The sequence below is a fragment of the Microtus pennsylvanicus genome, chromosome 12 (genome assembly GCF_037038515.1).
Source record: "Microtus pennsylvanicus isolate mMicPen1 chromosome 12, mMicPen1.hap1, whole genome shotgun sequence".
NCBI classification, from domain to species: Eukaryota; Metazoa; Chordata; class Mammalia; order Rodentia; family Cricetidae; genus Microtus; species Microtus pennsylvanicus.
In genome coordinates this window covers 27228239-27298942 of record NC_134590.1, presented here as the reverse complement: position 1 = coordinate 27298942, position 70704 = coordinate 27228239, and the positions used below count along the sequence as shown (strand labels likewise).

The 70704-nt window shown below is 47.2% G+C and overlaps 1 protein-coding gene across 4 annotated transcripts; it reads left to right on the top strand.

Annotated features, from left to right (window-relative positions):
- The first annotated feature begins 16967 nt into the window (after positions 1 to 16967).
- Pdgfra (platelet derived growth factor receptor alpha) lies at positions 16968 to 63576 on the top strand. Of its 4 annotated transcripts, none has more exons than XM_075942988.1 (23): positions 16968 to 17261; positions 26943 to 27003; positions 28280 to 28597; positions 32189 to 32449; positions 33469 to 33599; positions 35239 to 35410; positions 35503 to 35692; positions 38286 to 38401; positions 39788 to 39914; positions 41863 to 42056; positions 42754 to 42848; positions 43193 to 43325; positions 45306 to 45410; positions 46305 to 46415; positions 46651 to 46804; positions 47928 to 48094; positions 50477 to 50592; positions 50931 to 51053; positions 52918 to 53029; positions 54287 to 54386; positions 54492 to 54597; positions 58122 to 58363; positions 60384 to 63576. In XM_075942988.1, the coding sequence occupies exons 2-23, from the start codon at positions 26955 to 26957 to the stop codon at positions 60529 to 60531; spliced, it is 3270 nt and encodes a 1089-aa protein (XP_075799103.1). In that variant the 5' UTR covers positions 16968 to 17261; positions 26943 to 26954; the 3' UTR covers positions 60532 to 63576. The 4 variants fall into 4 exon arrangements, with proteins under 4 accessions (XP_075799103.1, XP_075799105.1, XP_075799104.1 ...); XM_075942990.1 differs by lacking the exon at positions 16968 to 17261 and adding an exon at positions 18402 to 18425; XM_075942989.1 differs by lacking the exon at positions 16968 to 17261 and adding an exon at positions 19907 to 19991.
- The last annotated feature ends 7128 nt before the right edge of the window (positions 63577 to 70704 follow it).

Sequence of the window (70704 nt, the reverse complement as noted above, 5' to 3'; positions counted from 1 at the left end):
AAGCACTGGCCGAGCCCTCGCTGTGTGCTGTGCACTGCTGTGCCCCTCAGATGATGTCAGCTTCCTGCAGAGGATGAACCCACGGACAGGTGAGTTTGGATTCGGCGGCTCAAGCTGTAGGCGGCAGATGGATTCCGGCCTCCGTCATTTGACGCAGAGCGAGCGCTCGTGGCACCCACATTGTTTCTCTGTTGGTTTTCACAGACAAAAGCCACAGAGGGTGGTAAGAAAGCTGCTGTGGCAGTCAGTGCTCCAGCCAGGAGGGTGGGAGACTGTCTGAGGAATGGCGTGGAGCCGAATTGCGAAGGCTCGGATTAGAAAACAAAATGTCAAGCAAGAAAGACTGGCTTCCTGGAGGCCTTGCCCTAGTCCTGGATTCCTGCCAGGCCTGAGGTAAACCCCTGTCCTGGGCTCCTTCCTGGGCTATGGTCAGCCTCAGTGGCAGCCCTTAGTAAATGCCACACCTCGGCCTTCTTATCCATGTCTTTGTCTGTTAGGTTTAAACCTTTTATTTTCTTCATGGTAGTGTGTACTCATGATCCCAACATTCCTGAGGCTAGAGCAGGAGACCAGGCTGGCCCTAGTGAGACTCTGCTTAAAACAATAACAACAAAACAAACAAACAAAAAACCCCAAACTGAAAACAAAACAAAGACAATAACACTAACAAGAAAAACAGGCTGGAACTGTAGTGGCGTAATTAAGGCCCTAGGTTCAGTCTCCAACACGAATTAAACAGCCCTAACCAAAAGAAAATAAAAGATTTACTTACACTAGGTTCAATGGTCTCTTAGAAGATTTCAGCACTCGTGAGGCAGAGACAGGAGGATTGCCATAAATTCAAGGTCAGTTGGGGCCACAGAGCGAGATTCTGTTTCAAACAAACAAGCAACAAATATGTATTAAGTTATTTATTTATTTATTGAGACAAGGTCTTCCTATGTATAGACGGTTGGCTTGGAGCTTGATATCTAGACCAGGCTGGTCTTAACCTGAGAAGATCTCTCTGTTTTTTTGTTTTGTTTTGTTTTTTAACCAATGAGCCATATTTATTCTGTGTTAGTCTCCTTGTTAAGATGCATTTCGGGTTTTCCTATTCTCCTCTCTCTCTCTCTCTCTCTCTCTCTCTCTCTCTCTCTCCCTCCCTCCATCACAGTTCTCCCTCCCGCCATGAGAAGATACTCTCACCTCAGCCTCCAGATCTGAAACTTCAGGCGGAACCACCTTATCTGGCTCATTTCCCTCCTTTGACAACAGAGACCAGTCTGATAGCTTCATTTCCCAAGCACCCGGAAAACCCTCAAGTTCACTGATACGACTTCACACAAACGAACCATTTTTCTAAAGTCAGAAAATGATTACATTCAGTTAAAAACACCGGCTGCCCTGCCCAAACGCACATTTCTATAGTGCTAAGGTATGTTGCTCTTGTGGCTCATGATTTGAAACATACTTTTGTGGCTAACTCAGGAGGATTCTTGGAGCCAGAAGAAATCTCTTAAAGATGTACACTAGGAAGCCAATGCTCTCAGCTACGGGAGCCTGACAGCGGCCTTTGAAGTGAAGATGATGACGAATCCCACTCTTCCAGCCTGGATTTTACTCGCACACAGGAGACATCTGGCTGTTAGCCTGGCAGAGAAAGCCTGCAGCCTGGCTTTCCAGAGGCTGCAGTTTGAGTGGGCAGACAGCAAAGGGAGGCGAACTTGCACAGGAGAGGTTTCCGATATTTAATACATTTAAGTACAAAATGGCCTGTGCATGATGGTGACTGTGTTCTTAAAAATCTCAGCCCCAGCCTAAAGGTGGTGCATGCCTTTAATCCCAGCATTTGGGAGGCAGAGGCAGGCAGATCTCTGTGAGTCTGAGGCCAGCCTGATCTACAGAGCGAGTTCCAGGAGAGGCTCCAAAGCTACTGAGAAACTCCATTGAAAAATCACCACCACCACCAACAAAACAAACAAACAAACAAACAACAACAAAATCTCAGCCCCAGCTGGGCAGTGCTGGTGCACAGTTTTAATCCCTTCACTTGGGAGGCGGAGACCGGTGGATTATCTGTGAGTTCAAGGCCAGCCTCGTCTACAAAGTGAGTTCCAGGACGGCCAGGCCTGTTACACAGAGAAACCTTTCCTCAAAAAACAAAACAAAGTAACAACACCAAAAATCTCAGCCTCAGAGTGGCACTGCATATCTTTAATCTCAGCATCTGAGTGGCAGAGGCAGGCAGATCTCTGAGTTTGAGGCCGGCCTGGTCTACATAGGGAGTTCCAGGACAGTCAGGCTACAGAGTGAGACCCTGTCTTAAAAAAACAAAACAATTAAAATCTCCCCAGGAACACCATTCTTCATGTGTCAATGTCTCACTTTGACTAAGGTCTTAGGACAATTAAAGGACCATTTCCATTGGAAGCTATTGGCTCTGGTAGGTTCGAGTCAGCTGTGGAAGACCTAAACAGCTCCAGAAATCATTATCTGAGACAAGGTCTCACCTTGTAGCCCTGGTTGGCCTTGAACTCACAAAGATCTGCCTGCCTTTACCTACACCATTTCTATTTGATTATTCTTAAGCATGTGTTTCTGGGGCTGGAGAGATGGCTCAGTGGTTAAAAACCCTTGTTGCTCTTGCAGAGGTCAGGGGTCAGTTCCTAGCATTCAACATGGCAGCTTGAAACATCTGGAATTCCAGTTCCAGGGAATCTGACACTTTCTTCTGGCTTCCAGGTATACATATCACACACACACACACACACACACACACACACACACACACACACACACACACACACAGTGTGTCAAAATATTCATACACATAAAATAAAAATAAATAAATATTTCTTAAGTATTCATTTTTCTCCTGGTGGGCAAGGTGATTTAAGCCTAAGATCCGCAGCATTCCAGAGATGGAGAGGGTGGGATTGTGAATTGTGACTGTACTATACAGGGAGACCCTGTCTTTAAAAAAAAAAGCAAAAGAAAGGCATCGGTACTGCTGTAGCAAATGGTCTTTTCCCCACTCCTAGCCCCAAGAAATAAATTTCAGGGAAGATCAAGAAAATAAAAAGGACTCAGACAATGCCCGGAGCTCTACCATGCTATAGCCAGGTCCCTGGAAAGGGCAGAGAGTACGGCCATTGAAGGTGCTGTCTTTGCAGGCTTCTGTGGCCTCTTCCCTACTCTACCCTCTTAGCTCTGGAGTTAACCAGGAGACCCGCTAGCACACTGACAACAGCCTGAGTCTTGCTCTCTGTCTCCTGGCCAGAAAGTGGAAAACTCCCAGCTCTTCCTCTTCAGTCACAGAGTTTGGTAGTGGAGAAGTTTTTCAGGGTGGTGTCATGGGGGAAAAGGAGTCCAAAGCTTCAAACACAAAAGGGGCAAATAAAGTCGAATGATAGAAAGGGCTAGGGATGGAGCTGGTTTGGTAGAGTGCTTGCCTAACACACAGGAAGCCCCTGGTTCTATTCCCAGCGCTGTACACCTATAACTGCAGCACTTAGGAGGTGGAGATTGGAGAATCAAGACTAGAGTTCAAAGACTAGTGAGTCCCAGGATAGCCTGCAATCCTTTTCTTGTTGTTGCTGGGTTTTTTGTTTGGTTTGGATAGTTTTTGATTTTTTGAGATGGAGTTTTTCTGTGTAGTCTTGGCCGTACTGGAACTTGCTCTGCAGACCAGGCTGGCTTGGGACTCAGAGATGAGCCTGCCTCTGCCTCGCAAGTATGGGGATTAAAATCATGCAGCACCACCGCCCAGTTTGTGAGATTTATCTTGAAAATATAAAAAATAAAAAAGCCTGCTGTGGTGACAATTGCCTTTAAACCATCTCTTGGGAGGTCAGGGCAGCACCCGGAAGAGAGAGGCAGGAGGATTTCTGTGAATCGGAGGCCTACCTGGTCTATGCAGCGAGTCTCAGGCCATCTGGGGCTACAAAGTGAAGGGGAAAACAGGATGCTACTGTTTTGGACTAAGCCCTTAGACAGACTAAGAAAAAAAATGGAGTCACCCACATTAAAGTCCTCAGTCATCAAGGAGAAAGCAGGCCCTCTCCGTGGCTTTCCGAGATTCACGATAAGGCAGAGTTTCCCATCCAGGCGATTTGACCAAAGCCCCGGCTTTGATCTGCACACAAAAGAAGCAACCTGAAATAACACGGTGGTAGCTAATCAGGTATTTCCCATTGTTCTATCCTTGTCCCTATCTTATCAAGAAAGTCACTTTGAAATGACCGATTTTCTTTTCTTTTAAATTTTTACTTTCTTCCAAGCCTGTCTATAAAATCAATTCCCTGCCGTAACTATTAAATACGTACACCGTTTTCAGACCTGAGAGTTGCTTGACTGAACAATGGAAAGGGGACTAATTTAGTGCTATGCGTCCTGTTGACAAGTGTTGTCTGAGTTGTCTAGGTTCTGGTCCCAACAGGATACTGAGAGAGCGGTGGCAGAATTCCGGAGTGCAGTCCCAGGTATCCAAGGCAGGAGTAGAGGGGGTGCCAGGGTCTGTATTTGGTAGCTTTGATAGCCTGTGACAATATTTCTCGAGCTAATTTGATTTTATGATCATAGGGTGGGCCGCTGCACAGGTGGGCACAGGACTGTGGGGTTTGAGTTTTAGGAGGGTTCCCCACGCTAAGCAAGGGTGACTGGCCCACAAGAGGCTGGTGTTAAGGAAAGCAGCTGGGAGGCGGTGGCCATCTTCTGGATAAGGAATAAGAAGACTTGAAGTAGGGCTCTGCAGCCCCGAAGGGAGGAAAGAGCAGGTGGTGTCAGGATTCAGGAAGTGAGGCTGTGTATTGAGGGGACCACGGGCACAGATCCTGTGCTGGAGGGAGACAGCCAGCTAAGGAGCCTTGGAATTTGACAGCTAAAGCTTACAAGTACACATGACAAGAAATAGGGTTAGAGGCATGAATGAGGTTAGCTGGCTTCTTTGGAGGAAGAGCCTACATTTCCCTTCCTGAAAAAGTCCTCATTGTTCAGGGCAATCTGATCCATCTCTCTTGTTAGCCTTATAATAATGGCTGACATCCCCTCAGTTCCCAGGGTCTCACAATGTAGCCCAGGTTTACCTTGGATTACAGAAAAGTGCTTGTATAGTCTCCTCCTTCCCTTCCCTTCCCTTCTTCCCTTCCCCGTTTCCTGTAGCCCAGCCTGGCTCCAAACTCCCAGAGACCCTCCTGTCTCAGTCTCCTGACTGCCATGATCACAGGTGTATGCTACCACAGCTGGTGAGAAAACTGGTGAGCTCTCTCTCTCTCTTTCTTCTTTCTTTCTTTCTTTCTTTCTTTCTTTCTTTCTTTCTTTCTTTCTTTCTTTCCTTCTTTCCTTCTTTCTTTCCTCCCTCCCTCCCTCCCTCCCTCCCTCCCTCCCTCCCTCCCTCTCTGTATCTGTCTTGCTTCCTTTCTTCCTTCATTCTTCACTCTCTCTCTCTTTCTCTCTCCCTCCCTCCCTTCCTTCTTTCCTCCCCCATTTCTTTGTTGTTGTTGTTGTTGTTTTGGTTTGGTTTTTGGTTTTCAGGACAGGGTTTCTCTGTCTTGGAACTTGCTTTGTAGACCTTACCCAGAGAGATCCATCTGCCTCTGCCTTCCGAGTGCTGGGATTAAAGGCGCTCACCGCTACTGTATGGCACATAATGGTTAATTTTTTAACAACTAGACTTTAAACTTCTGGGAGATGGTTTAGCACTTCGTGTTACCGCTGTGTCTCTGGTCAGTTTAGCACTCAGCTGTAGACGCGGAAGAGCTTTATCACATCTTCTGCATTTGCCGACATTTACACAGGAAGAACCGTGACACTGGGAACAGTTTCAGGATGTCACAAGCCCAGTGTTGGGGAGAATAGGCATATCATACTTCCGAACTCCCTGATGATGTTCTGACTGCGTCCACAGAGGTTATTGCCAGTAGTAAAAGGTGTGTCAGTGCCCAGGGGAGATCCCACTGCTGAAGGGAGAAAGGCCGCACAGGAGAAAGGATGCTGGTCCCCATCAGTGGATAAGGTTGGTAGCTTCAGTAATCACCTGTGCCCTTACGCAGTGATGTGCACCGGCCTTTTTGTGTGGAGGGGAGGTGCACTGAATAAATAAGCCTGGTGGCCAGTGCCGTGGGAGCAGTGGAACAGGCAGCGGAGATGCGGGGCCACTGAAAAGCAGAAAAAAAAACCACCAACAACAACAAACTGAGCTGAAGGGAATGAATGAATGAATGAATGAATGAATGAATGACGCCCCACATTGTCAGTCTGTTTGGAAAGCAACAGAAATTTAGAATTTAGAAATTCAGAAAGCATCACTGTGACTGAGACATTTGTTTTTCACCAACCTTTGACTAATACATAGACCCAGGCGGTGTTCGTCTCCTGGAAAGGGTATAACGATTAAACACGGGCCTAAGGATGCCTGGGAGCTTTGGAGAGAAATCTGTAATGCTAGGGAAAGGCCCGTTGTTTTTATTTCATTTAGTTATGTATTCATTTTTGAGGTTCTGCGGTCCATCCCAGGGCTTGCTGAAGAAATGCTCTATATGCGAATTCTTCCTCTGTCCCACGTGTTTTAACCAGTCTTCACGGTGTGGCTTCGCTGAGCAGCCAGCAGAGAAGCTCAGCCTCTGACCTCCAGGTGGGGCAGGGCAGGGTGTGCTGGGGTTGCCAGTTCTACTTTCTCTGGGTTTATTGGTGGCTTTAGGAGAAGCAAACAGTACTCGGCAGATAAGATAACGTTCCAGTGGGAGCCTGAAGTGAGGAACTGTCTTTCATTCGGAGCCCTGCAGAAGCTCCGCTGAGGCTCAGGACAAGACTGGAGCACACAAGACAGTTTCGAGACTTCAGCAGCAGCAGCAGCAGCAGCAGCAGCAGCAGCAGCATCGCCGCCGCCATTACCACCACCCCGGCCTCCAGGGATCTTTTATTTTGCTTTAATTTATTCACTGCAGGCAATGTGCATGCAATAATCTGTTGTCTGCATCTCAAGGGAAATGGGAATACAGCTTCAATATGCTTTTATTCATTTTTACCAATGAAAACACCCCTTGCCCACAGTCATGTAGGGGAAGATGGGTTGGTGTGAGGGGTAAGTGGGCCTGAGTGAAAACGAGGCATGAAGAGGCAGGCGTAGTGGCTCATGCCTGCTACCCTAGCACTTGGGGGTCCGGGGTATGAGGATCACCCAGGAATCCTGGCCAACCTAGGCTACAATATGAGGCTCTCTCAAACAAACACAAACGAAATAAAAAAACAGCTCTGAACATCAGCTTTGCACACAGGAGAGTCTTACATTTGTAGAGACGTGACCATCTACCCAGATACAGATCTTGGGCTGGGGCTGTATCAGGTGGTGGAGTGCTCTTGTTCTATGGTGACATCCTGCATTCAATGACCAGCCCTGTGTCCACTAATCGCGTCAGATAAGTTGCTTTGGTTCAGTTGACCTTCATGCGTCCAGGTGAGCAAAATGGCTAACTCATGATAATACGAATATCAGTTTTCCACAGAGCCACCACAGGAAAGAATTTAATAAGGTAGAATTTGCCCTAATGATGCTTGACATTCTGTTTTGATCTTAAAAATGTTTGTTTGCTGATCAGGTACTATGTCCTCTTGGCTGGCCTGGAACTCTCTATGTAGACCAAGCTGACCCCAAACTCACAGAGACTGGTCTGCCGTGGCCTCCTCAGGACTGGGATTAAAGGTGTGTGCCGCTATAGCTAGCCCTCAACACTGTTTTTATTACATTTTGGTTTATTTTTGTGAGTGGCCGTGACACATGCAAGCTACTGCACTAAGAGCTTCTGGAAGTCTGAGGACAGCTTGTGGAAATCACGTGGGTCCCAGGGACAGAGCTCACGCCGTCAAACTGGATAACAAGCGTCTACTGGCTGGACTGTCTCATCTCAACCACTGCGGGAGGGTGTGCATGGCTTCTGCTCCGCAGTTCGAGATTCTGGGACTTGGCTCAAGTGTTCCCTCCTTAGGGAACTTAGGTTCTTCCTTAGGTTCTTCGCTGGCAAAGACGGCACCATACGTAGCTTTTCAAAGGTAGGCTGAGTCAAGCTCCCTGATTCCGTGACTCTGTGACCTCGTATCTTCTCACAGCCAAGGCTGCTGCGGAGCCAGGGCTGGAAACTGGCATCAATCACTCTTCCTCCCCACCCCCCAACCCCCATCACTTAACCTCAAACTTTACTTAGTGTTCGGAGGATGAATCCAAACACAGTTTCACCTTCAGGTGTAACCTCAGGCTGAGGACTAGACTCTTCCAGGAGTAGCGGGGGAGGTTTAGGCAAGGGGGAGGTTAAGGCAAGGGCGAGGTTGTGTCCTAATTTCTCTCCAGAAGATTTGAGAATTCGGCTTGGTTTCAGGGGCAGTGTGAGGTTTTAGATTCTGAGCCGGCCTCTTGCGCCCTCTAGTGGTTGAAAAGATCACAACCTCACAGGACTTTTCAATCAACCGAGCTTTTTTTTTTTTTTCTCTCTCCAAGGATGAAGTGCCTTAACCTTTTAGCTATTTGTTGTGTAGGGAATCCAGTTCATAGCTACAGTTACAAAACAACAACGCAACTACCCAAATACACACAATAGGAGACGCGACACATCTTGTGGGATCTCTGGATGGGCTTCGGTATCTTATTTTGTAGTACAAACCCAATAAGCTGGAGGTACTTAATGGATAATTGAAAAGATGCTCTAATCCAAGGTGGTCCCGCTCTCATTGTCAGCCTGTGAAACATTAGCTCATGGAGCTGAACAACAACATAAAGGGCCCTTATCTTTCCAAGATAGCTCCACTCCCAAGATGACGGTAAAACATCAGATTTGGGGTTGTCACCAGTCTAAAGTCTCAGTTTTGCCCAGATTCCACGATAGCAGCCAAATCCTCGGGAGAACAAATCGTCTCTTGAACAATGACAGCCCTTAAAAGATTGTGTTCAATTCGTAGTATCACAGTCCATTGGGGACACTACACACCTCTTCAGGATTGACGTTACCGTTGTTCTCTACACCGCCCCAAGCACACACACTTCTTACGTAATCTATGTGCCATGAATGACTCTAAATTAGGAGCAAATGCAGCTCCCTGTGTGCGCATGCACACTGCCTGTGCCTGCATACACACCCTACCACTGAGTTTGTCCACGCTGCGAAGGCAGCGCACAGCCTCGGGACGGCCCAAAGCTCTAAATATCACCTGATGAAATGGAAGAAGCCCCTTCCGGGGAGATTTTGTAATCTCTGAGCTGACTCAGGTTGCCCACAGTGGCCTCAAGCACCTGGTCACCACAGAGCCCTCCTCGCACCTGCTGTTTAATTAGGACCTAGTTTGTTTTCCGTCTGTCTCCCCAACCCAAAGCGAAGCCCCATCCAGCCACAAATTGTTTGTCCACGACAGCAGCCTAATAGAGTCTAGCGCAGTTCTGGGCAGAAGGTGTTAAATAAACATTTGTCAATTCTACAGTCCCTTGGGGTAAATGCTGCAGGCAACAGGCCACAGGGAAGGGTGACACCATTGCTCAGAAACGCAGGTGCTTAAAAACTCTGAAAGTGCCAGGTCTTCAGTGGTGGCGCAAGCCTTTAATCCCAGCACCAGGGAGGCAGAGGCAGGCCGACCTTTGCGAGTTCGAGGCCAGCCTGATCTACAAGAGCTAGCTCCAAAACTACAGAGAAACCCTGTCTCAAAAAACCAAAAACCAAAACCCTCTGAAGGCTTGACGAGCATCCTTTACCTCAGTGCAGTTTGCCCAGGGCGTGATGACCTAAGGTCCATGGATAGTTTGTGGTAGGATTGTCTGGGGAGGAGCTTTCTTACCTCACAATGTGGAACAAATTCACCTTTAACACACTTGAAAGTCAAGGAGCGCTGGGTGAGGTGGCTCAGAGCAGAACTTCAGGCTAGCCTAAAGGGCATAGGCAGATCATTTTTTCAAAAAGCCAGTCAACCAACCAAGCAGCAAAACCCAAATAAAATCCAAATAAAAAGGTGTTTTTAAAAATATTTCTTAAGGATCCATTTTTATTTTTCTATGTGCATTGGTGTTTTCCTGTGTGTCTATGTGAGGGTGTCAGATCCCTTGGAACTGGAGTTATAAGCAGTTGTGAGCTGCCATGTGGGTGCTAGGAATTGAACCCCGGTCCTTTGGAAGAACAGCCAGTGCTCTTAACCGCTGAGCCATCTTTCCAGAGCGCCCCCCCCCATCTCTTTATTTAAAGTAAGTGCCTTGCGGTTCTAGCACAAAAGCGGCTGTTGGAAAGGGCTGCAACTGTGCAGACAAAGTCAAAAGATGGTTATGGACGTGAATAGGACTGGTGTACTGGCGTGTGACTCCGTGGCCAAGTCCTTAGCTTGGGCCCAGCACTATGTAAACAACAAACTGTTCTTGATCCTGGGGCACACCTACAGTCTACTCAGCAGGCTGAAGAAGGTTGCTTGAGCTAAGGACCAACACCCTGCCCCAATCTATTTAAGGGAGGAGAGGGGACCAATATGCACATTTTGTTATCTCTTCTGCGTTCCTTTTGTGACACCTACTTTCCAAAGATAAAGATGCAGGCACAACGCTTCCTGCCTATAATCTTAGATCTGAGGCAGGAGAATCAGAAGTTGGAGGTCAGCCTGGGCTATATATTGAGCCCCCCGCCTCCCAAAGGGGGGGGCAGAAAGAAAAGAAAATCCAAACCAAATCAACATGCAACTCTCCCCACTTAAAAACAAAATAAAAGCAAAGAAAAGCGGCAACAGAAGGGGGGGGGGGGGAAGAAAGACAACCTGAGTAAACAGAGGAGCAGCAAGCATGGGCTCGGTGCTGTAAATTCTACAGGAAGCACAGGGACAGAGCAGACCCCAGTCCAGGCAGGCTGAGTGGAAATGCCAGGCAGTTTTGTGGCTTTCAATTTTTCCATCGCCAGTTATTTTTGCTTGTTTGCTTGTCTTTTTTTTTTCCTTTTTGTTTTTTCTGTGAATAAGTAAGGTTGTATCTGGAGCTACAGTGATTTTTTACCTTCTGTTTTTTTTTTTTTTTTTATCAGTTAGGCTCAATTGTGGCTGTAACAGAAAACTCCAGAATAAGTGTCTTAACAAGATGTCATTTGGGTCTGTTGTGATTTAGGTCTGGGTGGACTTGGGGCTCTGAGAGTCAGGGACCTTTCCAATTTATTGTACCACAGAGGATGGTTCCCATGCTCAAGGTGGCCCCAAGGGCCATTTTTGGAAAACTTCTTTTCTTTTTCTTACCAACAAAAAGACCTGAGAAATGTATGCCTTTTACTCTTAGGCCACTCACCCAATTTCATCCCCAGCTAATGTTCGCATTCGATTGGCTGGAACTCTTCTTCAAGACCCAATCTAACTGGAAGAGAGACTGTGGAAGGAGGAAACAAGGAAATACACAAACACATGAATCTTCAGGAGCTATGACTGGGAAAGGGAAAGGGAGTATGGTTACTAGAAGGAAACACGCAAGCTTTGTCCCTGGAATCAGGCATCCTTCTGACCCAGAACTGAGCCTTTTCTGTCTCTCCAGGGGATGGGTGTGGCAGACAAAAACTGGAACTCAGTGACTTCAGTACTAAGATCCGGTGACACCACACTGCACGTCTAAGGATGAGTTGAAATCACGTGACCATGGATGTCTGCGTAAGGTGTGAAGGAGACACGGTCTCGTTTTCCCAGTCAAATAATAACTAAATCATTCGTATTCCATAGAATGTTCTGTCGCTCACAGTTGAGTCTGGCTAGGACTTAGACTGAAACCCCAGTCACATTCAAATGACCCCATGGTCTGGGTCCTGACAATTCAGGAGAAAAAAAACAACTTGGTTCTTTCTCTAGTTCTTGTTAGCAAAAGAAGAGTTTTTTTTTAGGGGGGGGGGATTATTCAAAATTCTACCTTAGATTTTCTTGGCATGTTATTCCTTTGCCTAAGCTTTCATAGATATACCCTGTTTAAAAGTGACCTCATCCTTTTCCTCCCCAAATTTGCTCCTGGCTGACCCCTCCCCATCTGATTAAAGGCACTAAGTGTGACCTAAGTTAGGGTGGCCTCTTCCCTCACAGCTCACTCCCACTTAGTGAAGGCTGTGCATTTGACTTTTCTCTGGGAGGGTTCTTTCTGCCAGGGGCATTTCCTCTTTGCTGACCTGAGGTAGCCTCCCTGAAACTCAGCTGAGGCCAACATTCTTTTTTTTATCTATCTATCTATCTATCTATCTATCTATCTATCTATCTATCCATCCATCTATCATCTATCCATTTAATATCTATTTATTAATCTATCTATCAATCTTCTATCATCTGTCTTTTATCTATCTATCATCTATCTATCTATCCATCTCCTATCATCCGTCTCTCTATCATCTCTCTATCTTCTATCACCTGTCTCGCTATCATCTATCTATCTATCTATCTATCTATCTATCTATCTATCTATCTATCATCTATCTATCGTCTCCTATAGCCCAAGCCGGCCTCAAGTTTGCTTTGTAGCAGACTTGCCTCAAGACACTAGTGATCTTCCTTAGTCTACAGAGCACTGAGCTGCAGATGCACCCCCACCCTCAATCCTTCTAAGATCTGGTCTTCTTGTTCATTCCTAGATGGACTGTTGGGGTTTCCAGCTACTCCACGCATCTTCTGCTGAACCCTCTTGAGATTCCTCTGCATGTGGATTGCTATTCCTTCTCGAGTATGTCCTTTTCCACTGAGAAGCCCTGCCCCACCATCCATTTGGCCTTCAACTGCTGAGTATTCGACTCTAGTTCCAGCCGGCCTCAACTGTTCCGTTCCATTAACCCGAGGAAAGTGAGGCTGGGACCTTCCTAGTTGGCACAGAGCTGGGGACTGGTAAGACTCCACTGTACTGAGTTAAAGCATGTACATTTGAATTTACTTATTTTGGACCCCCCTCCCCCATCACTCCTGTGGGTTGTGCAGAGTTATCCCATTTAATGGGTGAGCAAGGACTTCACTGGTTCCTCACAGGCTTTGTCTAACAAAACTAAACAAAAAACAAACAAACAACAGAACACCTCACAGGACTCGGCTACACTCCTGGGACAGGGCTCTCTCTTCAGAGGCTGACCTAAGCGGAGCCAGCCCTCCTCCCAAGCCACAGCTGTGTGCTGGAGAGCTGGATGGCGGAGGCCCCTAATAAAGAGCAGACCTCCCAATTGCCTTCCTTCCCCCACCTCTCACAGGGCTTTTCAAATTAAAAGTTAACTAAAAAACCAGAAGGCCCGAGGAGAAGGAGAGGGTAGTAGGACTCTGGGGTCCCTAGAAGGAGGCTGGTAGCTTGCAGAAGAGGGAATCCGAAAGCCAGGTTCCCCGCGGCCCTGTCCAGCCATAGCTTTTCAGAGGGCAGAAGGGTGTTATGGCTCCCCGCTTCGGCTGGGCTGTGCCGCAAGACGCTTGTCCTCAATTAGGGTCATCACCCGCCTTTGTGTTAGGAGCCCTAGAGAGCGTGCCCGGGAGTCATGGACCCAGGGAACTGCTTTCCTCTGCTTCCTGGAGATCCCTGGAGACCCCGTACAGTTGAAGCAAGTCAGCTGAGGAGGTGGGCGACAAGTCTTGAGAGTGGGTAACTAGTTACACCAGCCCTTTGGATTCGTCCGAATTCTCTTCCCCTTCTTGCAAGAGTGGGCTATCCCTCGGCTGGGGTTGCTCCAGGGTTGGGGTGGAGCCCTGCTCTGTCTCCCCCGCAGGGACTTCGACATCTGGTTGCAGCATCTCCAGCCTGTTCCAGGCTCGCCAGCCCTGGGAGGAACCTCCACGAGATGAAGTCAGAAGTTAAAGGGGCAGTCAAAAGCATTTTTTTTTTTGCTATAGACCAAATGCCCCTTTATTTTCAAACAAGAAACCAGAAAGACCCCGCAATCCCGTCCTTCCCATCAACTTGATTTGAAAGAAATCGACGCGTTTGTTTGAATATGAATTTTCACAGGTGAGGCTTTGATGGCTGAAACTGGCCTTCAACAGAAAGACCTGAATTCTCCAAGGAAAACAGTGCTGCTTTGCAAAGCAGGCGAACTGCGGGAAAGGCCCCCAAAGGCGCCTCTGCAAGTCGCGGTGACTAGGGGTGCAGGACTTGGAGCTGGGGCGTTCTGAGTCCTGGACGCAAGGTAGATTTTGTTTCCTGTCACTGACCATTTTGATGTGGTTGTCAAAAGTTCACGGGACCCTCTCTGGAAGGTTAAATCATCCGTAGCAGCCAGCATCCTCTTATTCCCTCGTACCCTATTTCTGGTCGCCCGCAGGCCATAGGACATAAGGCCGGGTGAGAGACCTGATGCCCTTTTCCATCCGGTTCCCCAAAGTTCCTGGCCTCGCGTGATCTGGGCCTCCCTCCGGTTTCAGTTGCTGGAAAAACCTCACTCTTAACTCCAGGGGGAAAGACCCAAGGGGTTGACAACCACGAGCAGAGAAAGACGGGTTCTTGGTACAATATCCCAAGCAGAAAGTCATTCCATTAGAGTGACCTGGTCAGGAACAGAGGTTCAGGAAGTGGAGAAAAGACCTTGGTTAGGCAGTGGCTCTAGCCTTATTCGTCTCCAAGACCACCCAGGACCCGGGGCGTCGAGGGAGCAATCTGGAAGGATTTTAGAACAACTTGGCAAGAGCTGGGCTCGCCCCCTCCCCTTGACACCCTGGGCTGAATGACGGGCACAGACAGGACCTCTCCCAGTGGAGGGCGGAAAAAAACGATTCAAACCGGCCTATGAGCAGTGGGGGGGGGGGGCGGGGGCAGGACCTGGTTTAAGAAACCAACCACTGGAGCTCGCAGGCCTTCTGTCCCGAGGTTGCTCCAGACCACTGCGTTTATTTTCCTTTCGCAGAGAAGGCAGATGCTTCACTGGGTCCCGACTCAGCGAAATCTTCGCGCAACCATTTGCTCGCCTGCGCCACCCCCTACTGGGGCGCTATCCTCGGAGTCGGCTCTCCAGGCCTTTAAACCTTAGGGAATGTCACACATGGAAACCTTTAGCAAATGTTTGTTAATGATCATAACAAAGGCATCATTTAAATTAGGCAGGTAATTACTACCAGAAGAGCAACTGGGTGCTCTATCCTCGTCCACTTCTCTGCTATAAACGCCTGAGGAGTTACTGCCCCAGGATACCCACATCGGCCTGCTTTTCGGACCGCTTTAAAACTGCTCTGAAATGCCCTGTGAAGTTTCCATTTGTGGGCGGAGATTGCAGTGGCCGTGCTTGAGAGAGACCCTGGTGGTAGCTAAGAGCTGGCCCTCTGCAGGATCTCAACCTCAACTTCTACTCTCCTGGGGTACCTGCTACAACACCTAGATCTCCTCGACTTGACTCTTAACATCCGAAAGCCCCGATTTTGCCTTTCTTCGTTGCGAGCTCTCTCTCTCTCTCTCTCTCTCTCTCTCTCTCTCTCTCTCTCTCTCTCGCTCTCTCTCTCTCTCTCTCTCTCTCTCTCTCTCTCTCTCTCTCTCTCTGTGTGTGTGTGTGTGTGTGACGTATGTGTCTCGCGTGTCTGGTGTGTGTGAGTGTGTCTGGGGTGTGTGTGTGTGTGTGTGTGTGTGTGTGTGTGTGTGTGTGTACAGGAGTCCTTAGTATCTTGTTCATTATCTACAAACATTACGGTATCCTGCTTGCATTCCGAACAAGGGGCTGTTCATACATTTCGCCTTCAATGGTTTCCTGAAGGAACATGTGGAAGTAATAGCGAAGGAGGCAGTCACCCGAGCTGAAGACACACCAGAGGCAGGCGTGCAGAAGGGCGGAGGAGAACTGGGGCTCCTAGCCCAGGCCCAGGCATCCTCTTCCTGAGCCCCGACACTCCCACAATCCTGTCCCATTTAGGCATAGCACTCAGTCTTTGAGGAGACCTTCTCAGTGGTTCCCTTTAGCCCCACGTCCACTCTCTTGCAGAAGCAGGAGTAGTTTTATTCAACGTTTTTGTCAGTCTACCTGGCCAGCTCGTCCATTTTTATGTTGATGTGTAAGATGGGGTGAGGAGGGTGGGGGAGATAAAGGACTGCTTTCATCCCCCCCCCCAACCAAGAGACTTAGAAAATAGAGAGCAAGTCTAAGACCTTCCCTTCCCCCACCCTCTCCGGGAAGCCCCGCTTCGCCCAGGTCTGGTTTCTGGAGTGTCAGCGCCCCCTTTCCCTCGCCAGCAGGATCGCTGTGTCCCAGCTGTTTCTCGCTGGGTATTTAGGGTTGCCGGGTTTGTGGCTCAACATCCCGAAAGCTTTCTTAAGGTCGGTTGGTTGGACACTACCCACTCGGATAGGATGGAATTTAGGAGGGTCAAAAATACTTCTGCCCTCAAGATGCAGCGGGCAGTCGTGTGGTAGTCACGCCTAGCCTGAGCCTTTGGGTAGGAAGATAGAAACGAGGACCAGATAATCCCGAAAACAAAGGCACGACCAGATAAGTGGCTCCAAGGGGACAAAGGTCGTTCTTCCGGCTAACAATCCAAAGGTACGGATGCTGAACAACCGTTATTTGCACAACATCTCATACTCCTGTCTTTCAAAACCCATCATCTTCCTATTAGACGCCACCGTTTCCTAATCCCATTAAAGGATTAGCAACTACACGGCACTTTCCCTTAAGACCCCCAGTTCAAAACGACCCAACGGCGTTAGGATTTCTCCCCAGGGCCATATTTCTAGCTGGGCCCGGAGTACCTACAGAAGGGAAGTTTTGCATTCCAGATTTATATTCGTTTTGGAAATTAGCAGCAATTTTACGTGTATTTTCTGTTCGAGGAGAATACAAAACAATAGCAGCCCAGGAAAATATCCCCCCAATTGGAAAACCAATTCATTTTGGAGATGAAGGCTGTTTGTAGTTTAACGAGCCCCCCTTTCCCGGCAGAACGTCAACACCTCCCCCTTCAGCCACCCCCACCCCATCTGGTTTGCTTCTCCCCGCCCCCCCCCAGTTGTTGTTGAAGTCTGGGGGTTGGGACTGGACCCCCTGATTGCATAAGAGCAAGAAGCAAAGGAGAGATCTGAAGTCGGAGAGATTCAGAGAGCAAAGAGTCGGAGGGAAACTTTTATTTTGAAGAGGCCAAGGGGGGGGGGGACTTCATTTCCTGACAGCTATTTACTTTGAGCAAATGATTAGTTTTAGGAGGATGGACTATAACATTGAATCAATTACAAAATGCGGGTTCTGAGCCCATTACTGTTGGGGCTTGAGGGAGAGAAACAAACAGGAAAGCTGCAGGAGCGCATTGGAAGCTTGGGGCTTACTTTTTTACTCCGTATATAGGATTTTCCTTGCGAATTGACATAGAAGGAGAAGGTAAGGGAGAGGGAAAAGTGACTTTTGTTTCTAAAGGAAGTCCCTGATCATATCTTGGGGCTGGAAGTAGCGAAGTAATTCCAAAATTTGGGCAACGAGAGGAAAAAGTAGCTGAATTCCAGTAGTGTGTCCAGAAAGTAATTTATTTTGAATAAACTTCACTGGGGTTAGGGTAACCAGAGAGTTAGTCCAAGGACTAAAAAATTTTTTCCAGACCTATTTTTAAAAACAATGTTTTCTAACAATCCTATAGCTTCCCCCCCAAAATTGTTAGTCTTACATTTTTGAGGTTTTTCCTTCGGGGTGGGGGTGGCATCCGTGCGTACTGGGACGAAAACCAAGTAACATTGGGGGTGGAAGCAGCGGTGTTTGGCCTCTTGGCAGTGGGTCCTGGGAGAGGACAGGTTTTTAATGACTATTTTCATTCGTCGCCCGCGGTTTGGCGGGACTGCGCTATAGCGGTTGGTGTGGCTCGGAGCCTGGGGTGGGGGCCGCCAGGAGAGGTGTGGGAGAGAGGGGCGCCGAGTGGGGCGCAGGAAAGGACTAGGAGAAAGGGAGGTGTGAAGGGTTCGGCTGGAGGAGGAGGAGGACGGACCTCGGATGCCGGCCGGGTACACACGGCGCCAGCCGATCCCTCGTAATTACTGGACGGCACTGCTGCTGGAGAGAGCTGCCGCCAGACTTGCGCGCAGGGTGGCAGCAGCCGAACCAGCAGAAGGGCTTGCGGGTGAAGGGTGACGACTCCCAGGGCCCTGGAGCGTTCGGGCCGAGTCATTTGGGTGCTGGAAGCCGCGGGCGAGATCTGCAGTGCGCTCGGACCGCGCGCCTCTCACCCCGGCGACGCTGGCGGCGGCGTTGACGAGCGATCTGGAATAATGACAAACACATTTGGCCCCGAGTGAAGAAGTCGTTCTGGCCTCGCATTCCAGCAACTGGGATTTGAGGAATTTCGAACTGCACTCCGAGGGGCCCTCATTGTGCTCTCTAGTCCCCACCCCCATTCTGCTTGCCCGCGTCTTCGGTGGAGTCTTTTCTGCAGGGGTAGGGGGCCGGGCTGTTGCTTAGTCCTGGCCGCAGGCAGTCCAGAGGCGAGATCTTCGGCTAGGGGCTGTTTTTCTCGGGAAGAAGTTAGGGACAACTCTGAAAGGACAGTCGTGAGTTCAGGTAAGCAGAAAGGCGAGAAGCTAACCACCCTCGCTTCCTACCGACGGGTACTGGAACCTGGGTGCTTCTGTGCCCTGCCCGGATGACGCTTGCACCGCACTGGCCTCCTGAGTGCAACCCCTCCGGTGTCCCCTTTCCTTGCTTCCGAACGCTCACTATCCTGGAAGGTTTAGGAGCGGTCTCCGAGCAGCCCTCCGTCCTTCACCGTTCATCCCCGTGGAAATCGGTTTACACACGTGAGATTAACTCTCCCCAAACTCTGGCACTGCCGGGGAAGCAGGCAATGTCCGCTTGGCTTGGAAACCTCCTCGGTGGGATCGGCGATTCTTTCTGTTTGGAAAGGGTGTGGGCCAGTCTCCAGAGCAAGGCTGTATGGCTCGGCCCCAGTCTGCAGCAGGACCAAGCCAGAGCCTTGCGGCCAGGTGTGCAGGAGTTGCCAGTGATTTGGCGACTGGTCTTGGCCAGAAGGAAAGTGCTGGCCTCATTGTCTACAAAGGATCGGTTTTACCTCAGTGTTCAGGACCTGCACTAAGAGCTCCCAGTCCTGCTAAGACCTCAGGATGTAAGGAAAGTGCCTGGAAGAGATTGTCACTAGGTCCATCCCCGAGGATGTGTGTAGGAAGCCTAAACTGGGGAGGGGGCGTGAGTGGCCCTTATTATGTCTGGGTTGCCCAGCGTCGGACAGAGCAATCCAGAAAAGCCCTAGGCTGGGCGGTGTGGGAAATGGTTTTTTGGCTTCGTGGCGGAATTGCTCAATGTTTTGGACTGACTTGCTTCTCCTGGATGGCTTTGGATCTGACTAGGCAGCCTTTTGGAGCCGGAGGAGGCCGCTAGTGTAAACCCGCACTATGTTCCTCGGCTGCACACCACCAGATGTAACACCCAAAGTTGCAAAAAGAGGCGCGCGGGGGGGGGGGCGCTCCTCGGAGTGCGTTCTTCTGCAGTCGCCCTGGCGGTGGCTTTTACATAACCTCCCTTGTGGTCTGATTTCCCCGAACCCGGGCTTCCCTTCTCCTCCTCCCTTTCAGCCTCTTCCTTTCCACACTCCTCTTGATCAGGATTCCTTCGACTCCCCAACAGGAGTGTGTGTGTGTGTATGCGTGCGCGCGTTTGAGTGCGCGCATGTGTGTGCCTGTGCCACCCCAGTTTGTCGCCGTGGTCTGTTCCTGCTTCAGAACTCTTGCTAAGGTCCTGTTTTTGGATTGACTCTAGTACAGCTGGACTTACTTAGCTCGCCAGAGAGAGGGTAGCGAACACAGCCCAACTCCACCCCTAGTTCTAGTCACTGTTCTCTACTTTTGCTCTAGTCTGGAGACCTGCACGGATTCAGAACTCGGTTTCCCAGTTCTGAGCTCAGGGGCTTCAACTTTATTCCCCAGACGCCGGCTAGAGAGAGATGCAGGGGGAGGGGCTTCGGGCTGAGCTTCCAGCTGCAAACGCGTCAGGCGCCGAGGCGGGCGGGATTTCTGCCTCCTGCGGCTGGGACCTAGGCTGCTCGCGACCTGGGGACGTGGTGACCAGCTTTCTGCCTGCCGACCTCGAAGGGTGGGGCCCCTCTGGACTTAAGTGAGTTGTGATCAGGTTAAAGGTAGCTGACGGGAAAGTGGCAATTCTAGACGAAGGGCTGAAAAGTTGGATAGGTGACTCAAAGGTGAGGCTTAGCGACAGTCGAGCCGCGACTGTTTGGTTGGCCGGAGGCATCGGCCTTGGGAAGAGAGGTGGAGAGGCTCTTGTTGAGAAAGTACTCCCCGCGGGGTGAATGCAGGGTTGGGGCAAGCAACTTTTCGGGACCGCATTCTGATCCCTGGCCCGACCCGTGCCTGTTAGTTTGCTGTAGTGGTTCAGTGTCTTTTTCTTTTGTTTTAAACTGAGGGGCGAACTACTAATACGAGTTGGGAAATTAGATGGTAGGAGGGGGATTAAAGAAAGTCTCCGTCTTGGGGAGTCCCGTCCCAGGCCTTCTAATTCAATTCCCTCCCTCCCGGGAGGAAGAGAAACTAGAGACACGAAGGGGAGCTGGGGTGCCCAGGGACAGGGCAACAAAGGGGCAAGGTGGGCACTCTAGACCAAATTCAACAGAGGGTTGGTCCAGCCTTCGGCGCAGGCGGCTGCGGGCGACGTTGACTCTGGCCTATAGGAGGCGCTGCAGCTCGCCTGTAACCCTAAACCTGGGGCTCCTCTCCCTCCTCCCTGCCCAGCGTCCTCCCAGGTCGCAGTTGAAAACAATGCAAACGTTGAGTGTAGAGGCTGGGGCGCGGCGGCCTCCGGAGGCCTAAGCTCGGCGAACCAGGGGTTTTGGATCTCGGGGCAGATCTGCGTCTCCTCCTGTCTGGTGGTGATCTTGTTGGCGGAGAGCTTGAGTGAGGCAAAGGGAGCCAGGGTGTTTGGTGTGCGTGCGTTCGTTCGTGAGTCTGTGTGTGTGTTGTGTGTGTGTGTGTGTGTGTGTGTGTGTGTGTTTGCGCGCGCGTGTGTGTCGATCTGGAGCCTGCCAGCGCGGAACCACCCGGAGAAGTAGGCGCGCTGAGCGCTGCGCTGTTGGGGACCGCGATCCTGAGCTGTGGGCGGCGGCGGAGACAGCGGGTAAGATTAGCAGGGCTGCCGCGCCCTCTAGTGGCTCCCGCAGAGCGACCCCTGTCCCTCCAGCCTTGGGCGGTCGGAGTCGCGGGCCCCGGAGCTTGGAACCGGGAGCCCAGTGCACCAGAGTTTGGGGTTACTTGGGTCGCTCTTGAGTCTCCTTGCAGGCACTGCATGGGCACAGAGGCATTGGGGGGAGGGGGCGAGGATGGGCTAAGGGTCCGGGTTTGAGCTGCAGAGTTGGGGCGTCATAATTTAGCAGAAGTGGTGGGGAGTGGGGGGGGGGGGCGCGGAAGGACACGATTTCCAACCCAGCACTATCTTGGAGGGCAGACGTTGCTTGTGCGTCCAGGCCTGTTGATGTTTGTTTTACGACCCTGCGTTACTGAGGAAGGGAACATTTGTTTCTAAGCAGCCAAGCTTTAGGAACCCCGCCGGGGTGGGTTACTGAGCAGTGACAATGGAACGCTAAGGAAAGGCGTCTCTTGGTACGATCCAGGTGCCCTTCATGCCTGGAGGGGTGGAAAGGCAAAGAGCGTTGTTTCCCCTAAAGCCAAGTGGACAGTTCTGCTAAGTTTTTGCGGCCTGGTCACTCGCTCTCTCTTCCCGATTCCCAACGCACGGCTGACTCTTGGTCCCTCTCTGGGCAATGGTGATGATAATAATGCTGATGGTGAGGTGATGCTGGCCATTATGCTTGTCCCTTAACGAATTCTTTTGGGGTCCGCAAGGGAATTTAAGCATTTTAGGCGACAGTTTTGTTATTTCTGCTTTCATGCTTGGGAGTTTAACTGCAAGTTATCACGAAACCAAAAAGTGCAATCTAAGAGATTGTAAAAGTTGGGACATTTTTGGTCCAAATTGGTTTCAATGGCGCCTGCACCTCGGTGAATGTCAGGATGCTCGTTCTTGAACCAACACTGCCATCTGCTGTCCACTCTGAAGAACTGCATATACCTCTAATTTGGCTTGGCAAACTCCAAATTGGCCAATTCCAATCGCCCCCCCTTTCTTTCTCTCTCTCTCTCTCTCTCTCTCTCTCTCTCTCTCTCTCTCTCTCTCTCTCTCTCTCTCTCTCGCTCTCTCTCTCGCTCTCTCTTTCGCTCTCTCTCGCTCTCTCGCTCTCTCTCGCTCCCTCTCTCTCCCTCCCCCCCTTTCCAGTTCTCTCTCTTTTAAATTTTATTTTCAGTGTTCGGGTGTATGCATATGAACCATGTTCATTCTTGGTGCTTTCTGAGGCCGGAAGAGTGTGTTCTGGGGTCTGATGGGCGGAGTGAGTGCTGGGAATTGAACCCAGAGATCAGCCAGTGACTTTACCCAGTATCCCTTTTCTTTTGAGGAGCGCGAAGATGATTTTACTAATTTGTCTCTCCTATGAATCCGCAACAATCACCGGAAGAACAGATATTCTTTTCCAGGCGTTTGTGTAGTTTCCAACTTAACCTGTGTGCGGTGGGGGAGGCAGGTCTGGAGACAACATTCAGTCCCTTCAAATGCTAGGTGAGCACTGTACCACTGGGCAGCTCTAAGGCTTCACTGTTAATCTTTGTTTGGTTGGTTTGCTTTTTCAGACAGGGTTTTTTCTGTGTAGCTTTGGCTGTCCTGGATCTTGCTCTGTAGATCAGGTTGGTCTACAGAGATCCATCTGCCTCTGCCTGCCGAGCGCTGGGGTTAAAGGCTTGGGCCACCATGCCCAGCTCTAATTGTTAATTTTTTATACTAATATATTGAACAGTGTTTACGGAACAGATCTGTAGAGAGGTAGCAGTGTTTTTACCTTCCGCAAACCTAGTATGTGGGCTTGGTGATTTAAAATCAGTGACCAAACTCTTCTATTCACTTAGCAACAGTTTGAAGGAAGTGGTTCTTTATTCTCTCATAGTTACACAGCTAGTGCTGAAAAACCAGAAAGGTTTATGAACTCAGGCTGTTCCTTAAAATGCTTGTGGGTAAAAGAGTCCCAACCCCTTCCCCTCTCGGAATATCTACCAAACAGTGCACTCTGGCAGACCAAATACACCCTAGGCCTGGGCGGAGCGCAGGTCCTGGGAGCTATACTTCGGGCTAGAAAACCCAGAAGTTGCCACCAGTGAAGACCCATACTTAAGCTGCCTGAGCTGAAGTTCTGAGACTGGGTAAAGAGAGAGGGGGAAAAGACAAAACAACGAGATGTGTTATTTTCGTAGTTAGAATTAACTTAGAGCCGAAATGAGCCACGCCTCAGAAACCCGAGTCTTGAAGATCCCCGGCGGCTTTGGGGCTGAGAGTCCCCAGTGGTCTTTAATTGGGGCAGGGTGGGGTGGGTTTCAGTGTCCAGTGGCTGTGCGGTGGAATCCAAGCCTCGTACCCTTGGTGTCAGGGAAGTTGGCTCCAGCCTCAGGGCAAGGGGCAGCACTTCTGGAAGAAAGGCTTTTGAATTACCTGCAGCCTGTTTACTTTGCAGCTTCTCCTGTGGTCTCCGGTAAGAGAAACTTCAGTAATTTGCACTCTTGTTTGCAGTGGGATGACTGTGTATAGTGGTGCCAGCCTGAAGCAGGAGGGTCTTGAGTTCAAGGTCAACCTGGCTTTGTGTGCCCGGGAGAACTAGAGAGGAAGAGAGGGGAAAGGTGTGGGCTGAGACAGTGGTTGCAATCAGGTTTGCTTCTGTATTTTAGGACTGTATGCATTAATTAGTTAATGTTGCAGAATTGTCACAGTGATACCAGCGAGAGGTTCACATCCCCTTCCCCACTGGGCAGAAGATACCATTGTGGGGCCTCCAGTAAGGAGGAGTTAGAAGTTATGGATGGCATCATCTGATACATCTTAGGAGTCTGCAGAGAGTCGAAGTGCGCATCCTAGCATTTGAAATGAAACTATATATATATATGTTGGTCCTCTTAGGACACAGGGAGGCCAACAGGCAAGCCAGGGAAGGATGGTTTTAGCTTAGAGCTAAGACCAAAGTTCAGAGGGTTGATGGAGTGACAGCTGGGATCAGAAGTGAGCTGTGATATGTCCACGTCTTCTGAGAAGAAATGAGACCAACAGGCTGGAGGTGAATCACGGCACCTCCCCGAGAGGTTGTGGTTGCAGTCTCGTACTCTGGCTTGTTTCTCCAACTGCGACACGCTGTCGAGCTCTGAATATGGAGGCTGGAGACCGAAGTCCAACGTGGAATGACGTGGGAGAGAAGCGATATTTATCTGTTTATTTATTTGCGATAAAGTCTCTTATAGCCCAGGCTAGCCTTGAACTCTGGATCCTCATTCTCTATATCTCAATGCCCCACTAACTAATAATAATAATAATACATTATTTATTTTAAAAATACATTTCTATATTTATTATTTCTTTGTGGGCCACATTCCACATGCGGAGGCCAGAGGGCAATTTGTGGGTCTCTCCCTTTCCACCTCTTGGGTCGCGTCTAACTCAGACCAACAGGCTTGAGAGTTGAACATATCCCCTGTCCCATTAATGATTTTCTTTTTTAAAGAAATCTGTTATTCCAGCTGGGCGGTGGTGGCTCACGTCTTTAATCCCATCACTAGAGAGGCAAAGGCAGGTGGATCTCTGAGTTTGAAGCCAGTCTGGTCTAGAGAATGAGTTTCAGGAAAGCCAGAGCTTTCAGAGGTTGCAGAGAAACCCTGTCTCAAAAACAAAACAAACCAGGCAGTGGTGGTACTCATCTTTAATCCCAGCACTCGGGAGGCAGAGACAGGTGAATCTCTGTGAGTTCGAGGCCAGCCTGGTCTACAGAACAAATTCCAAAACAGGCTCCAAAGCTACAGAGAAACCCTGTCTCAGAAAAACCAAACCAAACAAACAAAAAACAAATAACAACAAAACAAAACCCAAAGCCCTACTCCTCCCCAAATCTGTTATTCTTTCCTGCAGAAGTGTTAATCCCCACTGCACTGTGACCCACAGTGCTATGGGGCTCAGATTCTGCAATCGCAGTTACTTCTATCTGTATGTCTGACCTGTGGATGTTCCAGACTGGGGGCTGTGAGGGGAATGGCACTTGCAGGGTGGGGAAAGATTAGTAAAGCCAAGATTTCCCGAGCTCTAAAGTATGGGCAGTAAGCACGGGGAGTCGGGCGGGGAGTCTCTCTCTCCCACTTGGGTCTCTGTTTCTCACTGTGGGGCAGCCACGCTACAGTTACTCATGGCTAGATCGTCTGGGTTGCAGAAGAGTAACGGCTCACAACTTCATAAATACCCCGGCTTTCCTAGCCAGGGAATGGCTGTTATCAGAGACGGAAGTTTGAAATCTCCAGCAAACACATGTGAATGTCCACTATTTGCATCGTTATCACCCTCTCAGAGGCCCTGTTTTCATTGCCCTCTTTGTACGCCAGCAAATCATCGACCCTGGCAGCAAGCGCACCCCGTATCTGGACACACAGGAGGAAATTTGCTGGAGCCTGGCTGGGGCAGAATGTTCTCAGAGCTTGCTCTTTCAGTGCGCTGAGTCCTTCTCTTGAGCTTAGTGGGGCTGGAAGGATCCATGGCTTGTAAACCTCCCGGGAGAACTGCAGAATGCCCTGCAAATGTGATAGAGCCCTAGCCGGCAAGCTGGCGCTGGGAGCCGCTTTGAAGCTGGCGAGTGTATTATCGGCGGGAGGTTGATATTGGTGTGTACAAACACACAGGCCCTTACTGCTAATTGTGGTAAATCAGGCAACCAGCCCTGGCTGTGCCCCCCCCCCCCCCCCCCCCGTGGCTGTCACCACAGCAGTTTGGAAACCCTACATCCTCCAGCACCTGCCAAGATCCTCAGAGACCATTAGGCCCGATGGCATCTTTCAAAAGTGCATTTGGTTCCCAACCCTGCAATTAGGTTTTCTAATAGTGGCATGCAGAGGAGAGGGGTCAGGGGCAGGCTGTGTTGGGAAAGAGTGGGTACCCAAAGGCTGACCTTTCCAGATCCCTGGGAAGTGCTGGCCTGTTGGTCAACCAAAATTGGTGAGCTCCAGATTCAGCCAGAGTGCTTGTCTCAAAAAAATAAAAACAGCATAGCGCGATTGAGGGATATATCTGACATCAGCCTCTGGCTTCCACACACACCTGTACACACATGCACATGCATGAATATGTATGTGTGCAGATGAATATGTATATACATGCATATACTCATACATTCACTCATCTGCCCCTGGCTGTGTGACTTTGGATCCCTTGCTAAACTTTTGTGCCCTGTAGCAAGAAACTGTGAGGGGCAGACGGAAGTCTCCCTCTGTCGAGGACCCTGTAGAGAAATTTCTAGGAAGGAGGTTTCTACTCCCCAGAACTTGGTCTGCACAGACACTGCGTTCTTACGGTGACAGTGAGTGATGCTCTTCATGTCTCCCCCAGTGATGGAATTAAAGGTGTCCCTCAAGCATGCCAGGACTCTCCTCCGTTCTCTTTAGTGGTCATTCGTTCGTGTGTCCGCCCTTGGCTTTCCAAGCTTCTAATAGCCTGGCTGTGTGTCCAGGTTCCACAAGAACACAGACTCTTGCACGCCCAGGTTCTTGCACACCTTTGTGTCATGGAGGCCACGTCGAAGCTACGTGGGTTAGTCTGCCTTGAAACCACATTTTACTGTCCAGTTATTTGTTCCAGTCTGGGAACTTTTCTGATTGTTGAAAGAATCAAACCTCGATGAACCATGACGTGAAGCAAGAGGCAGCCTGTGGGTAGAAGAAATTCCCCCCCTTAGATGCTGGCAAAGCCCATAGCATCTCCCGCCCCCCTTTATTTGAGACAGTGTCTCCAGACCCTGGCACAACTTTGAGACTCTGCCAGGCTCTTTGGTACTTTACTCTTAGCCGTCTTCCTGTATTAGCTGTTATCCTTAAGCTAGGACATGCTTCTGCTGAAATGGTACCTTTAAGGCTTCCCATTGCGGGAGAACCTGGCTTAACGGTGGCTTTCCATTTGACTAACGCTGTTTGTGTGGGCTTTTGTCTTTTGCAGTTCTCAGGAGCTATGGGGACCTCCCACCAGGCCTTCCTGGTCCTCAGCTGTCTCCTCACAGGTATGTAGCCTCACAAACATCCTGGTCTTCTTTCACTCACTGTCCCAGGGAACTTAATGCTGATTTTCTGAGCTCCGTGGTCCTCTTCATCCACACATAGGCCCAAAGAGGGTGAGAAGAAAGAAACAGTCCTCTGGGGTGACCAGGAACCTTTGGTGCCCTTTGCTGAGTGGCACTAATTCTATTTCGAAACAAGTGTCTCCTGTCAGGGGTCTGAGGGTTACGAATATTCTTGGCATTGAAATGTTTTCTGTATTTGCCCACCACTCTCTTCCTCTCCCCGGGATGGGCTTGCAGTAAAGGAGAATCCGATCAATTTGAGCATGCTCAAATAGAATAAAGACTCCGGCAATCTTTCACCAGGTGTTGTGACTTGCATGTGTAATCCCAGCTACTTGGAGGCTGTAGGAGGAAGATCATAAAATTCAAGGCCAGCCAGGACTACATAGTGAGACCCTTCCTATAAAAAAAAAAAGTCAAAAAAGAGCAAGGGAGACACTCAGTGGTAGAGCACTCGCCTGCACTCACCAGATCGTCCACTGTTTATGGGTGGCCATATTACCCTACCGTTAGGCGCCGAGGGAAACTGGAGACCATTAGTTAATAATTAGCCACAATGGTTTTCCTTTCACTCTATAGCCCAGGGACGCTAGACTGAAACTCGAAGCTTGGAGATGAATTTCATCGCCCCTCCCCCTCCACCCCCGGGTTTTATTTCTTCTTTGTGGATTTAAACTCATGCCTTCCTGCCTCGGCTTTTGGAAATCATTACGGGGAGATAGCGTGCCAGAAGACGGCAGTGCGGGGAAGATGTGTGATTCTGGAGAGAGCCCGGAGCTCTTCCTCTGTGCGCTGTCTGCTCTATCTCTCTGCCCCTCTTCTCACATCTCCTGCCCAAGCCAGGGAAACCTTCTGCGGGGCATATGCATGATAAAGAAGCCATATGCGCTTGAGCTCCGCCCACACTGGGATATTTTACGGTCACACATAAAAGTGTGAAATATGGAATTGGAATCAGGCATCCTTTATTCATTTGAGTGTTTGGAGGGGTGAATCTGGGGGGTTGGATGGGGCTGTTGAGGCCGTTGGGACACTTGCTGCTCTCAGCAGATGCGGTGGCTCTCATAATGGGGGGCCTTTCATGGGCATCCAGAGAGACTGGGTTTCACGTAGAAATGGTCGTTGTTCATGCTACCGCCACTGTGGCCGCTCTCAGTGCTCTGGCGAAGCCGTCCTTTCTGGCTCACCCTATTCAAAGGCTGTTTTCTTTTTACAGGGCCGAGCCTCATCTTCTGCCAGCTCTTATTACCCTCCATCCTCCCAAACGAGAATGAGAAGGTTGTGCAGCTGAATTCCTCCTTTTCTCTGAGATGCTTCGGGGAGAGTGAAGTGAGCTGGCAGCACCCCATGTCTGAAGAAGAGGACCCCAATGTGGAAATCAGAAACGAGGAGAATAACAGCGGCCTCTTTGTGACGGTGCTGGAAGTGGTCAACGCCTCGGCGGCCCACACCGGATGGTACACTTGCTACTACAACCACACTCAGACAGAGGAGAGCGAGATCGAAGGCAGACACATCTACATCTATGTGCCAGGTGAGGTGCGGGGCTCCCCTGCCCTGTCTCGGAGTCACTGTGCCACGGGTCATAAAGCATGTAAATTTCATAAGTGTTTATTGCAGGGTATTGCAGAGCAATTCAGATTTTCCTTCCTTCATCCCTCCCTCCACCTCCTCTCTCTCCCGCTCACTGTCCCTCTCTTTCTCTTTTTCTCTACGAGCCAGAGGCAGACACGAGTGTCTCACACTCTCACGGTACCTTGTTCCCTCTCTCACTGAGGCTGGACTAGGGTAGCAGCCAGCAAACCCAAGCTGACCTCCTGCCTCCTCCTTCTGCAGGGCTGAGGGTGTGGATTTTTACATAAGTAGGGATTTGAACTCAGATCCTCACACTTGCCCAGCAAATGCTCTTCCTCACTGAGCCATCTCCTTAGCCCTATGCTTGTTTGTCTGATTTTGGTTTTTGGAACTCTTGCTGAGTAGTTCTGGCTGTCTTAGAACACTATGTAGTCCAGGCTAGCCCCCAGCTCACAGCAACCCTTTGGCTTCAGCCTCCTGAGTGGTAGAATTAAAGGCATGTGCTACCATGCTTCGCTTGTCTTTTTCTTTCCTCCTTTTTTAAATATAGGGTTTCTTATGTAGTCTAAACTGGCCCCGAATTATTGTCCTCTCGTCTCACCGCCTGAGTCTGAGTTATAGGCATGTGTGACCATACTCAGCTGTTTTGTTGTTGCTTTTGAGATGAGTTCTTGCTATGTTGCCCAGGATATCCTCAAACTGCCAGAGTGAAACAATCCTCCCGCCTCAACCTCTCAACTGAGACTATCAAATTATAGCCAGCAAAATACATAAAATTAAATAAAGATCCTTTGCCCTTTCAAATCAAGGCCAACCCATGGGAGGCTTGGAGAGATGGCTTGGGTGTTGGGAGCACTCACTGCTCTTGCAGAGGACCTAGATTTGGTTCCTAGCACTCACAAGGCTGCTTTAATCTGTTCCTCCCATGCCAGGAGACCAGCACCCTCTCCTGGCTGCCACAAGCACTGCACACGTGTGATGCCCCTACAGCTAAAATACCCATGCACACAAATAAACAAGTGCCATTTTAAAAAAGAAAGATTCATCAAGTGGGGGTGGTGCATGCCTTTAATCAATCCCAGTGCTTGGAAGGCAGAGGCAGACAGATCTCTGAGTTTGAGGCCAGCCTGGTCTACAACAGAGTGAGTTCCAGGACAGCCAGAGCCACATACAGAGAAAGAAACCCTGTCTTGAAAAGCCCCCCCCTTCCAAAAAAAAAAAAGGAAAGCTTCGTGCCTGGGGATATAAGTCAGTGGCAGAGGCCTCTTAGAATGTGGAAGGCTATGGATCCCGCCCAGAAAGAAGCATTTACTGTCAACACGTCAAAGCTTTCTTCATTTTGAAAATAGTCTGTACTATGGCATGTCTTTTATTGGTATGGTGCCAAAAAAAATCAAACCTAGTCATCTTATTTGGGTCAGTCAATGAAAAAAAAATACCAGGCATCATGCCTAGCACAGGAGACAAACTCAACAGGGAGGCCTTGCCTTGGAGACTTACAGTTCAGTAGGGTAGTTTCCAAACAGCAATTTAGCTTCAGATTTAACACAAATGTGCATTTGCTTTAGATGAGTTTTGTCATTAACATTTAGGGGAATTTCCATGCTGATGATAGGATCTTGTGTCTGCCGAGAAACAGATGCCAAGATGGAAGTTATGCAAGGATTTTTATAAGGCCTCGGAAAGGAGTGGGAGAGTCCTACATAGTCCTGCTTGACTCTACCAGGTGGCTAGGGACTACAGTGCCGGCAGGGTGGGCCTTCTTGCCCATGGATTTCAGTCACAGCTAGGAAGCCTTGCTGGGGAATGTGACCTTAGGTTAGGAGGCCACCGGGCTAGGCTTTAGACAGTTAAGTCTCTGTGGTTGGAGGGTGGTGATTTCTCCAGAACCCAGGCTTAGCTGACAGCCTGAGGCAGGTGGATTTGTCTACCACACACCTTGCCTTTGCTGGGAGCCTTTGCTGACCTATAACCATCAGTGTGTGTGTGTGTGTGTGTGTGTGTGATGCCTCTATGGACAACTGTACAAGAAAGTTCCCTATTGTCATGCACATAGCCTTAGGGACATTAGTCTATCTCTCTGAACTTGAACTCTTTGTTGGCAGGGTTCAAGAGTTTGGAACTCTGAACAAATAGCAATTTCAGTTCATTGCTGGGTAGTGGAAAGAGCTCTGGGATTCCAGGCAGGCTGCTGTACCCACCCTGTTTTCACTGCGTGCACATGGGTGCCGGACATCCAAATTCTAGTCCTCATGTTTGCCTGGCAAGCATTTACCTGCTAAGGTTATCTCTCCAGCCCTGGCATGTCTTTTCCAACAATGAGAAAAGTGTTTTTTTTTTTTTTTTAAAGAGCAGATATAGATTTAGAATGTCAGTTTAATGCCACACATTGATGATGATGAAACTAATAATAATTTTAATAATGATAAGAATAACACATTGGTTCCTTTAGTTTTTTTGTTATTGTTGTTGTTTTGTTTGTTTTTTCAGTCCTGGAGGACTTTCTCTATGCTATGAACATAACGGACTGTGGGCTTGTTAAAAGTGGTTCCTGAGGTTTCAGTCTACCTAAACTAGTCTGGATTTTTTTTTCCAGTTCCCACCTCCAGTACAAACACCACCCAACGGGCTCCTGTGTTGTTCTCCTATGTGACCGTCTCCAGGGCAGTTATAAAGCTGGGCAGCTGGTGCTTGACACTTTGCACTTCTTACCACAGCGGCTAACAGGAGACTTTGCCAAGAAGGGCTCGGGCTGTGGAATTCCCCACACTGGGGATGAAGCCCAGCGTCTTTGGATGGCTAAGGGCATACTTTGCCCCACTCCCTGAATCCCGCCCCACCCCACAGCCTGGGTTTTTTTTTTATTTCTTGAGAGATTGTTTTTGACAGATATCTGTGCTACTTGTCAATGATACCAGCTATAGGCAGTATGGGTTTCTAAGAACAGTCCATCAGATAAGAACTATGGCTGGACAAGGTAGCAGACACCTATAATCCAGCACTAGAAAAGCTGAGGCAGGAGGATGGTGGGATCATGAGCACAGGGTCAGCAAGGCTACTCTGGGTCATTTAACATGTTCCAGTTCAGAATGGGAAACACAGCAGTACCTTATCTCAAACAAAACACAACACAACAAGAATGTAAAATTACATATAAATAGATAAAAGAAACAAGGATTATAATCGGTCCCTTAATTTTCAAAAACTTGACTTTCTGGATGGTATTTCTAATTATCATTGTTGCTATTTAGTTATTGTTGTTTTATTTTAAAGTTACCTTCGGCTGGTCAAAATAACTAATGTTGGTGGCATGACTCTTAGACGTTTGTGCTGAGGTGGCATTCTTACCTAGCAAGGGTAATGCCAGGCTGAGGGTGTCATTCAGTGGCAGAGCGCTTGTCTGGCTTGTGTGAGCCTCTGAGTTGTTTCTCTAGCACCACCAATCCTAATAATAATAATACGATGATAATGCCGTTGGGACACCTTTTCTGTATATGTGTGTAGGAAAGAAATGACACTCTGATTCTTCTTTCTCTCCTTACGATCGCAGACCCAGACATGGCCTTTGTGCCTCTAGGGATGACGGACTCTTTGGTCATTGTGGAAGAGGACGATTCTGCCATCATCCCTTGTCGCACCACAGATCCGGAGACGCAAGTAACCTTGCACAATAATGGTAGGCAGGTGCTGGCCTCTTACGACAGCAGGCAGGGTTTCAACGGGACCTTCAGTGTGGGGCCGTACATCTGTGAGGCCACCGTCAGAGGGAGGACGTTCAAGACCGGCGAATTCAACGTTTATGCTTTGAAAGGTACTTTCCCCTCTTTAAATGAGAGCAGCAGGCGTCACTGGCCGTGGAGACCTGGTTCCCCTTGAGGAATTTAAGACTCCTCTTTCACTACACAGTGTGCCTGACCTCTGTAGCTGTAATAATACAGGCTTAGAAGTCAGCACAGGCTGAACTTGCTTATACGTGTAAGTTTGCATACTCCATGGAAAATACCGCAAGGAATTCTTTCTTGCATAAGCCTCTTACTATTTGATTCACATTCTTGACTACAGAGCCCAAAGAAATAAACATCCACCCCAGGGGGTTGGAGGCCTAGATTGATTTCAGTAACTTAAGAATGAAGTAATTGCAGTTTTGAAGGAAGTCCGTAGTTAAAGGGGCGAACCTTCTTCCCTTTGACGTGAGGGGCGAGTCAGACTGGCAAAGTCTATCGCACGCTGGGGGCTGGAGTGGAAGATTTTAGGGAGGTCTTTACATAGATGTGGGGGCAGAAGCAAGAAAATGTCACAACTTTGTTTTGTGGTGGGCTTTGGGGAGGTGCTAAGAATGACTGAGGGCAGAATGGAGAAGTGGCAGTCCAGGAGCAGAGGGCCTGAAGGGGCCGGAAGGGTGCAGCCATCCCAGATGCCCTGGCATGTGCTACTCTGGTTAAAAGAGATTAATTTTTACTTTTTTTTTTTTTGGTTCTTTGAGACAGGGTTTCTCTGTAACTTTGGAGCCTGTCCTAGAACTAGCTCTTGTAGACCAGGCTGCCCTCAAATTCACAGAGATCCACCTGCCTCTGCCTCCCGAGTGCTGGGATTAAAGGCGTGCGCCTCCACCGCCCAGCTTTTACTCTGGTTATTATTTTCTATTTCTCTATTATAACCACACCCCAAGTTAGATATGACTAAAAGGCAAGGCCTCGTAGATTTTCCAGCTTTTGTCTTGATCGTACTAGTTTACCCATGGTGTTCAATCATTTTAAAGAAACTGAACTCAGCCACAGGTCTTCTCTGAGATCCTAACCATGCCGGATTTCCTTCGTCATTTTACTGTAGCAACGTCAGAACTGAATCTGGAGATGGAAGCACGCCAAACCGTGTATAAGTCAGGGGAAACGATTGTGGTGACCTGCGCCGTCTTTAACAATGAGGTGGTTGACCTTCAGTGGACGTACCCTGGAGAAGTGGTAGGTACCCCCGGGTACGGAGGGCATGGGGCCAACACAGCAGAACTTGAAATGTTTCTCACCAATGGGCATATTCCCCGAGCTTCTCTAGCCTTCAGCTTCCAACTGGGCAGCAAGCACAGTTGACTCCAGGGCCTTTAGTTTTTCCTAAGTCGGGGAGACTTTGAGATGGCCATAAAGGGCCAGGGTGTTTACAATGTACAGACTCCCCTTGAGAAGTCAGAAACAAAAGGGAATGTTCCGTGACTATAACACAACAATTAAAATGTTAGAAAAGCAAGAAATGCCTGGACTTAAAATATTTGCCCATGGTGGGAGTAGTCATGCATCTTTATTGTCTTGACTCAGATGCCTTGGGGTTTTGAGGCTTATGATAGTGTTGCTAGGCATTTTGTGCTATTGTGGTCTGTAGTCATCAAGCTGGGCAACAGCATACCAGAACGTATTCCTTCCGTCTAGCTGGAGCTTTGCATAAAGTCTCATTTATTCTGATGGCTGCTGCGAGTATGTAAGAGCGGTGTATGAAGATATGGAACCCAAGACAGAAATGGTGTTTATTACTGTGGACGGGGGCCTCCCAGGGAACAAAATACACACATACAATTCTAGATGGGAAACAAACCCATGTGTCAATTATATGTATCATACATGTATTTTTCTTTCCTCCCTTCTCTTGAGTTGTAAATTTCTGTACCCTGATCTTTTTGTACCTAGTCTGTTTTAGCCACACCCCAAGTGGATAATATAGTCAGTTTAATCAGATCATTGACTATCCTTCTATTTATTTATTTATTTATTTATTTTTCTTAAAAGGATGTAATGTTGGGCTGGAGAGATGGCTCAGCGGTTAAGAGTATTGCCTGCTCTTCCAAAGGTCCTGAGTTCAATTCCCAGCAACCACATGGTGGCTCACAACCATCTGTAATGAGGTCTGGTGCCCTCTTCTGGCCTTTAGGCATTACACACAGAAAGAATATTCTATACATAATAAATAAATAAATAAATATTAAAAAAAAATGTAATGTTGGTGACTGAACCCAGAGTCTCATAGCTACTGAGCATGTGACCCATGGCTAAGCTACTGCCCTAGCCCTTTTTTTGTTTTGTTTTGTTTTTTCAAGACAGGGTTTCTCTGTAGCTTTGGAGCCTGTCCTGGAAACTAACTCTTATAGACCCAGGCTGGTCGGAAACTCACAGAGATCCACCTGCCTCTGCCTCCCGAGTACTGGGATTAAAGGCGTGCGCCACCACTGCCCAGCTCCAGCCCGATTTTTTTTTACATTTCTGCTTGTCTTTTGGTTTTCTGGGGCTTACTCCGTAGTCCAGGCTGGCCTAGAACTTACTACGTAGGTCAGGCTGGTTTCCACCTTGAGGGAATAGTGTTGCTTCAGTTTCCCATGTGCTGGATTCGAGCTGTGGTCTACCTACCACACCCCTATTATCATTTTAGAGCAAAACTGCCAAGTGCAGCAAATCCTACGTAACCCCTGCTCCCACTATGCTTTCCCTCTCAATTGCCAAGTCTCCCAGGGCGTGCACCTCGCTCAGAACCCATGAGCCCACTTACATTCAGGAGTCATATTAGGGCTCACTCTGGAAGGAGCTTTCCAAACCTTAGTTTTCTTGTGTGCCACTGCAGAGAAACAAGGGCATCACCATGCTGGAGGAGATCAAACTCCCATCCATCAAACTGGTGTACACTTTGACGGTCCCCAAGGCCACGGTGAAAGACAGCGGAGATTACGAATGTGCTGCCCGGCAGGCCACCAAGGAGGTCAAAGAAATGAAGAAAGTCACCATTTCTGTCCACGGTACCATACTATTTTCTTACATACCAGTCGCTCACTGTACTTGGGATCCGTATGCAGTGGTTATTATGTAACGGGAACTCTTGCTTGTCCAGAGAAAGGTTTTGTGGAGATCAAGCCCACCTTCGGCCAGATGGAAACCGTCAACTTGCATCAGGTCAGAGAGTTCGTGGTGGAGGTGCAGGCCTACCCCACTCCCAGGATATCTTGGCTGAAGGACAACTCGACTCTGATTGAGAATCTCACCGAGATCACCACCGACGTGCAGAAGAGCCAGGAAACGAGGTAAAGGGAGCCCTCAAAGGTTGCTTCTGTCTTCTTAGAAAGAGGTTGGCGTGTGCCGGAGCACCCAGACCGAACATCAGCCTGCCAGATATAAGCTAAGACAGGCTCACAGTCTCCTGTTAATCACACTTTTGTCACACTTCAGTGATAGCCTTACGGCCTGACAAACATACATAGATAAGGTAAAATGGAAAGAAAGGACTCAGTGGCTCTGCCCTCCAGTGAAAGGCAGCAGACTGGATCTAGTTAAAAGGGAAGGAAAGGCGGGGGAGCGGGATTGCTTGGACTCCACAGAATCCTTAGTGGCCACCATATTTCAACAGACGTATGGACTGATTCCACTTGGGAGGGAATGTACATGCAAACCTACCTGTAACAAAAGGCATTATTTGGAGTACATCCGCCCCAATCTGCGAGTTTACTGGAAATAAGAGCAGAGTCTAGCCAGGCGGTGGTGGAACACACAGCACTCAGGAGGCAGAGGCAGGTGGATCTCTGTGAGTTCGAGACTGGCCTGGTCTGCAGAATGAGTTCCAGGACAGGCTTCAAAGCTACACAGAGAAATCCTGTCAAAAAAAAAAAAAAAAAAAGGAGTCTGATGAAATTTGGAGTCATTGGGTCCTGGGTGATTGGCAGGTTCTGTCATTGCTTAGCAGTGTTGCCTTCCCTTGCTCCCGATGCTGTCTCTCTGCCCTGGGTCTCTTGTGTCTTTTGCATGCTAGGCAAGCCCTCTACCATCGGGGACCCCAATTTCTCTTCAGTTTCGAGTTATGAGGAGAATCCAGGAGCCAGAGGGCAAAGCTTTGGTTTGTTTGAGGCAGGGTCTCTAGCCAAAGCTGACCTTAAACTTTCAACAATCCTCCTGTCTCACATCATCACCATCATTTACGCCTCAGCAATACCTAAGCATGCATGGGCAGCCTGTTTATGGCGGTTCTCCAGTTGTTCCTATCCCGGGCAGTCCTAGATGCTTGTGTTATTGTCACAGCCTTTAGGGTTCTAGGTGTGAGCCACTGCACCATTTAAAGTAGTTATGCTTCTGGCTGTTGTTGTTATTATTATTGTTAATATTTGTTTACCTGGGATAGGGTCTGGCTATGTAGTGATGCCTGGCCTCAAACTCATAGTGACCCTCAGGCCCCAGCTTGCGAGTGCTGGGAGACAGGGTCACCGGCACAGCTGACATTTCATGTGTATCTGAGCAGGACTCCCAGCCTGTGATGAAGAGCTTTGGCAAGAAGGCAGGTATATCAGGGGGAGTGGCTTAGGAAGGCTGCTTGCTAATGTGATTGGACAACCCTTCAGCCCTTGGTCTTTTCTTTCCTGGGTGGGTCAGGCAGCACAAGGTGAGTGGAGTTTCTGGCTTCATGGAGCGTAAAACCAGTGAACCCCCTGGCTTTCTTGTTAACCAAGGGTAGGTATGAATGGCCCAGATCATTTCACTGTCCGCAGTTGGGTGTGTGGGGGCAGCCTCTAAGGAAATCCAATCCTGAAGCCAATCTTGTAGCGGCCAGAGAGAGAAAGCTAGCATAGCTTGCTTCTGTCCGGGTTCTGCACTTGCCTTGTAGTTTGGAGCACATGAGATGCTTTCCACATTTGAAGATTGTTGAATGAATTCGCAGCTCGAGTGCTCTGTGTGCACAATTACCACACACACAGAGTCTCTCACACACACATGTTTGTTTTGTTTTGTTTTGGTTTTGGTTTTTGGTTTTTTCGAGACAGGGTTTCTCTGTAGCTTTGAAGCTTGTCCTGGAACTAGCTCTTGTAGACCAGGCTGGCCTCGAACTCACAGAGATTCTCCTGTCTTTGCCTCCTGAGTGCTGGGATTAAAGGTAGGTGCCACCATTGCCTGGCTAATTATCATATTTTATATGTAAGAAAAGGGACGCATAGAAAGTCCAGTAATTTCCAGCTGCTTTTGTGTGTTTCATAGTGACAGACAAATGTGAAAATACTGTATTCACACACACACACACACACACACACACACACACACACACACACACACACGAATTCAAATCCAGGCAAACATACCTGTAAGTCAGAGAACAATTTTGGGGAGTCCATTGTTGCCTTGTACCTTGTTGAAGCAGGGTCTCTTGTTGCTGTCACTGTGCTGAATATTCCAGACTAGCTATCCCGAGAGCTTTGGGGCAATTCTCCTGTCTCCTCTGATCTCACACGGGAGTGCGGGGGTTGTAGATGGGTATCTCTGCACCTGATCTTTTGACGTAGGTTCTGGGGATTGAATTCATGCCATCAGGCTGGAGCAACAAGCAGTTTTACCAACGGAGCCATCTTAAGTGTTTTCATTTAAGAAGGCCTTGTTTATTTTCATTTAGAAATGAGGTCTTGCCAGAATTGGTAGCTCCTGGAGATGGCTTATCACAAAATACTTGGTTTTTTATTGGTTATGAATGAGCCTTTTGGTGTGTGGAAACTAGATCAAGAATTCTAGAAAAGACACTGACATTAACAAGAAAAAAAGAGACTTTTTTTCCCTGAAATAAAATTTATAAGACTGCAATTGCTTGAACAATTGGTGTTTATTTGGCTACTGCTTATTAAAATAAAGTTCTCTTCTCTTAAGATATCAAAGCAAATTAAAGTTGATCCGGGCTAAGGAAGAAGACAGCGGCCATTACACCATCGTAGTTCAAAATGACGACGACGTGAAGAGCTACACGTTTGAGCTGTCAACTCTGGGTATGTAGAAGTCACGCAAAGGTCACGCTTTCTCAGGGGCTGACTATCCACCAAAGACATCCTGACTCTTCTCTTCATAGCCTTGGAGAAAAGCAAGACCTGAGGGTGGCAGCGGGGACGGGACATGGCGCATGTCAGGGGCCATGTGGTCGCGCCTGCCAATGCAGGTCTGGTTTGAGCATTTCTCACCCAAAAGTCGGAAATGCTCCGAAATCTGAGACATCTGAGACATTATTTTTTATCATGGAAGGAGACAAGATAGGGCAAGATAGGCTAGCCCTGGAATAATGCTACTCCTGCCTCAGCCTCCCCAGTGCTAAGAGTCCAGACATTTGCCTCCACATGGGGCTTCAAATCTGTTTACCTGATGTCACAAGTGGGAAATCCTGACCTGACATCTTATGACAGGTCAGAAAATATTCAGGCGTATAAAAATATTGTCAATAAAAAAATTAAAATTACCACTTGGCTGTGTGTGTAAGGGGTGTATGAACGTATAAATGAATTACATACTTAGACTGAGGCCTTCCCTAAGACATCTCATGAGGACCCAACTTCCGAAAATGTCTGAAATCGAAAACTCTTTTGGAGAAAAAAATTGTCCTGAGGAAAAATTTTAAATTAAAGTATGTATTATTTAGTTTAAATTTTTGTTTACTGTTTTTAATATTTATTTTAAAATATTTAGTTTAAATTATTTACTTTAAATTCAAGTATGTAAAAGTAAATTAAAGATGTATATTTTTCAGCTTATTATTATTACTTGGTGATGGAACCCCATGTTTTAAAAAACAAATCAAGGTGCTGGAGAGATTGCTCATAGGCAAACAGCACTTGCTGCTCTTGCAGAGGATTGAGGTTGAGTCTCAGCACCCACATGGTGGCTCACAACCACCTCTAAGTCCAGTTCCAGGCGGACCAATATCCTCTTTGTCCTCCATAGGCCCCAGACAGGCATGTAGTGTACATACATACATTCTGGCCAAACATTTGCCTGTCTCTAACTTATTTGACTACAAGTTGGAGAAAGGATCTTTAAAATCTAGTGATGTCCCATGGTGCATTTGGGTGAAGTCTGCTTGACTCAATGCTTTTGTCAAATTCATTAGTTAAATCCTCAGTACATAAATAGCTGGAGGGTCCTCCTCCCCTTCCCAGCTGAGGCACTTCTTCCTCCCCTCAGTCCAGCCCTAAAACCATCCAGGCACAAAGCCCACAGATGCTCACATTGGAGTAGCTATTACCTGAGCAGGTCTGTTAGAGCTGGAGCGTTTCTTTCTGTCTTACCCAACATGTCTGAACTCGTGGGAACATCTCTTGGAGGGATGTCCCTCCATGGCCAGGGGCAAGAATGGCGCAGCTCTGACTTCTCCCTTGCTCTTGCAGTTCCTGCCTCCATCCTGGAGCTTGTGGATGACCATCATGGCTCTGGTGGGGGACAGACTGTGAGGTGCACAGCAGAAGGGACACCTCTCCCGGACATCGAGTGGATGATCTGCAAGGATATTAAGAAGTATGGAAACCAGAGCTCCCTATTCGTGTGTGCTCAGAATGTTCCTTTCATGACATGAGGGACTCAAGTGCATTGTAGTTCTTTGGTTGACCCCTTTTGTATTTGTGATTCCTCCTTGGCCCACAGCTTATGTCACTTACAAACTATACCATAGGGTTCTGAAAGTAGATTCCATCTGTGTGTATCTGTGTGTGTGCCTGTGAGTGCACACGTATTCACACACACATGAATGTGTGTCTTCAGAGGGCCTTTATTTTTCCCTATTAATACCTTTTGTTTATCTATTTCTCTCTTTTTAAAAATAGGTTATTTATTTTTCTTTTATGTGCATTGGTATTTTGCCTGCATTTATATCTGTGTGAGGGTGTCAGATCTTTGAGTTACAGACAGTTGTGAGCTGCCATGTGAGGTGCTAGGAATTGAACCCAGGTCCTCTGGAAGAACAGCCAGTGCTCCTAACCATGGAACCATCTCTTTAGTCCCCTATTTCTCTTTTAGAACTGTCTCGAATGTGAAGACCAGAAGAATTTTTAAAACTACTGCTATTCAGTGATTTTAATTGCACCAGCCTATATGTTTAGCTCGGTCTGATTAATGAGACAAGGTCTCACTATGTAGCCCAGTTTGACCTTGAACTCAACACCTTCTTGCTTTTCCCTCCCAAGGTTTGGGATCCCAGGTGTGCGCTACCACCCCTGGTCAGCTCGCATTTCTGATTTGGTCAACTTGGTTTTAGTGGCTAGACTAGCATAGGAACAGAAGTGCCAGCAGTGGGTGCCGGGAACAGACTGTGGGTCCTCTATGAGAGAAGTATGAGCTCTTCAGTGCCGAGCTCTCTGTCCAGTCCTCCTCTGCCTTCTTATGTGGGCCCACAAACTGTGTGTTCACACTTAACCCCTTGGCAACTAGCTGTGTTCAGAATGCTTTTGGTTCACCTTTGTGGAAGGCTGAGGTTTTTGCTTCCACCTTACCCAGGGCTGTGGGGCGATCAGGGTGCTGGAATCTCTAGTTGAATAACTTAATCCATAGGATCACTACAGCCCTAGGGACCCCTTAGAAGCTCTCCCTGGGGCTGGTGATGAGAAGGCAGGGTGGTTTTTTTAAATTGATTTTTATTGAGCTCTTCATTTTTCTCTGCTCCCCTCCCTATCTCTCCCCTCCACTTCAACCTCTCTCAAGGTCCCCATACTCCCAATTTACTCAGGAGATCTTGTCTTTTTTTACTTCCCATGTAGATTAGATCCTCATTGTTGTCTAGGTTCTCTGGAATTGTGATTTGTAGGCTGGTTTTCTTTGATTTATGTTTAAAAACCACTTATGAGTGAGTACATGTGATAATTTTCCGTGTCTGGGTTACCTCACTCAAAATAATGTTTTCTAGCTCCATCTGTTTGCCTGCAAATTTCAAGATGTCATTATTTTTTTTTCTGCTGTGTAGTACTCCATTGTGTAAATGTAGCATACTTTCCTCATCCCTTCATCCATGGGGGGCATTTAGGTTTTTTCCAGGTTCTGGTTATGACAAACAAAGCTGCTATGAACATAGTTGAGCACATGCCCTTGTGGTATGATTGAGCATCCTTTGGATATATACCCAGTCCAAAGGGACTGTACCAGCTTGCGCTCCCGCCAGCAATGCAGGAGTGTTCAGGAGGGTGTTTTTGAATGAGCTGGAAATTGGGATTATTAAATGTTTTTGATGTTACTTTTAGTTTGCTCACAGGTTCAAGATTTCGGATAGTTAGTTGTATTTTGTTGAATTTATCTGCCTCTTCACAAATTTAGTTATCTGTGTGACATTGCTCCTCTTGAGCAGGTGCAAATAAACTTTAAAGAAAATAAGCCTGTTGGCCACGCCCAAATGTGTGCCGCTCAGAAATGTGAAAGGGGTCCCTGGTCTTTGTGACCCATGGTAATCAGATCTCCACTTGGGCCATGTTCTCTCTAGATGCAATAATGACACTTCCTGGACAAGTCTGGCCAGCAATGTCTCAAACATCATCACAGAGTTCCACCGCCGAGGCAGGAGTACTGTGGAGGGGCGAGTGTCCTTTGCCAAAGTGGAAGAGACCATCGCAGTTCGATGCCTGGCAAAGAATGACCTTGGCACTGGGAACCGAGAGCTGAAGCTGGTGGCTCCCAGTGAGTTTCTCAGTAGGCAGGACATCTCCAGATCACCAGCCAAGCCCTGTCTTCCTCAGGTGGGATGTGGAATCCCAGACAGGGGTCACATAGTAATGAAGGTCCCAAGACCTGTCTACACTGAGGCCCCGTCTGGCTGGCAGGCCCTCTTGTTTGCGTTGAGCTGCATCTGCAGGGGCTGTGGACATTTTTGTTTGTCAAACACAGCATAGCTACTAAGCCTCTCTATTGGTGTCGGGATGCAGAATGAGGAAGAACAAATTTTGTGTCTTAGAGCAGCGGAGTTGGGTTGAGTCTTCCAAAGAAACAAATGAAGGAAGGGAGCCCAAAGATAGGAACAAAAGGCACAATGCCATGGTTAAATCCACTTCACCATGAAGCTTATGAGGTGGCTGTTTCTGCCAATGAAGTCGCTCCCAATTCACCCAGTCTTCGTTGTCTCTATTCAAATTGTCCAAAAGGGGCTCCTTGGAGGATCTTTGGAAAAAGTGTTTTTGTCCTAGGGAAGAATCACACTTCATTCAGGAGTACACGAGTTTGAGAGGTGGTATTGGCCGTCCCTAAAGGGAGCCATGGATCCTCGGCACTTTCCTGCCAGCAGTGAGACAGTCCCAGTTAGTCTCAACCCCTTCCTTTCTACTCTCTGCCCCTGAGTAACTGAGGAAATTCTCCACCGCGTCTCTCTCTTGCCCCCCAGCCCTGCGTTCCGAGCTCACAGTGGCGGCAGCGGTGCTGGTGCTGTTGGTGATTGTCATCGTCTCTCTCATTGTCCTGGTTGTCATCTGGAAGCAGGTGAGTCTTCGGAGCCATTAGAACAGCAACAGCTGCCTCTTTCAGTGTTTGGTTCAGTGAAGGCGCTTTTGGTAATTACATGTATGGTGGGCCATGTTAGATACATGTGTGGGGGACACTGTCTTAGATACATGTGTGATGGACGATCATGTTACATGCATGTGTGGTGAACTATGTTAGATGTATGTATAGTGGGCAATGGTAGATACCTGCGTGGTGGTGGTGGTAGGCACGTGTGTGGGGAACCATGCTTGACCTTCCTGGGTCCAGTCCCTTTGGTTCTGCAGTGAGGCTTGGTGCCTCCAGACTGCCAACTCACCAGTTACCTGCCCTGGTCATTACAGAAGCCACGCTATGAGATTCGCTGGAGAGTCATTGAGTCTATCAGCCCCGACGGACATGAGTATATTTACGTGGATCCGATGCAGCTGCCTTATGACTCCAGATGGGAATTCCCGAGGGATGGGCTAGTGCTTGGTAAGTTCCTGTGAGGGCCACCTCCAGGGACCCCAGTGTCACCTACCCAGCTTTGCTGGTTATAGGCCTGGGGAGATTAGGGACTTGAACCCTGCCTGCTAGGAAATTTGCTTACAGGCCTGGGTGTGGTGGCTCACTCTCTTCACCTCAGCTTTGGGGAGGCTGAAGAAGGAGGACTGTGAGTTCCAGGCTAGCCTGGGCTACATAGCCATCTTGAGCATGAGCTCATTAGGCCTGAGAAGGGGAAGTCAAGGTTGAAAGCTATCTAGTCTATGTGATAGATAGTCAGATTCTATCCCCAGAACTGAAAAAGGGCGGAATGAACTGGGCACGGTAGTGTATACCCATAGTTAGGTAGCTGGGTAGTACATACCTAGAGGGAGCTGGAGGCAGAAAATTCACAAGTTCAGAATCATCTGAGCTACACAGTGGGTTTCAAGCCAGCCTGGGCTACATGAGACCCACTATCAAAATATCAGAAGGAAATAAACTCTTAATTGTGTGTTGGAATGATTTTGGCTTGGCAAAGATATCACGATGAAAAATAAAATGAATTTCTGTGACTAGAAAGGACTAGCTGAGAAGCGAGGTGACTCAGTGTGCTGAGCTCCATTCCAAGGAATCATAAGTTCTTTTTCGTATCGCTGCAATGTAGGATGTGAAAGTGCCTGTTGCTGTCGTGGTTTATGACTGTAATCCCAGAGAGGCAGGAGGATTGCGTGTTCAAGGTCATCCTTAGCTATGTAGTGAGTTTGAAACCAGCCTGAGCTACTTGAGATCCTGTCTCAAAAACCCGAAACAACCCCCTCCTATCTACACACACACACACACACACACACACACACACACACACTTTAAAGCAAACATAAAAATCAAGACGGTTTGTCCTACATTTCAAAGATTTCAGTCCTGGATTGGAACCAAAAAATGAAGTACCAAGTACCTAAGAGTTTTTTTAATCACATTCTAGATGAATAAAAACCAGACCGAGGCAAAAGGAAGTTAGACCTACAGGTTATGTGACAATCAAAGGACTCTCCCAATTCAAATGCAGTTTTTTATTATTGTGTCTCATTCCCACTATAGCGGAGCTCAGATCTTACAGTCTCTCACATGGTCAGCAGCAAGGCTGCCTCACCTACACCTAGGCTTCATTATATTTTCCCCAAAAGGGATGCAGAGCTTAGAGACATTAAGAGGTAATAGCATTATGGGGTGGGGACAGACAAAACCTCTCCTGCCCATCTCTTTGTTCTTTTCCTCTTGGGCACCTTTCCAGGCCTGAATGCCAGAGGCACAGACCAAAAGAGAGGGCAGAACCACTCTTGATGTCTTTTGCTGCCTGGGCTGTCCATGGTCAGACTGGTTTCCTGAAAATGCCTCTCCCCAATCCCCGCCACCCGCCAGACCACGGCCTCTTTAAGGGTGGAGACAACAGCTTTGATTTTTATTTTTTGACCACACGAAGAAGGACTATGCTGGCACTCGCAGCCTCTGGTCTAGGGACCTTCCTTCATGACAAAAAAATACTAGCCCAAGTTCTCCCTTGTGTATTCCTCAGAATCAGTGGCGTTTGGAATACTGAAGATTTCCAGTAGTTAAGGATTTGTTAATGCAAAGGTCACCTCTGTCTGCAGAAACAGAAGGATAGAGAACCAGGGGGTTTGGGTGGAAGCCATGGAGGCGAGTGCACAGGAGCCCAGGGCCTGGCGGGAGCCCATGTTCACACCAGGGACGGCTGAGCTTTCCTCTCCCGTCTGTGTTTTCCTTCCCATTGCAAATGTTATTTGACAAAAGCAATTACACTAATTTCCTTCCCTGTGGGTTCAGTTCTTTTTTGGACATGACGACTTGGAGGAATAATTAGGCTTACTCAATGCAGGAAAAACACCCACCCAGCTGTACCCCCCTGTGCGCTGGCCTCTGCCAGGAAAGTGGAGGAGCCTGGAGCTGGTGTTTGATGGCTCTGTTTGCCCACAGGTCGGATCTTGGGATCTGGTGCATTTGGGAAAGTGGTTGAAGGCACAGCCTATGGATTAAGCCGGTCCCAGCCTGTTATGAAGGTCGCTGTCAAGATGCTTAAACGTAAGTGGGTCTTCCCAGGGATGTCTTGAACATGCAGATATTAAGTGACTTGATAGTAAATTTAATATTATATTGTGATTCTTCAGATTCAAAGTTTTATGTGGATGTAGGTTTTTGTTTTCTCTCTTTCAGTTAGGCTTCTTTTGCTCTTATTCCTTTGTTAAGAATAAGATATTCGCCGGGTGGTGGTGGCGCACACCTTTAATCCCAGCACTCGGGAGGCAGAGGCAGGCGGATCTCTGTGAGTTCGAGGCCAGCCTGGTCTACAAGAGCTAGTTCCAGGACAGGAACCAAAAGCTACGGAGAAACCCTGTCTCGAAAAATCCAAAAAAAAAAAAAAATAAGATATTCTTATTTCTAGTGACTTTTCTTTTTAAATCTTAAAGTCTAGGGACTACGGCGCTGGCTCAATGGGTAAAGTGCTTTCTATGCAAATCCGAGGACCTGGATTCCGGTCCCTCAGCATCTGTATAGGGAGCCAGAAGTGGTAGAGTGCTCTGTAAGCCGGCACTGTGGGGAGGCAGGAGATAGGTGGATCCTGAAAGCTCACAGGCCAGCTAGTTAGCCAACCCGGCAAGCGTTCAATTCAGCGAGAGACCCTGTCTCAAAATATGAGATGAGGAAATAGTTGAAGAAGATATCCTGATGTCAACCTCCGACCTCCATGTGTCTTTGTGTAGACAAGGGCACACACACATGCGCACACACACATATGTATAGACACACATATGCATGCGCACACACACACACATCAGAGTCTAGACTAAGGAGACCTTCTAGTACTCTTCTTTGACTCTTGGTGAATAAATATTATTGAATAGCAGTTTTATAGTGTTTGTCTGAGAGCCACGAGTAAGTAGTTTGGTTGAAGTAAAATCTCATTGACTCCAACAGCCACAGCGAGATCCAGCGAAAAGCAGGCTCTCATGTCTGAGCTGAAGATAATGACCCACTTGGGACCACATTTGAACATTGTGAACTTGCTGGGAGCCTGCACCAAGTCAGGTAGGCCTTCGGACCTGCAGTGAGGGTGTGCTGGGAACACTTAGGGTCGTGGAACTTTGAACCAGGCTCGGGCACACATTCCTCTCTCTGCCCCCCCAAACATGCTTCATGAGTATATAAAGCTCGTAAGTGGAGTCTGATGGTTGCCTTGACTTCTGGAAAGTTTCTTGGTTCTGAGTATTACGGCTTCTTTTCGTTGCCCATCTTTATACCTGGCTGCATTTGGTCCCCACAGGCCCCATTTACATCATCACCGAGTACTGCTTCTATGGGGATTTGGTCAACTATCTGCATAAGAATAGAGATAGCTTCATGAGCCGTCACCCAGAGAAGCCAAAGAAAGAGCTGGACATCTTTGGACTGAATCCTGCCGATGACAGTACAAGGAGGTAACTACGAAGGGAGCCTACTGTGTCCTCGTCACAGCATTGTAAATGGTAAAAAGCCTGTCGCCACAGATTCCAGTCCTGCAGATTCTACGACAGCCCCAGAGGCCACGAGGCTTGGAGCCTGCCTAGCCATTCACGCCCGTGTGCTTGGATACACATCTGCAGGTGTTTGACTAGGTCGTTCCATGGGAAGGCTGTACTGATAGGTGTGCGTGGCAGTGGGGACTGGGATTCTCTTCTTTGTATGTGATTCCTCAGGACACGTCAATGCAGCTCTGGCCAGGGATGTCTAGATTTGTGTTTTGCGAGGAGCTGTTGGAGCATCTCCAGGCTCAAGCAGTTGCTCCTTGCTGGACCTGGGCCAGCGATGCTCACTTGTCTCTACTGTTAAAGCTTCCAAGTGGCTGTAAAGACAACGTATGTGAGGTTCCATGAGATCAGACAGTCCAAGGACCTCTCTTGTTATTAAATTACTTAATGGGCTTCCAATGGGTGCCCAGTCTATGGAGTCCCAGGGCCCGTCTGTCTGAGCCACATGGCTGCATGTCTACTGAGCCGACAGAGGATGATGGTGAACTGCCCGTATGGCCATGGGCTTTTCAACTCCCCAGTGTACCAGACTCAGAGCCTATTGTGTTTATGGGAGTGTAGCCCTCCACTTCCCTGTAGCTCTTGGGGATGTCTCTGCTACTTCTGAGGACTGAGCACAGAGACGTAAACCATGAAGAAGAATCATAGCAGCCACCATTTGTGGGGCCCCGCTGACCCTATAGTGTTTCCCTTTGATGTAGACGGGATTGATTTTACAGACTAGTTAGAAAAATGCTGGCTTCCTCCCAGATGGGCATATTCCTTCCATGTCATCAACATCATCCTCCCTTCCCAGCATGCCTGGGTTTGAGAAGACCCATGTGTTGTGACTGATTAATGTCATCTGTCTGCCTGGGCCGCCCCATGTACAGTACGCACATGGGGACTGTTTATGCTTATCCCGGACACCTTGACACCTCCCTCAGGAAATGACACACTGTAGGTACCCAAATTAGCATGCTGTCTACTGAGTGACCAAATTAGAGGCCACACGTGTGAAACGTCTTTGTCTTTTTTTTATATATATATATAGTTACGTGATTTTATCCTTTGAAAACAATGGTGACTACATGGACATGAAACAAGCCGACACCACTCAGTACGTCCCCATGCTCGAAAGGAAGGAGGTCTCCAAATACTCCGACATCCAGAGATCGCTGTATGATCGGCCAGCCTCCTATAAGAAGAAGTCTATGCTAGGTAAAAGTGCATGCGCTCATTCTAGCAAATATGATCTTTCTGTGGTTTGATGCGATGCTCAGAGGAAGGGAAACTGGGCTGAGGGGTAGATACATCTGCCAGACTGTGTGATTCTCTAAGTGCAGGCCTGCTCGGCGGGGCCTAGATGTCTTTTGTAGATCTGTGGTCTGTGAGTAAAAAGAATAAAGACAGGGGTTAGTGGTGTAGCTCAATGGTAGATTGCTTGCCTGGTGTGTACACAGTTCATTCTCCGGCATGAAAACAAGACAAAAAAAGAGTATATAATATTGTAAAAGTACAGATAAAGAAGACAGATATAATGTAATCCATTTCTCAAACTTTAAATGTAGTTGCTTTAAATAAATAATTTATTCTGCTATAATGGTCTTTTCTTGTTAACATGTCTTTTGTTAAAATGAAAGTGGCGAGAATTGGTGCTGTTTTTCCCCATAGCCAAACTGAAAAATGGGCATCTTACAATGTTTCCTCATGGTTTTCTCTGGGTGCACGACCATCCTTACTTTTATTTTCCTAACATGCAATTGGTGATCATAACTCCAAAGCAGCCAGTTTGAGGGTACACTTTCTGGCGAGCGTTTCTGTTGACTTTTGTTTGAAAGCAGGCCCTTCTGCTTTGGAAACAGAAGCGTATGTGGCGGGGATGAATTCATTTGTCAACTCCAGGGTGCCGCGTGGTGATGCCACGCCAGATGGACCACCTTACGCCTGCTCTGGGGTGGCCACTCCAGGCCTCTGGCTTAACGACACACTTGAAGTAGGCAGGATCCAGATGAGCTTGACATTTTCTTGTGATCCTGCTTTTGGGGGTTTGAGCCCTTCATCAGCTGTTGCCAAACTGTTCAGCTGCCATGGAGATTGTTTTGGAGAGGAAAAAAAAAAAAACCTCTAATGTGCTCTGAATACCTTCAGGGTTCTTAAGCAAAAGGCATAATCCATTAAAAAAATCTGCTTGCTTTGTAAAAGCCATTGTGCAATAATATTTTCCATATCTGCAGCTCCGTTCCCTTTGCTTTGCCAAATGGGTGAACTTCCAAACGCTTCTTAACGTTTACCCGATGAGACGTACTGGAAGCAGCGCTTCCTTTCCCTCCCATATGGTTAAAAATAGTTTACATCGCTTCCCAGGCAGAGCTGGTGGGCCTGAGTCATGCTCGGCCCGGGTCCTGCTGGCAGGCAGACCACGGTTTTCTGGCCTTCCCATAGCTGGCTGGGAAAAATATGAATGGCTGGAGCCGTTCATCAGCGACCTGAAAATCGTCAAGGCCTGAGCACTGCTGGCCCAGGCTGCCCTTCCTCGAATGCTCTTGGGGCCCTTCCAGATGGGATGAATGGGGGGGGGGAGTGTCCACTCCTGGTCATGGGCACCGTCCTTTAGGATGGCTGCCTGGTCTGTTTGGTTTGTTGATTCAACTGGCAAACTACACACCAAGCAACAAGGAAACAAAGCAAACCTCAAATTTGCCACAGACAATTTCAGTGTGAGTGTGTGTGAGTGTGTGTGTGAGTGTGTGTGAGTGTGTGTGAGTGTGTGTGTGTGCGTGCGTGTGTGAGTGTGTGTGCGTGTATCTGTGTGTGTGTGTGAGTTTCCAGGGTGGCTGAGGGGATTGTGACCAGGTGGAAAACGAAACTCAAGGGCAAATGAAAATTCGGATGTGAGAATCCGTGGAGGAGTTTGGTTTGATTAATCACTATGCATATAAACACCCACCCCTCCACCAGGTATGTGTTTGTGAATGCAGGCTGGGTGTCTCTTATCTGAAACGCTTAGAACTGAGTGTGTGTTGAATTTTTTTTTTTTGGATTTTGGAATATTTGCATATACATAATGAGATATCTTGGGGGTGGGAGCCAAATCTAAATAGAAATTCGTATCTGTTTCATGCACACCTCAGACACATACTGACAGTAATTTTATACAATATTTCTTTAGTGTGCGTGTGTTTTGACTGTGAGCTGTCACATGAAGTCTGGCAGGAGAATTTCTACTTTTGCCATCACTTGGTGCTAAAGAAGTTTTAGATGTTTGGAGCATTTTAGAGTCAGGATTTTGGGTCAGGCATTCTCAACCTGTGTATATTTCTTTGGGAAGAAAGAACTATTATTTCTCCTTTCTATTTTTATAGTGCTAGAGGTTGCGATGCGTGCTTCATGCATGCTGGGCACAGTCTCTACCACTGAGCCACACCCCCAGCCTCCATTGCATAGTTTCTGTATCCTGTGAAGTCTGGAAACTATGAGAAAATGCTGTAGGAGGAGATCTTTGGACACACTTCTGTGGTCTGCCAGACCAGGGGTTGCCAGGGTACTGGGGGATCCCCATGCTCTTAGCCAACACCAATACATTTGACTCCTTTTCCACAGACTCAGAAGTCAAAAACCTCCTTTCGGACGATGACTCCGAGGGCCTGACTTTGCTGGATTTATTGAGCTTCACCTATCAAGTTGCCCGAGGAATGGAATTTTTGGCTTCCAAAAATGTAAGTTCAAGGCACAGAGACCTCTTCAGATTCAGAGCGAGGGGACATGGAAAGCAATGCCAGGAAGAAGATCTTAAGAGTAGCAGTAACCATGGCTTCTCAGTTCACCTACCTCTCTGTTGCCTCCCTGAACTGGCTGGGAGTCTGACCTCACTGGGTGTCTGCCTTTCTCCTGTACCCTTTGTCCCTCAGGAGGAGTCAGGATGGCGAGGGAGGGCAAGTTCTTCCTGCCAAGGCACCCTTCAGGTTGCCACCACGGCGTGGCCAATCTCGCAGGAGTTCTGCTATCTGGCCTCAGCTGGAGTCATTCTGAAGTGGTTTCTTTCTTTCCCATGTAGTGCGTCCACCGGGACCTGGCTGCCCGCAATGTCCTTCTGGCACAAGGGAAAATTGTGAAGATCTGCGACTTCGGCCTGGCCAGAGACATCATGCATGATTCCAACTACGTGTCAAAAGGCAGCGTACGTCCCCTCCACCGTAACTGCTTATCCCCCCCGCCCCTTTACTCTCGGAACTGTGTTGCTTCTGTGTTCAGGAGTCATGTTTCTAAAATAGGTTCTCACAGTTCATAAGTTGGCCCCAGAGGTCTCAGTAGGGAAAACTTAGGCTTAACAGGCAGCCTGGTGTCAGCTCCCCTTGATAGCAGGGCTGGTGTTTGGGCGAGTGTGTTGTCTACCTCATGCCTTAGTTTCTTTGAGGATCACCTATTTCCTAAATTGCTGCCACAGAATAATTTAAGTAAATTCATCTAAGTTCTACAGACAGCACTAGACATATAGAAGCACCCAGCAAAGGCTGGAGAGATGGCTCATTGATGAAGAAGAGCCCTGGCTTCTTCCAGAAGGATCTGGGTTCAATTCCCAGCCCTCACATGACAGCTCACAACTGCCTGTAACTGGAGGTCTGGGGATCTGATGCCCCCCTCTTTTGGTTTCCATGTGCTCTAGGCATGCATGTGGTATGCAGACACCGATGGCGAAACACCCATACATGTAAATTTAAAAACAAACAAACAATTAGACACACTCAGTACAAGTTAACTCACAATAAGTCAAGTATGTTCATGAATATACAAGCGTGCATTTCCAGGGAGACCTCCTGTGAGTTCTTATCAGATTCCCAACAGGCGGATTTAAGCTTTAGAGCCTTCAGACTGCTGGAGTTAATGGTTCAGTTTCTTTAAGGAAAGTTCCATTATCCCCATCCCTTCAACCTGTCAGCTTAGGACAGACACATCTGCCACTAGAGGTATGACTGCGTGTCACTCTCTCCCACTGGTGTAAGACAGCTCACAGGGCCACAGCACCTGCGTAGGCAGGAAGTGGCCGCTGTCTCTGTCTCGGACTCATGACTTATGCCCATGACCCTAGCCGTGGCTCTTCCCAGGCACCTTGAACAAGTTACTAAACTTGAGTGAAAATGATGTCTCACCTAAGGCTATGAATGTCTGCTGCTGTGTTCTTAGTAGTCTGGGGGAAGGGGGAGGCATAGGGCTGCTAGCCTGAGGGATGCTGTAGTGTGTATCTCTCTAGATTTAATATTTCATCTGAAGTTTGGACCAGCTTTGCAAAAGAGACACATCTCAGTGTCTATTGGTGGTGGAAAATAACCACTTATTTCTTACAGTTTGGAAGTTGTTAGTGGTTTACAGGTCACTGTATCTGCTTTTAGTTTTGTTCCTAGGGTTATCTGAAAACAGAGTGACCAGTGTGGTAAAAGGTTATACTTCATTGGTAGATTGAAAGTTAAATGTTTTTTGCATATTATTCCTTCAGAAGAGATGAGAAGGGGCATGGACCATTCCTTGTTTGTTATTTATTAAGAATCTATACGGTGGATATAGGGAGATGACTCAGAGAAGTTCTTCCTGTGGAAGCATGGGTATCTGAGTTTGACCTCCAGAACATCTGGACCAGACATCATGGTTGGTGTGTGGAATCCCAGTGCTGGGGAGGCAGACACAGATCCCTGGAATCCCAGGCCAGTGAGAGATCTTTCTCAGAGAGGGGCAAAAAAGAAGAAAAAAACATAGGTGGATTGTTTCCTGAGGAAGAGCAGTGGAGGTCTTTGGCTTCCACATGCACACTCATGCATGCACGTGCACACACACACATGCATGCAACAAGCACATGCATACACATGAACATAGATACGCATACATGCACAACATACCTAGTTGTGGTGAACAGTAAACACATGGGAGACACAATGCAGGCAAGTTCTTCAATGCATTCTTCACAGCCCAGGGAGGACCCCTTTCCGTTTGTACATCTGCAGACATCAGAGTGTAGTCTGCGGGTTAATTTCCTCTCTCCGTCTCCACAGACTTTCCTGCCTGTGAAGTGGATGGCTCCTGAGAGCATCTTCGACAACCTCTACACCACACTGAGTGACGTCTGGTCTTACGGCATTCTGCTCTGGGAAATCTTCTCCCTTGGTATGGGCTTGACTGCTCTGTTTACTTTGGCTCATTCTGAAGGGCTATGTGTCCGTCCCAGGTCCAGGGTGCCAGCATCCAGGATGACATATGCATTGTCAGCCAATCATATTGCAGCTGCTTCACTCCGCAAGCCTGCCCTTACCGTGTCTGGTGGAGGCTGAGCAGAGTCAGAGGAATCTTTGGGGGATGTTTCCTCCCCCTAACCACTGCCCTTTTTTCACTCCTGGGTTGTGTAAGTGTGATTTGCCCCATGGGAAGGGCTTCCAGTGACATCTGCCTTTTCATTTTGGACTCTGGGCTTAGATAGATCACTGGTAGTTTCTTTTACTTGATGATGAATGAGGCCCAGGTGAGAGGTGACGTGGAAAGGAAGGGGGTGAAGCCCCCATCTTGAGGATCTGAACCTCCTTAATGTTTGATCACCTGTCACCAGGGCCTGGGCAAAGCTGGTGCCTGCTGCCAGGGGAGGTTGTAATTGAGTGAGGAAGGATGACTGTGACCTTTGGATTGCACAGTTGGAGGTAAACCCTGTAAGCTCTAACGTGGGTTCCGAGGAAGAAGAAAGGACTCTCGGAGCAGAAGCTTCAGAGAGGAAGTCAGACTTGGCCCGGCCTTGCCTGTGTGCTCAGTGAGCTGCTGTTCCTCCCCACAGCGCCTTTCCTGAAGCCTTGTACTCCCTTAAAACAGTGGATTATTAAAACATTTCAGGTGCCAGCTTTGAATTTGGCTGTAATTATTTGAACACTTGTGGTGAAAATGGCACTTTTATGCTGGGCACGGTGGGGGCACACCTTTAATCCCAGTACTCAGGAGACAGGCAAGCCGATCTCTAGGAGTTTGAGGCCAGCCTCATTTACAGAGTGAGTTCCAGGACAGTCAGGGCTGTTACACAGAGAAACCCTGTCTCAAAACAAATAAATAACGAAAAGAAAGGAAATGACATTCTTATCTTCAGTGGCTTAGAACACCTCCTCACCTTTTGAGGGTGCATGTAGATCTAGTAGTTAGAAATACTATTAAATTCGTTAGTGATTTTTTTTCTAAAGTTGTATATGTTTTGCCCAAGATGCTTGAACCTGATCAACCAAGATTCCTATATCAAGTTTGAGCAGCCTCTATAGTCAAGGAGATGTAACCCTACAAGGTCTTTGACAGAATCAGGACATCAGGGCTTCAGGATTAAAGGTGTGTGGTACAAGCAGAAGCCCGTCTTCATCCAGTTTTTTTTTGTTGTTATTTTTTTTTTTGACTTAGGTGGCACACCCTACCCCGGCATGATGGTTGATTCTACTTTCTACAATAAGATCAAGAGTGGATACCGGATGGCCAAACCTGACCACGCCACCAGCGAAGTGTAAGCCTCCTCCCCACCCGTGGGCCAGCGCCCATGTGCCAGGGTCCGTGGGGCGGCCGATATCTACTCGTCCTCCCACGCTCACCCTGAGCTCTGCCTTTGCAGCTACGAGATTATGGTGCAGTGCTGGAACAGCGAGCCTGAGAAGAGGCCCTCCTTCTACCACCTGAGCGAGATCGTGGAGAATCTGCTGCCTGGACAATATAAAAAGGTCAGTCTGAGCCTGTGACAGCAGCGGGAGGCTTGCGGATGAAGAGGAGAGAAAGAGCGGGCAGTTATGCGAGCAAGCAGGCCCCTTCAACACTGTTCGAAAGGGGCGCTTTCAAAAGAGGACACAGATTGTGCGATCCTGTGGCCATGGCTTTGGGGAGTGCTCTACAGGAGCTTGGTAGCAATTATGAATGAAGGCCCTTCCCCCACCCCTTCCCATAGGGCTCTCTTTCGTCCTACATGCTCGACCCCGGTAGGCACTTCATCCTCCAGACATTTGAGTGTCTGAAGCTCCAGCGCAGTCAGAACTCTGAGGACATCTGAGGCCATCAAATTGCTCACTTGGATGTACTTAAATTCATTTGAGGCTGGCTTTTACCAGCTGACGGGAGGGGACAATCCCAGCTGTTCTCCGTGACTCCAGCTGGTTTTCTGTAGCACAGAAAGCATGGTTCAAAGAAACAAATGTAATTTCATGGACCTGCGCAGGAGCTGCCAATGAATGGGGCAATTTTCTGCTGAGGCCGTCAGAAGGGAAGCCACACACTCGAGTGTGATGAAACTCATCTCAGATGAGTCAGATGAGGTAGTCCCTTTCCTTCAGAGAGGCAACATCAGTAGTTGGCCCTGGGGCCTCCCATCACATGAGCTGAAAGTTCAGTATGTCAGTCTTGATTGCTTTAGCACGTGATGTACCTCGTGTTAAATGACGCTAGGAGCAGGTGGGGATAATTTACCTAGGCCAGCGGAAGCTTCTCCGTTGGTGGGAAGGGGAAGAACCTACTGTTGAAAGTAGGGTTTTCCATTTCTGTTTTTTTGTGGATGGTCCATGCTCTCCATGGATGGCAAGAAGCTCTGTGGTGTGTTGATTTATGCATGCCAGAGGGATATAGCTAGGTCATATGGTACATTTATTTATTTATTTATTTATTTATTTTCGAGACAGGGTCTTTAGAACTAGCTTTTGAGACGTAGCTCTGACTGTTTTGGAAGTCAGCCTGGCCTCAAACTCACAGATATCCACAGCTTCTGCCTCTCCAGGGCTGGGATTAAAGATGTGCGTCACCATGCCCAACTTACTTTTAGGGTTTTTTGTTTGTTTGTTTTTTGTCTCTGTGTTTTTTGAGACAGGGTTTCTCAGTCTTCCCATCAATACAACTTGTCAGTATTTGTTTTTGTTTACTTTCTCGAGAATAGCCACTTTGGCTGAGTGGCTTTACTTTTCTCCGGTGGCTAAAGATATTGAATACTTTTCCAAGTATGTATTGGCTATTTGTATTTTTTCTTTCAAAAGCTAAATTTTCAGTTTTTTATTCCATTTATTGATTGGATGATGGGGGTGTTTAACTTTTGCAGTTCTTTATGTATCCCACATGCTAATCCATTGGCTGATGTGCATTTGGCAGAGCTTTTTAGGTTTTTCCTTCACTTCTGTGGTTGTTTTTCTTTGCTGCCCAAAAGCTTCTTCCCTCCCTCCCTCCCTCCCTCCCTCCCTCCCTCCCTTCTTCCCTCCCTTCTTTTCTTCCTGGCTGTTTACTTATTGTTTTAAACAAGGTCTCACTGTGTAACCCTGATTGGAGCTCTTTGGCCTAGTTGACTCCACTCTCACAAAGATCTGCTTGCCTCTGATTCCTGAGTGTGGGGTTAAAGTTATGTGTCACACCACCCCCAGCCGTGCACAAACACTTTTATGTTTCATTTAATCCCATTTGTCAATGTGTGTGTGTGTGCGCGTGCGCGCGCGCGCATGAGACAGGTCTCACTATGTAGCCCTGGTTGGCTTGGAACTCACTACGTAGAAGAGGCTGACCTTGAACTCACAGGCATCCTCCTATCTGTCTGAGTGCTGCACCACAGGCCCAGGCTCATTTGTCATTTCTTGATATTTTCTGTGTTTTTGGAGTCTGGCTCAGAAAATGCTTAATCTATGTCTATATTTTGAAGTGCTTTCTTATAGCAGTATCAAAGTTTCAAGCCTGACATTCAGGTCGTTGATTCATTTTGAACTCAGTTCTGTGAGAGCTTGGTCTAGACCCACATTCTTCTAGTTTCCCACTTGTTAAACAGGCTGTCTTTTCTGCAGTGTACGTTTTTACCAACTTTGTCAAACAGTGGGTGGCTACATCTGTGTGTTTGCTGCTGGGTCCTCTATTCTGCTCTGGTGGTCTGCATGTCTTTTTTGTTCAGTCTTGTCCTGTTTCTGTTGGTTTGTTTGTTTACTCTGGCACTGTAGTATAATTTAAGGTCATGTATTATGAGTCGGGTATTATAATACCTTCAGCATTGCTTTTTTTTTAAACTATAGATTGCTTTGACTATTTGGAGTCTTTTGTTCTTTCATACGAATTTTAGGATTTTTTTTCTAGTTCTGTAAGAAATGGTATTAGAATTTTGATATTGGAATTGTGTTGGATCTGTAGAGTGCTTCTGGTCATGTGGCATTTTCAAAAGGAAGAAATCACGACATTTTCGGGAAAATGTTTGGAATTGGAAATCATTACATTAAATGAAATAAAAAAAGCTCAGAAAGACAAGTACAATGTGTCTTCTATATGTAGAAACTAACTGGTAAAATTATGCACATATACATATAATATACATGTGTATGTATATGCATATTTATTTAAAAATTTTTAGTAATGTATATGTGTATATGCCTGCTTATCTTATACTACATGTGTGTAGGTGTCTATGGAGGCCAGAAGAGGGTATGGAAATCCCTGGAGCTGAAATTGTAGGAGGTTGTAAGCCATCTAATGTGGGTGCTGGGAACTGAGCTTGGGTCCTGTAAGAGCAACAAATGCTCTTAAATACTGAGCCACCTCTCCAGCCCATATGTGTGTGTATGCATGCGTGTATGTAGGTCAAAAACAAGAAAGGGGATGGTGAGAAAAGGGGAAGAGATCTTGGGGATTGTAGAGAGAGTAAAGATATATATATTATAAAAGCAGAAAGACTTGCCTGGGGAAAGGAGGGGAATCAGTCAAAGGGGAACAGGGAGCATAAAAGAGGTCATTGAGGGAAAAGAATGAATGAAAACAAAGAGCAACAAAGAGATGTAAACCTACTATGTTATCTTATATCCCCCAAAAAACTGCCCCCCCCCCAGAGGAAAACAGGATTTTTCACACCAAAAGTCAGACTTCCCCAGCATGGAGGCCTCGGGAGGATTCTGGGAAGAATGCTTTCAGTAGTAGCTCCTCTGTTCATGCTCTGTGTCCCATGTGAGCCTTGGAGTGACTCGGTGACGGGTCTCCATGTTTGTCTGAGTGGGGGTGGTAGGCACCCTGTTGCCGAGAGACCTAGGGGAAAGTTCTTTGTCTCTGGAGTTTCACCAGGAGGCTTGTGCCACACTGGTTGTTCCTCTTTCATGTCCTACATTTCTGGTGACAGTTAACACCTGGTTCCCCTCAGTTATTCTTGTAGAAACACATACATGCGAATCACATGTTCTAAATGTTTACATTCATTTTACAGTTTACAGTCAGTAACACTTGACTAAACGTGTAAAATAAATACTTCCAGAGTTACGAAAAGATTCACCTGGACTTCCTAAAGAGCGACCATCCGGCTGTGGCCCGCATGCGCGTGGACTCTGACCATGCGTACAGTGGTGTTACTTACAAGAATGAAGATGACAAGCTGAAGGACTGGGAAGGTGGTCTGGACGAACAGAGACTGAGTGCAGACAGTGGCTATATCATCCCCCTGCCAGACATCGACCCTGTTCCTGAGGAGGAAGACCTGGGCAAGAGGAACAGGCACAGGTAACCGGGGGTGTTTTCCCACCTTCTCCTGTGCCAGCCTGGCAAGGAGGGCTCCTGTGAGACTGAGGCCGTCAGGGTTGTGAACTGAGCTCTGGCAACGCGGTGCAGAGTTCCAGAGCTGGCCATGAAGTTTTGAAGATGCCCCCCACATGATTCTGAGGTGTCTTTTTACTCCCAAGTGTGTTCTGGCAGGCTGGTGACCTTAGGGATTGTATACCTAAAAACTTTAGGTTAAAAAAGGCTTAGTACACAAGCATACTGTGAGACGACACCTACCAACTAGTGGTGACAGCAGCTAGCATGTTGCCCCATTTCCTTTATCCAGTTTGGTGTCACATACACCATTTTACACACACACACACACACACACACAGAGACATGCACACACACACACAGACATGCACACACACACACAGACATGCACACACACACAGACATGCACACACGCAGGCATGCATGTACCCATGCATACACACTTTTATTTCTCACTCACAGCTAAGTAGGAAACACCAAGACACTTCACCTCTTCCCTTAGGAAGTGGCATGCACTTCCTAAGAATAAGACCATTCACGTGGTGAATATCATGACCATGTATGAAAAAGTTACCTGTTACAGAAGGGTGGTGTTGGAGATATAGGATTCATATTCAACCATGCTTGAGGCCACAGGTTCAACCCCCAGTACTGAAAGAAAGAAGAAAAAGAAGCTAACAACTGTCCTCAGGTCTCATTTAATACTCATTCTTTATTCAAATTCAGATACCAGTTAGAATAATGACTGCTAATAGTTATTGAGCTTTTTATATGTTCATAGTTATTAGATTATTATCATAGTGAATTGCCTCAGTAAGTATATTGTTACTCCATTTTTTTGTTGTTGTTGTTGTTTTTGTTTTTCGACACAGGGTTTCTCTGTAGTTTTGGAGCCTGTCCTGAAACTCACTCTATCGACTAGGCTGGTCTTGAACTCACAGAGCTCCGCCCGCCTCTGCCTCCCAAGTGCTGGGATTAAAGGCGTGTGCCACCAACACCAGCCTGTCACATCATTTTTTTAAAGCATTTTTAGTTTTATTTATGTTTCAGAGAGATATTTTTAAATTTATTATATGTTTTTACTTTTTGAGATTATAATTGCGTGTATGCGTGTGTGGTAGTTATATTCACCTAGGTATCTAAATACAGACTGTTCAGTCTGTATATTGTGTGTAGAAATAGTCACCTAAGTATATAAATACAGCCTGATCAGTTTGTGTAATGCTGCCTGTATACATACGTATGTTTTCAGAGCTGACCAGTTGGATAACCAACTGGCGTGTTCCTCCCTAGGGAAGACCATTTCTCTGGTTTCAGCATTCCTTAGTCATCTGTAGTTCTTTGTCTAGGGTGAGGCCACCTGAGCTTTCCCCTCACACAGTAACGTGTCTCTTGATGTCATTCTTATTCACGTCTTATTTAGGCAGCCATGTCAGTGAGGCTTCTAGCATGTCATTTTATAGATGCGAAAAGGAAACCTTGTTTTCTCCTGTCTTTTCCTGGGTCTTCAGACTCGAGTAGGAGCATGGCGGGAGAGTGAGGGAAATGTGGGACCCTATTCTCGTCCTCAGGAGGTTCCAGAGACAGCCAGTGGCTGGTGTGACTCAACTTCGTTCAGCTGATTTCGTTCCTTTTCCTTTCCCGGTGTCTTTGGATTGGCGGTTGCTTTCTCTTCCTGATAGGATGTGTAGGGGAAATAGGAGCTGTTGTCTTGTGAGCACCTTCCACGAGACACCTGTGGCAGGGAAGAAGGGGAGCTGAGTTGGGAAGAGGGCTGTGTCTGGTTTTGTTTCGGCTCTGGGCAGCACTGGGTAAGGAGTGGCTGGTCGAATGACAGACCTGTCATGCTTGGCTGCACAGATTTCGGTATAAAGGACCTTGTACGAAGAGTCCCCTTAGCCCTGGGCAGCCACCCTGGAAGTGCAGCCCCGTGGAGTGTGTGGTCAGTCTGCCCATGACTTTAGCCTTTGCTTTTCAATCCCACCAGCTCGCAGACGTCAGAGGAGAGTGCTATTGAGACAGGCTCCAGTAGTTCCACCTTCATCAAGAGAGAGGACGAGACCATCGAGGACATCGACATGATGGACGACATTGGCATAGACTCGTCAGACCTGGTGGAGGACAGCTTCCTGTAACCGGCAGGTTTGGGGGGGTTTCTTCTACTCCTGGAGCCTCCTTGGGATCCCTTTAAGAAAACCACTTCGTTGCAATGCAAAGATTGAGAAGAGGACTTGGGTGATGTGGAAAGAGAAGGTCCCAGCGACAGGCTTCAGGGAGCCTCTAGTGTGAATGGGACACTTGGACCGAAGTTTGTCCGTGTTGCCTCTTGCAGTGCGTCGGTAGCATCTCAGCGGTGTGTGAGGTTTGGAGATGGATGGACAAGGGAATAACAGGCCACAGAAGATGAGCTTTGTGTTTCCAGGGCACTGGTGAGACTCCCACACACGCAATCCGTGCTGCAACCCAGCTCCTGCGTTGTACTTATGTAAATAACTCTAAGCAAGGATGTGTTTAGGTTTGTGTTCACTTTCCTCCCTGGACTTCTGAAGAGACCACTCAATCCAGCCATGTACTTCCCTCTCGGAATCCGGTACCAGCTGCTGTTGAACTTTCTCATGAAGTACATGCAAAACCACTTTGAACCTTAAAAGGTACTGGGACCGTCCTGTTTTACTGTCTTGTTAGTGTTAATGAGGCAAAAGATGAAAACTAACCGACCTTGAGTAATAGATTGGGGTCTTTAAGAGCCCTAGAACTTCTCCGTATATTGTAATCTCTACTTATAATACTACTACTGTTAATAGGAACGCTAAATATGTAACCCATAACATGATTTCCCACCAGAGAAAGCACAATTAAAACAAATACCCTTACTAAGTAGGTGACAAGTTTGGCAGTTTTTGACATTTATATTAAGTAACATGTTTCTCAGTAAAATATAATAGCTTTAGTGGATTAAAGTTAGCAAGCACTAGAGAGCCGAGTATAAGTAGTGTCGTCCAGAAGTCTTTGATACTGTGTACTAAGTAGTGTTCTCCCTAATCCACGGCACTAAAAGCAGTTAATCACCTCTGAAGTAATGGGATTAGAAACAGGCAAAGCGGAACCCCTGCGTCCTAAATGTTCTCAGTATAAAAGCTTAAGCCTGGGCCCAGTATGACTTCTCATGCTGTGACCTTGTGGAACTGGACAGTCCACAAAAGGACTCAGATGGGTAGAAGTTTCTTTTATGACTGGTGGTAACTTTGATGGATCCCACCCATCCCTTCTTTTTAAATCTATGACCTTTGAGGAGGCTTCGACAGCAGCACCTCATTTTCTGTCCTCTCTTGTCTTAAAGAGAAAGAGCTGGAGAAGCCGGAACCACAACGGTGCTGTGGAATGAAGGTTGTGTGGGCATTGGCTTAGCTCTTTAGTTCCCACAATTAACTGCAGCTGTAGTCCCTGGCCCTGGGTTTTCACCCCAGAGATCTAAAATTCCTGGGTATGAGGGGAGCAGGAACCTACATATACTTTGATAAATTCCTTGGTGCTTCTGCTCAACCAGCGTTCAGAATCACTGGCTTGGGTTACAGAGGGTTGCCATGGGTGGGGATTTTGAAATTTGGAACTGGACTAGAAGTCAACTGTGCAGGAAGGCTAAGCCCTTGGCTTCATGTCAATAACATTTGATGCCACGTGTGTAGCAATTCCCATTCTTAATTTAAGTTCCCAAGCTTAGCTGAGGCTGAGAAAGCAAAATCTTGGTTTGGGCGCATCTTCCAGTTTTAGACAATGTGGGTACCACTTCCCACTGGGTGGGGAACCTGAGCTTGCCCACCTCCAAGCATGCCCACAGATGATGCAACTCTGTGTGCCAGGTCTTTGTACAGTTGGCTCCGTATTTGGTGGAAAAGATGAAAAAGTTTTCCTGCTTGGGGGGGGGGGTGTTAGGTGGGTGTCGTAACCATCCAAACTGTCAAACTGGCTAGTGTGAGTTCATTGGCATTCTCTGCACTGTGCCTAATTACTGACTCTGTATGAATGAAACATGGGCTGTGATTACTGCAATCACTGTGTTGCTTCCAGCAGGTGATGCTTTGGAAGCCAGGGAAGCAATGGCAAGGTACTTGCCTGCCTACTGGGACAATCTCCGTGCAAACCCCAACTTTCCCTTTTCACAGGAAGTGCGAAGACTGAGCCAGATTGGCCAATTAAAAAACAAAAACCTGACTAGCTTCTTTCGAGCCAATTAGACATGAAGCACATTCGTGTTTCTAGAATTGCAGCTCAAGCGTTCTGTTTGTCACCTGTTTGTACAGCCTTGTGTTTGTTGGCTCTTTCTCCTCTGGTGTTGCTTTGGGCCTTGCATGACACCGTGAGGTTGGGTGCACAGTCCCTGTCCTTAGCTGTTCTCTTCTCTGAGATTGAATGGGAATTCGTTTGTTTTTGTTTTTTGAGACAGGGTCTCTCTATGTAGCTCTGGCTGTCCTGGAACTCACTATGTAGACCAGGCTGGTCATTAATTCTCAGAGATTCATTTGCCTCTGCCTCCCAAGTGCTGGGATTACAGGCATGCACCACCACACTCGGCAGGAATACATCTTTATTTTTAAGCAGTGTTTTGAGTGTCTCCCTGATTCATTTCCTTTGTGGCCTCCTGCAGAGTCCCCGGAAGAAAATTTACCAATCTTTTTTGCTTTCTGTTTTAATGATGACAATCAAAGCTGGCCCAAGGAACGCAATTTGTGGCTTTTTAAATGATCAATGATGTCCTTAAAATGTGGTCTGCCAACCTTTACAAAATGGTCCTGTATTTGTGAAGAGGGACGTAAGATAAAATGATGTTATACATCAATATGTATATATGTATTGCTATGTAGACTTGGAGAATACTGCCAAAACGTGTATGACAAGCTGTATCACTGCCTTTGTTTATATTTTTTTAACTGTGATATTCCCCACAGGCACATTAACTGTTGCACTTTTGAATGTCCAAAATTTATATTTTAGAAGGAATAAAGAGAAAAATACTTACATGCTCCCCACATGGTGGTGTGTTGAATGTGTGAGAGCAGCGAGCTCCACGGGAGGCTCTGCCGACACCAGATGGCTTCCAGATACCCCTGTTCGTGTTGTTTTAAAAAGTGTAAATGGAGATCTTTATATTTCAATAAATGATTTATTATATATGATTTAAAGTTCTGAGGGTCTACTCCTTTCGCTTTGTTTCTCAGTCTGATCAGAATCCCCTTCCTTTCCCTTCCTACAGTTCAGCCTGTTGGAGGCAGGGTTTTGTTGCAGAGTTTAGGTTGGTGTTTACCTTTGTGGTCCACCTGCGTCAGCCCCGAAACCGCTGGCATCAGAGCCATGAGGCACGATGGCTGGCTTCTTTTCCTTTTATTTTTCTGAGCAGACTAGGTAGTAAAGCAGTTTAAGGTCACAGGACTATTGAGTGGAAAGTCAAGCTCTGCCGTATACTAACTAGCGTCTCACGCGAGCAGCCTCCGCGTCTTTGCCGTAACCTCTCAGAACGTGCAATGTTTGTGACAAGGATGACCCTGCATCCGTGCCCCATCGTCTATGCTATGCTTAAGCATCCTCTGTGAAAGTTATATGCAGATTTATGTCCTTCACAGTTTCCCGGCATCCCATCATATAAATTAGTGCAATTCATTAATGAAATGATTATGTTAATAATTGGAAAACAGGCCCCTGTTTTAAAATAACTCCTTATTACCCAAATTCAGCCAGCCTGTCCATTTGAGCCTGTATCTTTCAGAGCATGGCTGTTGATTGGGTGTTAGCTTTGTCTGGGCTCTGCCCAGGAAGGAGACAGATTCCTGGGAATAAAACATCTCTGACTGAACAACAGGTACACAATTCCATCCTTTGACACAACACAGACAGTTTGTGTATTTTATCTGGTCTACTGAATTTTTTTTACTAGGGGGTTAAAAAGTTCTAATTTTTTTTTGAATCTTACAAGAACTTTAAAAACATCCCTGCAATGGGCAGCGGCAGGAAAGACTTCTCATAGACGCAGAGACCAAGGTACCTGAAGATGAACGGCTTCTTGTAACCGAGTAATGATAGCACTAGGGTTAGAAATTCCAAATATATGAAGCCCGCTAGCATTTGTATGATGAGTCAAGGAGAAAGCGAGAGGCACTGAGAACATCAGCATGCAGAAGGAGTTTGCCTGGCTTCTTTGGTATTGTCAAAGACAAGCAATGGGCAAGTGCAGCCTGGAGAACTATTCTGTGTTTGTAATCAGAGCCTTTCTTTCCAGCCTGAAAAGCGCTCGTCCTAATAATGGGCATTGTGATTTTAATAGCGGTATGCTTCATGAAAAGCAACTCAGGAAAATGGCCTTCTGTATCAGAATCTATCGCAAGCAAGGCGATTTCCCTCGGGATAACAGCAAGGAAAATGTTTCTTTAACTCCAAACACACATAAAGGCTAAATCCACTAGCATCATGGTAGCATTGTTTATAGTAGAGACAATTGTTTCATCCCACATTAAAATGTGTGTGGAAATACATACGTGTTCTTAATTAGTAGTTTATATCATCCTGTCCCACCTGGTTACATAAATAGCACCTGTGTTCTCAAGAATAATGAATGTAATTTCCCAAATAGATTCATGCACCAGTAATGTTTCCATCATCCACCCTGCAGTTTACATACCAAGTGAGGGAGATGCGGAGGACACATGGTCTCATGTGGCAGGGGGGATATATCTGCAATGCCCCAGCCCCCATTCTGGTTTATAGGCTAATTGGAATTTTTAAAAGGTTTGCCACATTCGTCTGGCAGATGGCATTTGGTTTGATCATTGTTCATGGGTATTAATGACTTCCCTCTAGAGTGTGTGTGTATCCTGTCTATTTTGAATTTCATCACATTTCACGCCGCCTGCTCGGAACAGAATCAGAACCAGACTTTTCTGTATGGAGCTTGGTTGTAGATTGGTCGGTCTCCTGAAGCTGGAGCCTGGCTAGGACAAAGCTCTCTGAAACAAAGGAAAGCTTTTGTGGATCTGGACTGGCTATCCTGTCAAATTTCTTGTTGTGTTTAGCTGGCTCTGCCATGGGGCTCCTGGTGGAAACAGGTGTACAGAGAGCCATTTTCAGACTGGATGCATCCTTCATGAGCCTGGGATGATTACACATCCTTCCCCCCCACTTCAAAAGGCTGGGTTTGGGTTCCCAAGTGGAGAAAATGCATGAGCGCTTGATTCAATGGGCCAGCCCCAGGAAGCCATGTTTAAAATTAATTCCCTTAAAGAATATTTATTATAGGACAGACTCCTCATTGTGGAGATGATCTTGAAAATGTGTAAGCTTAAATGGTGCAGCTGGAAGATGTCATTCTAGTTATCTCAGGGTCTGAGGGGACCTTTATATCACATAGAAGAGCAGGTCAGAAAATTGTGGTTGGAGGCCATGGACCTTCCTCGGAGTGTTGAAAAGCCTAAGAGAACATCGAGTGCCACTCACAGAATGCTCTCGATGAAGCTGAAGGTTTTCTGTACGCAGAAGATACAAGCCAGCGACGTGCTGAGGGCGGGCAGCTTGGGTTGGGGTAACTTTGTCTCCTTCAGATCCTATCTTTGCTGAGATTTCATGGCAGCCTGCATATCTCTTTCCAGCCTCATTCCTGTAGGTTTCAACCTTGCTGAGCTGGACATTAGTTCAGGCCCTTGGATTCAGCAATTATTACAAAATATAGGACTGCTACCTTGTGCCCATAGTGCCTCTCCAAGGCCCAGTACAGATCTGTTTGAGGTACAAGGACAGCGTGTCTGTCTGGGACAGAGGTGGATGGGTTTGTTTGCAAGCTCCTTCTAAAGACTGGGATTTCTCTCTGGAGAAAGGGTTACTTCTGCATTTAGTTTTGTGTATGTGTGTAGGTATGTGCATGAGTGTAGGCAGCTGCAGAGGTCAGAGATTTTGGATCAACTGAAGCTGAGGTTAGAAGCCATTGTAAGCTGCTCAATGCTCCTGGAGCCGAGTGAGGTTAGAGGTCATTTGGAACTGTTCAATGTGTGTGGCGGGAATTGAACTTGGTCCTCTGCAAGAGCAGAACATACTCTTAACTGATGAGACGTCATTTTAGCCCAATGCCTGGATTTTTTTCACTTTCTTTCTCTCCCTCCCTCTCTCCCTTCCTTCCTTCCTTCCTTCCTTCCTTCCTTCCTTCCTTCCTTCCTTCCTTCCTTCCTTCCTTCCTTTTTTTTTTCCTGGAATTTGATTTATTCTCCAGGTTGGCCTTGAACTCACAGAGATCCATCTGCCTCTGCCTCTGCCTCCCCAGTGCTGGGATTAAAGGTGTACACTACCATGCCAGCTTGGATTTCTTAATGCAGTCACCCCTCAGTAGTCATGGAGATCAACCCAGGCCCCCGTGCAAATGTCAAAGTCTACGCCGTTCATTGCCTCGTGAAAGGCAGTGCAGTATCTGCACATAGTTTATGCATGACCTCCTGGACAATTTAGGTCATAGCTAGTGTATGTATAGTACCCATTGCAATGCAAGCCCTTTGTAAATAGCTGTTAGACTTTATTATTAGAGAATATTAATGACAACATAGAAGTCCTTGCATGTTTAGTACAGCTACAACTTATTCTGACTAAGAGGAGCCATGCTCGACCAGTGCTAAAGATCTGGGGGCGGGGCTAGGGACGCGGGGTTGCTTCTTTACCTGGATTCAGGGTGTTGCTCAACAAATCCATTTTACTTTTAGGACGTTTCTATACTTTTTTTTTTTTTTTTTGGTTTTTTGAGACAGGGTTTCTCTGTGGTTTGGGAGCCTGTCCTGGAACTAGCTCTTGTAGACCAGGCTGGTCTCGAACTCACAGAGATCCACCTGCCTCTGCCTCCCGAGTGCTGGGATTAAAGGTGTTTTTTCTCCAAATGTATTCTATTCATTGATTGGTTAGATCTGTAGATCTGTGGGTATGGAGAGCACAGAGATCCAGTGGGCAGATTGTATGTTGTAAGTTTTAATGCATCTTTGTATATTTTGTTAGTTTACTTACAAATACTTTACATTTTCATGAGTTTTTTCTTTTGTTTTTGAGTCAGGGTCTCACTATGTTGCCTAGGTCGGCCTAAAACTCACTAAGTAGCTCAGGCTGAACTCAAACTCAGTCTTCCTGCCTCAGCTTCCGAAGTGCTGTGATTGCAGGCCTATACCATCACATCTGGCGAATGGTATTGGAATGCTTTTCCCCCCCGTTACTATTTGTTTCTACTTATTAGAAATATAATTGAACGTATATTCTGATACCTTATACTTCAAAATGTATATCACTTAAAATCTTGGTTCTGTGTACGAATGGAAACCTTGTATTTGTCTTTCTGGATCTGGTTTAGTTTACACGGCATAATGATTTCCAGTTGGATCCATTTCCTCTCAAATGTCATGCTCTCATTGTTTTTCTGGCTGCATAAATATTATTGTTTGTGTCTGCCACATTTTCTTTATCTGTCCATCTGTTGATGGATGTCTCGATTGGTCCGTTTTTTGGCTTTTGCAAACAGTGCTGCAACACCTTGTACATGCCTCACAGTTTTGTTTTGTTTTGTTTTTTGTTTCTCTGGATAGCCCTGACTCTCCTGGAACTTGACCTGTAGACCAGGTGGCCTCTAACTCAGAGACTCATCTACCTTTGCCTCCCCAGTACTGGGATTAAAAGCTTGCATCATCATCCCCAGATGTTTTTAGTTTGTCTTTAAAAAATGACAATAGTGTTATCTGTCATACAGACCATTTTACTTTCTCCTTCCTAGTGAGGATGCCTTTTATTTTCCTGTTTACATTATTGCATTGGCAGACAACCCCAGCCCAAGCTAAATGGAAACGGTGAAAGCCACTTATGTCCTTGCCTGGTTTGGGGTATTACTAGGAAGGCAAGCAGGCTTTCCCTATTTGATGTAATGCTAGCAAAAGGGTTTGCACAGATACCTTTTAATGGGTTAAGGACGTTTATTTCTATTCTAATTAGGTGAGACTTTTCATCTGGAATGGATATTAAAATGCATGAAGAGCTGTTGTTTGCATATATTGAGATAATATGGTTTTCTTCCCCTTTCGCAGATTTAATTAATTCAATTTATTTATTATGTGTGTAAGCCCGAGTGAGTTCATGTGTAGCACATATGTGCAGGAGCCTACGAAGGGCAGACAAGAGTGTCAGGTTCCCTGGAACTAGAGTTATAGGTGGTTGTGTACCTCTGTGTTTCTCTGCTAGAATAGCAGGTGATCTTAAAACTGCTTCGCCATCTTTCCAGCCCCTCCCCCTATTTATTTGTTTGTTTGCTTGCTTGCTTTGAGACGGGGCCTGACTATGAATCTCGGGATGTTCTGAAACTCACTATATAGATCAGGCTAATCTAGAACTTGCATAAATTCACTGCCTCTACTTTCCAAGTGCTGGGGGTTAAAGGTATGTGTCACTGTGCCTGGCCCTGTGTCCTTTTTAAAATTACATTTTATATCTATCTATCTATCTATCTATCTATCTATCTATCTATCTATCTATCTATCTATCATCTATCTATCTATCTATCTATCTATCATCATCATCATCATTATCTATCTATCTATCTATCTATCTATCTATCTATCTATCTATCATCTATCTATCTATCTATCTATCTATCTATCTATCTATCTATCATCTATCTATCTATCATCTATCTATTATCTATCTATCTATCTATCTATCTATCTATCTATCTATCTATCTACCTATCTTTCTCTGTGTGTGTGTCTGTATGTGCATGCACATGTGCATGTCACAATGTGTATGTGGAAGTCACAGGGTCACAGGATACCTAGAAATCTGTTCTTTCCTTCCACTTTGTGGGTCCGGGGGAACTGAACTTAGGTCATCTGGCTTGGCAGCAGAAATATTCATCCACTTTATCATTCTTGTGATGTCTCTTTCTGCAGCCCATTTCGGCCCCTCCCTCCTCAGCCGACTTTACTGTGTGCGGGACCCCAGGCTCGTGCCTCCACACTCAGCTCAAACAGCCACTCTGGTCTTCACTGAACCTGCTCGGCCTGGAAGGATCTTACGTTGGGCTTGAGTTCCGCCGTGCACACATTACATGGCAAAGCCCCGAGAAACCACTTCTGACTTCTTCACTTTGTCCTTCCAGTGCCTTCTTGCCTGGAACTTAAAACACACTGCCGAGAGCTGCAGCAGCCATGTTTCAACTCTGAAGTTAAAGGCCACACACGAACAAATGGTCCGGGGACCGCGGCAGGCTCCTTGAAGGCATTCTTACATAGTTTATTGGGCCCTGACTCATGTATCTACAGATTCTTGTCTTTGCATAAGTGACTCCATATTTTCTATCTCTTGACACAAATACATTCATGTGAGACATTTTTTTCTGTAATAAATTATACAATTGCCCATCATCCCTACCTTCCATGTGTTTTCTTCACTGGCTTTCCAAGACACAGGTCTCTTCATCTTCCTCCTACGTCCCTCATTGTCTTTCCCACCTCTTTGATGATCTTTTTTCATTTCCTACCCTCCATTTATGTCAGAGTTCCGATGACTTCCATTACAGTCCATACGCCGTGAACTCCTGAGCTTGTATTTTCAACTCAGGCCATAGGCCTCTCTCTTCAACTGCACATCCATGCTGGAGGCATGCTCAACACCTCACTTAAACACCACACCGCTGGCCTTTTAATTTCAGAATGTAATTCCTCCCACCCTCAGGTTGGTTGTTCCTTTGGTCTCCATCCTTTCAGCCCATGATAAATCCGATCCTCTAAGTGCCCGGGCTCTGAACTGGAGTCAACTTTGACAATTCTTTCTCACATCCTGCCTTCAGTCTGCCAAGGTTTCAATGCCACCTTAAAAGTGCACCTGGTGATCCAGAGCCAGTCCCATTCTCGCTGTCTTTGCTGCCGCCACCTTCTTTCTCTTTCTAGGGCACAGGGACACCCACATCGTAGCTTTTGAACTGGTGTCTCCCTTGCCTGCCATGTGCCTTCTCTAGTTAGATTCAGGCAATCCCTGCACCTCCTTCACACGTGTGCTCAGTGGCACCTTTTCCAAGAGGCCGGCATGGCAGCTCTATTTAATATTGCTATTAGCTCAGTTTCCTCACCGATGCTACCCCAGACCCAAACCCTTCCTGGCCCATCAGTCCTCCGTTCTCTCTCCTTTCCACCTTACATACTGGATGGATTAGCAGCTGCCTCTTGTTACAAATTACATTGAAATTTTATTTATTTATTCTTTTGGGGGAGGGCACTGCCCTGGTGTGTGTGTGTGTCCGAGGAAAACTTGTAGGG

Coding starts and splice junctions, on each gene's coding strand:
- Pdgfra (XM_075942988.1), top strand. CDS start 26,955: ATGGGGACCTCCCACCAGGCCTTCCTGGTCCTCAGCTGTCTCCTCACA. Junction 33,600..35,238: donor GGACGTACCCTGGAGAAGTG/GTAGGTACCCCC, acceptor GTGCCACTGCAG/AGAAACAAGGGCATCACCAT. Junction 48,095..50,476: donor TAAGAAGAAGTCTATGCTAG/GTAAAAGTGCAT, acceptor CCTTTTCCACAG/ACTCAGAAGTCAAAAACCTC.